At 41.6% G+C, this 72,089-nt stretch overlaps 2 protein-coding genes across 2 annotated transcripts; both read right to left on the bottom strand.

Annotated features, from left to right (window-relative positions):
* Window positions 1-32,049: 32,049 nt before the first annotated feature.
* LOC116372521 (zinc finger and SCAN domain-containing protein 2-like) lies at window positions 32,050-44,804 on the bottom strand. Its single transcript, XM_031821337.1, has 2 exons — window positions 44,190-44,804; window positions 32,050-33,490 (listed from the first exon to the last, which is right to left on the bottom strand). The coding sequence occupies exons 1-2, from the start codon at window positions 44,473-44,475 to the stop codon at window positions 32,541-32,543; spliced, it is 1,236 nt and encodes a 411-aa protein (XP_031677197.1). The 5' UTR covers window positions 44,476-44,804; the 3' UTR covers window positions 32,050-32,540.
* A 5,975-nt stretch (window positions 44,805-50,779) lies between these two features.
* LOC116372523 (zinc finger protein 501-like) lies at window positions 50,780-57,261 on the bottom strand. The gene is made up of 2 exons (XM_031821338.1): window positions 56,142-57,261; window positions 50,780-52,122 (listed from the first exon to the last, which is right to left on the bottom strand). The coding sequence occupies exons 1-2, from the start codon at window positions 56,548-56,550 to the stop codon at window positions 51,347-51,349; spliced, it is 1,185 nt and encodes a 394-aa protein (XP_031677198.1). The 5' UTR covers window positions 56,551-57,261; the 3' UTR covers window positions 50,780-51,346.
* Window positions 57,262-72,089: the final 14,828 nt, after the last annotated feature.

The raw sequence follows: 72,089 nt of genomic DNA, 5'->3' as shown, positions 1-72,089 counted from the left end.
AATGGGGAACAGTTAAAGCGCTGGGCGAGGCTTTCCTTGAGACAGAGTCAAGACCAAAAGGCCCGACGGCGGATCTACCCCTGGAGTGAAAACTTACCATGTGTTGATGGACATAGCAAGAGAGCCTTGCCTTTTGAGGGTGAACTCGACACGGACAATGGCGGTTGGTTGCATAAGCTCCCAGGATCTGTAAGAAAGGCATCGTAAAATACCTTAAGAATGTAACGATATAAAATGTATGTACTAAATATTTTGAATGAAATAAATGGTTTTAAAATCAGAATCTCACCACGTTATGAACTCTCGCGTTTGTTCACTCTTAGCGCAGTCTGTCCCTGAGAAAAATCTTGCGGAAAAAGCCATGTGCGCGCGCATGTGCGTGAGGGAGTTTTCTGTAGAGGCTGTGTGTGTGTGTGTGTGTGTGTGTGTTTCAAAAAACAGAAAAAGGGGGGCGGGTTGTTTGTTAAAAAAAATACCCATGCATGCCTGGTGGGTCATTTGAAACCAAGGTTTACACTAGCCTGCAAAACAGATGCCTACCCCCCAACAATAATATTGTGTCTTACGACTCCTAATCTTAAAGGCCTTTCATAAAACTATTTTTTTTAGGGGGGCTAAAAAGTCATTCATCCCAGCGATGTCGAGAACAACACACCCCCATGCATCTAGGTGCTAGCACCCCGGAGATTTTAGAAGCTCCAAAAGGATCCTAATGTTTAGACACACCCAATACCATGTGTTTGAAATGTGTCAAATATACCATGGGCGGGGGTATAGCCCGAAAAAAACGACAAACCCCAAATGCTATGTAAAAAAATCATTCAGGGGTTTTTCTCTAGGTCGTAGGGTACAAAAGCGCTAGAAACCATGGGCAATGTTAGCAGCGTTTTAGTTCCGATGCAAACAGCACCTCCAGAAACTCCAAGAATCGTTATCGGACTGAAGCGTTAAAAAAGATAATCGGGGAAAACATTCTAATGGATCTATCTCAAGGTGAGTTCTTGAAATAAATCTTTATTAGATTTGATTGTTGTGGGGAATTGTTTGAAAAGCGTGGGATGTTATAGAAATATTAAACAATCATTAGGATCAGTATGCTTACCGTATAACAAGGCAATATTAGCTAAAGTGATTATAGCTTTAATATTGTCGAATGTTTTATAGATTCTGAAGCATTCACGCAGATACTCCGAGGTATAACTGAGCTCGAATCATCCCATGGGGCTCCGAAACAAACGCCTGCCCTGAATTGTCAACGTAAGTAAGCTCCAAGAATTCCATACATAAAAATATTTATACCTTAAAAACAAAAAGTGTGGGCATCTTATATTAAAAGTTATTTTATATGTTTACAGAGGACCTAAAGCCTAGAAGGTTAAACGATGCCCTATGGAGCCTGAACGGTTTCTGCGAAGCATATGACTACGAGACAATTCTGCCCTACTCCCAGGATGTATTTATCCAAAAGCAGCGAACAGAGACTTTAAACGGCAGGTCAACTCCCCTTGGCCAGGACAACGTTGTCCCCCATATTTCTAAACACCAAAGGATAATTAGTGCTCAGATCCACAGTTCCGCTTCACCCGAACAATTCTACTTGGCCGATATTCACGAGACGTCGTTCCAAGGACTAGGTATGAATCAATTATATATTATTATTTATATATATTATTATTTTAATATTTATATATTTTTTTTTTATGCCGGAATATGTTAAAACAAGGCCTAATGCTGTTTTTTTGTTTGTTTTTTCAGGCTCCCCATCTACCGGACCTGCAGATGTTGTAATACAGGTTGAACAAACACAACAGCCCCGGGTTTCAGAGCTTCTTCAGAACAGCCCTCGTCAAAAAAGCCGAGGTATTTAATTAATGTATTGTTAATATATAGGCTTATATCTGAAATGTATTTGGCATTTTTAACATATTTTAGGGTTAATAACCTATTTGTGTATGTATTATTTTTATTTCAGACTCCTCACCGGCTTATGAACACAACGCACAAACATCGGAGGATGCCCAGACAAGCATCCCCGAGGAGGCTCCAAAGACACCAGCGAAACCTGATGATGTCAAAGATTTAAATGACATTTCTGAGGTAGACGATTTGATGTTCTGTGAAGCTGCCAACCTTCTTGAATCGGCCAATTCTGTGGGGGAAACAGCAGATTCTGAAATAGACCAAGAACGTTTTTTCAAAGCGTTTACCCTGGGTTTAAAATCACGAAAGGCTCTACTCCAGAGGCGCATGTGTATTCTACTCGAGCATCAATACAATCAGGATGTGTCATTCTGGCGTAGCGAGCTACCCCGTATGTTAAAAAACATTAGGGCTAAAACAAGCAAATACCGCCGTTAAAAAACACACATGTAAACACACACACACACACACACACACATCCTTAATTAGACAGATGGCGCCCCCTATAGACCAAAGTGAGACAATTGAAACACTCTTAGCCAGGATCCCTACAGAGCTCCAAGATATAGTTAACCATATGAATGATTCGGGGGTAATTGACATAATGACAATAGATGAAAATCTATTATCCCAGATTCCCTCCGAACTCATAGACATTATTACACGTATGAATGAGTCAGGGCCTTCCGAGGAAAACATGTTAACACAGATTCCCGAAACCATCATATCTCTAATTACCCAGCTTAACGCGAGCCCTAGGTTTAATTCGGCCCCACAGACACCTCTAAGACAGCCTTTAACAACATTGTCCGAAGAGTCTGAAAGTCAATATGATGTTTTTGAACAGTTGGACAAATGTCTAGCAAATCTGGAGGGGGGCGGTCTTGAGATCAGTGTACAGAACGAGAGCGCTAGGTTTAATTCGGCACCCCAGACACCTATAAATCAGCCTTTAACACCAATGTCCGAAGAGTCTGAAACCCAATACGATGTTTTTGAACAGTTGGACAATTGCCTAGTAAATCTGGAGGGGGGAGGTCTTGATCGAAGTGTACATGTTTTGCGTCGAAATAAATTCAACAATATTGAGGTTCGCCAGTTTTTCAATTTCGCATGGGGGGGTCAGATTCGGGAATATGCTGTGTTTTACGTAATGCTTATGGACACTTTGAATGAACTGTTAGCTAGGATCAGAGATTATAGCGAACCTAGGGATCTCTTACAGTTGGAAATTTGTGGAGACAGTCTACAGAGCAAGGTATCGCTTATTTTACAGAATGGTGAAGCAGAGCTTGAACAATTTGTTAAACTGCTAGAACGCCTTGTACAGTCAAATTTAAACGTGCTAGCAGATAGGACCCTCGAACTTGTAGTACAATTAGTACGCCAACCACAAGGGGGCGGGGGTCAGAGACGAAAGCTCGAGAGTTTAATGCAGTCCGAAATCATAAGCAATAAAAGGGCCTATCTCATAAACGTTCACAATCCAGGTAATAAGCTATGTTTTGCCATAGGTTTGGCCCACTTACTCAGCCCCGGATGTACGGATCAAGCCGCGTTACATAAAGCTCTCGAGCTACAAACTGCGGTGGGTCTCGGTATACAGGATGCTGTGGCTTTCTCAGACATAGTCAAATTTGAAAACTTTCTGAACATCAAGATTGTGGTTTTGTACCACAGTAGGGCTAATGACGCTCTCCTCAAGTTCCAAAATATACCCGAACCACATCCTAAGACTATGTACTTTTATGTGCAAAATGAGCATTACTATGCCGTAACTAACATCACAGCCTTTTTAGGCGCGCCATATGTCTGTCCAGCCTGTCATACCGGCTACACACGCATGGGGGGGCACTCGTGCCGTTACAACTGTTCAGTATGTCTGGATAAACATTGCCCTATGCAGCCGCTAAACTTGACCCCCTGTGCGGATTGTCACCGCACATGTCGTTCGGCCTACTGTTACGAAAAACACAAAACTGAAACATGGCATCCCAAGGCATGTAAATCTGTAAGCAGTTGTGACATTAACAAGAAATGTCCAAAATGTCATTGCAATTACAACCTTAAAATAGATAGCCCTAAACCTCATGTTTGTGGAATTATACACTGCCCAATCTGTAAAGGTCCTTTGAAAAGCAGAGACGCGGAAGCAGTTCAAGAAGTAACACATGAGTGTTACATTCAGCCCTTGGCTGAAGATGAACATACAGAGAAATATGTGTTTTATGATTTTGAGACAACTCAGCAATCAGGGGTTCATTTGCCTATTTTTGTGTCAACCATGACTTTCAAGGGTGAAAAATGGTCGGCCGAGGGACCCGATTGTGCCCGACTCTTTCTAAAACATTTTAGAAAAGCCCAGTACAGAAACTTCACGTTTATAGCTCACAATGCTAGGGCCTATGACTCCTATCTGCTTCTGAACCCTTTGATACAGCAAGGCGTGGCACCCAGTGTCATAGCTCAAGGGAGTAAAATATTATGCTTTGTTGACCCCGCCTTCAAACAGAGATACATTGACAGCTTAAGCTTCTTACCCATGAGATTGGCTCAAATGCCAGAGGCCTTGGGTTTTGAAAACTCTGTCAAAGGCTATTTCCCTCATTTCTTCACATCTGAGGAGAATCTACATTATATAGGATCTTATCCAGCCCCCGAAATGTACGGGTGTGATCAAATGTCTCCCAAAGAGCGTGAGAGATTCATGACATGGTACGAGACCGTAAGACATGGCACTTTTGATTTCCATAAAGAGATGGAATCATACTGTGACAATGACGTTGTTATACTTCGTGAAGGATGCCTCAGATTCAGAGAAGAGGTAATCAAAGATGCGGGCATTGACCCCTGGAGCTGTACAACTATTGCATCAGCGTGCATGAAAACCTATCGTACACACTATCTAACTCCTGAATCTATAGCTATCCCATCGCCAGACAACTACCGACGCCAATTCAAGGCCTACTCTAGTGGTTCCATTCAATGGTTGGAGTACTTGGCCCAGGATAAAGATATTTTTATCCAACATGCTTTGAATCGGGGGGAGAAGGCTTTTGGGCCTTACCATGTAGATGGATACACACAGATTGACGGGGTTGAGACAGTGTATGAGTACAACGGTTGTTTCTTCCACGGTTGTAAATTATGCTTTGTCCCCCACACCTTGTGTGTCCTAACCCAAAAGACTTTTGGGGAAATGTACCAAGAGTTTCAAGACAAACTGAATTCTTTAAAGGCTACTTACGGGTTAAAAGTTGTGGTTTTGTGGGAGCACGAATGGACAGCCCTCAAAAAGGCAGATCCTAGTGTTAAGGCCTTCCTTACCCATTATGACCCTCCAGAGCCCCTGGAACCGCGACAGGCCTTGTTTGGAGGCCGGACCAATGCTTTGACATTGCGTTATGTAGCTCAACCCGACGAGACAATAGGCTATGTAGATTTTACATCCCTATATCCTCATGTAATGAGTTCCTCATTCTATCCTATAGGGCATCCTGAAATTATTCACAGCGACTTTGACGAACCCCAAAATTATTTTGGTTTAATCAAAGCGACTGTCTACCCTCCTAGGGGGCTGTTTATACCTGTGTTGCCTTACAAGGGTCCTAAAGGAAAACTTTTCTTTCCCCTTTGTCGCACATGCTGTGAAAACCACAACCAGGAAAACCCCTGTGATCACACAGATCAAGAAAGAGCCCTGACCGGTGTATGGGTCACTGTAGAATTCTCTAAGGCTTTAGAGAAGGGGTATCGTGTGGCCAAAATCTTTGAAGTGTGGAACTTTTCCAGGAAATCAGACACACTTTTTAAAGAGTACATCAAAACCTTCTTGAGATGCAAGCAGATGGCTTCAGGCTATCCTGCATCGGTCACAGATCAAGAAAGTAAAGACCAGTACATTCAAGACTACCATGACAGAGAAGGCATACTTCTTGACCCTGACAGAATAGAGGTCAACAAAACCAAAAGAAATGTGTCGAAATTGTACTTGAACTCCCTTTGGGGGAAATTAGCGCAGAGATGCAATATGCTAACAACTTCGATCATTAAAGACCCCGAAGAATTTTTGGAATTTGTTTTTTCGGACCAATACGAAATTTCACATTTTTCCTTCTTGAGTCAAGACATTGCCTTGGTGCAATGGAGGCGCCACCAAAAGTGGGTTCTACCCCCGGGTAATGTAAATGTGTTTCTTGCAGCATTTACCACAGCCTATGGCCGCCTTGAACTGTACACCCTCATGGAACAGCTTCAGAGGCGGGTTCTTTACCACGACACAGACTCTGTGGTCTATGTAAGCAAACCGGGGGATTGGACCCCCCCACTTAGCAACTATCTTGGGGGTTTAACGAGTGAACTCGAAGAGGGTGACCATATTACAGAATGGTCCTCATGTGGTCCAAAAAGCTATGCTTTTAGGACTAAAGCCAATCACGTGGTGTTGAAAGCCAAAGGCGTGACTCAAAACTATGAAAATGCACCGCGTGTAAACTTGGAATCAATCACGCGCTTGGTCGAGGGGTTCGTAAAGGACAAGAATAGTGACTTGGAGATTTTGAGCTCCTACAACAAAATAGTGAGGGATAAAAAGGGGTTCCATCTAAGAAACGCACCACTCACTAAAAGATTCAGGGTAGTCTATGACAAGAGACAGCTATTGCCTGACGGTACCACATTGCCCTTTGGCTACTGACTTATGCTACAAGCCCCAGTGTGTCTTAAAGCTTAAGATATTATGACTGCTGTCGAGGGTTTTGACCCCCGGCTACAATTGCCTTTTTCAGCATTAATTGCCGGCCCTTCAAACAGTGGCAAAACTTTTTTTGTAAAAAGTATTTTAGAGAATTCTGAACATGTGTTATCTCAAAAGCCTGACAATATTGTATGGTGTTATTCATGTTACCAACCTCTGTATGATGAATTATTGAAGACAATAAAAATCAAGTTTGTTGAAGGAATACCCGATTCTCTGTCTGATGATGAACTTCTCCCCCCACATGTAAATAATCTGCTGGTTTTGGACGATATGCTATTTGCTGGTAGCGAACACCCTGAAATTGCACGAGCTTTTACCCAATATACTCATCATAGAAACCTGTCCGTGCTTTACTTGGTCCAGAATGTGTTTCACCAAGGTAAAAATAGTCGGACCATTAGCTTGAATGCCAACTACATGGTATTGTTTAAAAATCCTAGAGATAAACTGCAAATTAGCACTCTAGCTCAGCAGATGTACCCTGGACGGAAATCATACTTTATGGAGAGCTATGAGGACGCTACCAAAGAGCCATTTTCTTATTTAATCGTGGATTTAAAAGCAAATACTCCAGAACACCTTAGGCTACGTACAGGGCTGTTTCCGGGGGAGAGGCCTGCTGCATACCTTCCTAAAAAGTAAACGCTATGTCTCTGCGTTTAAAAAGAAACCTCCCCCTCTTGAGAAGGCTAGTAGGTTCTACAGCTAAAGAACGGAAGGCCATCTTGGGTCGCTGTTCTTCAGATCTCATATTAGCCCTATGTGAGATTGCTTTGAATCTTCTCAAAGGACGCATTCCACTCACCCTGAACCAATTGAAAAAATTAAGGAGACAAAAGACAGCGATCAAACTCTTTGCCAATAAAAGGGCCAGTCTTCAAAAGAAAAGACATAGTATACAACAGTCTGGGGGTTTTCTTCTACCTTTACTCAGTATAGCCGTGCCCTTCATCACCAGCCTTATTGCGGCCAGACGTGGTGGTTGAACACGTGGGTGTGATGGCCACTAAAATGTACTTGGTGCCTCAACAAGAGTTGGATAGACTTAAAAAACAAATGCAGGGTCCTGAAGATATCAGACAAACAGCGGAAAATGATTTGGATACGGCCATGAAGGATGTTTTGAACCGAAAAGGATTGAACCCCTATGATAAGATTCAAAAATACACAAACCTAATGCAAAGGTATTTGACTCGGGTAAAGCAAGGGGAGAGAGAGACTAACCATTTAACCCTTTCCCTACCGGACCCTTTAACAGATGTCGAACCTAACGATAGCCATGCCCCTGTAAGGCCTGTACCGTCGATCTTACCTAGTGGCGATAATATGTCGGGTGAAGCTCAAATGCCATTTGAAGATAAAGTTATGCATGACCTACTGACACATGTGCCTTTACGTAACAGGAAGAATGTTAAATACATTATGAACAAGATAAAAGACTCAAAGGGGATAGCTGCTTGGAACGACTCTGGAGAGTTTATCCTTCAGGGCTCTGTGGTTAGGGGGTCCCATATGCAGGACTTGCTTAAAAGTACCACGGCTGCCCACAAGGTTGCTGATGACCGAAGGCCTCCCGGCTGGCGTCAGTTTCTTAAGGCCCTGGCAATCCTCAACATCCCCCTCTCCGGTGTACCCAACCATAAGCTTCGTCAACAGATTCAAGCTTTAAAACAAAAGCCTTCAACGAGATACAGCACCCCTAAAGATGCCCCAACGACACCGGCCCCATATGAAAGCGATGATGCTAACTCATTTACTCCCATGAACGTCTCAGGACCTTTTCCTAAACCCGATCTCTCGGCGTGGTTAGACTTTTGAAAATGACTTTTGAATGACTATGATTAAATTCAATAAATTTTTTATTTGAAAAATAAGCAAGTTAACATTTGTGGCATTCTTGAAACATATGACGTGAGCATACGCCTTGATTACGCGTTCTTAAAGGACACACATTTGAACACTTTTGATATTTTCTAACAAAACAAGATACAAGGTTATCATTACTTCTTAAATCATCCTTATAAAGAGACATAACATCTTCAAAAGAAACTCCCCGGGCTCTTTGGCACAGGTAAAATACACAGTGGTGACCGCATGTAGTGGAAAGGTTATCTTGCACTTGTTTGATGTTGTAGTAGATCTTTGTACCGTTTAGGGTCAAAAAATCTTTAATAGATTTAGGGAAATGTGAAAAACCGGGGGGAAAGCCATAGGAATCAAAAAAAGTTGAGATTTTTCGTCCACCTTCCTGTTCTAATGTCATAGCTAGCCAATGTTCACCAGGCATGTGTTTAGGATGGGTATTGACAATAAACATTGCAGGCCTCTCAGACCATATCTCCATAGGTAATTCATCACAAGCCAACACTCCACAAAATTGTTTTCCAATCAAGCGGCTCATGAGCCCGTCCAACTCTTGGGTATTCATGTCTTTGTTCAAAGGTCCTTAATAATAATCCACTAAGACCTGTCTTCGGGCATTCACTTCCAAGATTGAATCAGAGCATGCGTAAACAATCATGCTAACTGTACAGGTTAAAGGTGTACGGAAACGCATTTCCAGCCTGAGGTTACCTTGGGACACCACAGACAGATTTCCTGAGGTGTCATCATCAGGTGATAAATTGAAAGCATACAATGTGTAACCCTCTGCAAAATCATTTCTGTCAATAGGTAAAGAGAGATCTTTTAGATGTCGCCCTGTAGCCAGGAATAGATTGTAAAATTCTCGCACAGATATGTTGTTATTAAATTGTGGTTGGAAAGCCTTCGCCGGAACCTGACGTCCGTCCTGACAGAGCGCTACATACTCTGCATTGAAGTGCTGAAAATTAAAGGGGTTTTTATCTAAACTTCCCGTATTAGAGGCGTGATCAACCAGACCTATAACCACATATCTAGGTAAAGGGCCTAGAAATAGGTTTTCTTGACTGCAGATTCTACTGCCCACAGGTATGCTAAAGGTTTTCATGGTAATTCTTTGGAGAGGGTAAAGGGCATTTCCTTTCATCAAAGCATGTGAGTGACCCAGGCGCACGGCCGGAGATACAGATACTTTTTTAATAAAAAGGGTTGCCCCCAACACTTTCAAACTAAAATCCCCGTCTTGGGGAGACATCAGGCAAAAATCATCCTTGGCCCTGGTTAATTTTAATCTTAAATCAACCGAATTTAAGAGTAACCGTTCTTGAAAGAAAATGTCAGAGTGTATAGGGCCTAGCAAATGAAACTCTCGAGATTCGGCGCAGTAGCGAGCTCGTGCCGCTAGTCCTTTGTTTGCACCGGTGGAAGGGTCTGTCGATTCCATAGAGGCTCCTGCAGTATCCTTGCTAAACAGCCCGGCGCTAAATTGGGTTTTGAGAGTGTCTTCGGAGTAGTTTAGTAAACACTCCATGATGGCTCTATAAGGGTATGTAGCGCTGCTTTGACTGATTAGGCGTTCACCCAAAGTCACATCAACTTGGGAGAAAATGGTGGCCAAGGGGTAATTAATGAGACTCACTTTGGCATCGTCTGCAATATTAGACCCATCTCTTTTGGTCACTTTTAGACGTAAATGCACCAAGGTGTTGTTGAGGTCCAGATAGTTGTCACCATGGCCTGGTATGAAAAATTCGATAGGCCCGTTATCGGTAATAGCAGAGAGAGGGGCTATCTCCACATAACTGGATCTATCTATTGAATGCTGCGTTAACGGTGCCGTGAAAAGATCAAGTTCTGTCTTTATAGCTTCAGAGGACATTCGATGTAAAAGAGCCATGTCACTTATTCTTTTAGAAAATACTTCCTAGTATTCTTTTAGCCTGTTTTGGTACAGACCTCCTCACTTTACCCCGTCTTTGACTTACTGAGGTTCTTTTAACAGTTAACCGCCGCTTTTTAGGTGCAGGTCTACGCCTTAAACCAGGAGGTCTCTTTTTTGGCCTTCGAGACAATATCATAAGCCCCGAGCCTTCTTGATGCTCCACCTCTGGTGACGCCCTTCGGGTCATAGCATTGGCTACAACCTCACTTACTATATTTTTAGCCGCTGATTTTAAATGTGGTTTGGCTATGCTGAAGCCTCTCTTCATAAACGGTAAAACCATCCTGAAGAGGTTACGGAATATACCTCCTATCCCCGAACCATACATTGTCGGCGCTCCATGATATCCTGGTAGTCCATTACCCACTTGATCCACATAGTATGAAACATAACGGTTAGGGTCGAGCTGATGGAGCTCCATAACCCTTTTATTTGTATTATGTTTATAAATATAATACAGCTATTATATATGTAGAGAGGTTTTGGTGGGTCTAAAGTGGAGTTTTACAATCGTTTTACCATAAGTAAATTCAATGTTTTCGTTCTGATCCGTTTTAAGCTCAACCAGAATGTTTTCAATATAGTTCTTGCTGACATGTACGTAGTGCGGCTTGTCATAATTGACAGTGACGATGTCCCCATCCTTGCCGTCTATATGAACTGTTCGCAGGAGGGGGACACAGCTGTCTCCGACCCTTTGATAGGTTATGATGTCGGTATAGACAAATATGTTGTAAAAGCCTGCATGTATATCCGCAGGGAATGGGAATAATTTATCGTTCACATACGTCCATTTATTGGGACCCATCCCCAACATGTAGGATAAATTACCGCTGGTCTTTATACCTCCGTTAGCAGGCCCTGAGATTTGTATCCTTTTATGGATTGGATTGTAGAATAGGAATATTTCCATCTTGTTCAGGGTTAGGTGTTCATTCAACTCTGAGACGATCCTGTCGACGGTTCTATAGAAACCTTTTTTAAGCTTAATAAGTTTCGCAGGTTCCGAGAACCTTTTGCAATAAAAATCACGGTCCTTAGCTTTGATATTATACCAACTATGGGGGTATGTAATCTCGCTGAGACCTACTTCCCAAGCCTCTGATAACTCTATAGGCTTTGGAAAATTGGTTGTATACTTCGAACTCTGATTATTCCGATATATCTGTGCCGACGCATTACTGGGGAGAGTCAGGTAGAAGCCGCTGTGTTCCATGATGCCCAACTGTGTACACGCGAATGATGCGCTAGTTATCATGACTAGGGGTTTAAATTAACCCCCGTTGCCTCCACCACATCCTGCTCCAATACCCAACTGTTGAACTTTTGAGGCCAGTTTTTCCAGCGGACCAGCAACCATTTTTTACCCTTTTCTCTCTTCTGATCTAGAATCTCCTCCACGTGAAAGACTTTGTCTTTACCCAACTGGACCTTCTGTAATTCCTTCTCATAAAAAGATCCCTCTATAAGATCCCCGTCATAATCTTTTAATTTGTAGACCGGCGGAATGCGTGGCAGACATTCGGTAACGGTAAACAACTCCGAGCTAAAGCCTTGTTCGTATTTTTTGTCGAAAACACCCCTCAACTTTGATATACGCACCAAGTCACCCACTAGGAATTTAAAAGTCATTTTTTTCTTACGGCGAAGTGGGAACAAACCATACATATTTTTAAAGACTTGAAAAGAGTTTTCCGAAGAGACCTCCGAGGGCTTCATACGTATAGTCTTATGGTAGCTGTGGTTGTAACCGTTTACTAAATCCTGAACTATGTCTGTATATCGGTTGGTGTTGTGAGCTGTAAAATAGCGCCACATCCGCTCTTTCAAAGTCCTATTAAAGCGTTCCACAACCGAAGCTTTCAAATCAGAGCCTGTAGCAAAATGTACTATATTATACTTATTCATTAGCTTCTGAAATGTTTGATTAAAAAATTCTTTTCCGCCATCCGTCTGCACTTTCTTGGGGGCGCCTCCTGCCTTCAAGATCGATTCAAAGGCCCTGGTCACCTCTGCCCCGCTCTTATTTTTTAACACCCTTACATAGGCTAATTTAGAGAAAATATCTATAACCGTTAGCATGTAGCGATTTCCATCATTTTTATCGGCAAGGGACTGCATGTCACATAGATCCGCCTGAAATTGGGATAATGGATGCGTAGAAAAAACTCTATTTCTTGGAAAATGTTTTCTTACAGGTTTATGTAGAGTGTAGGCATCTTGCTCTGATAACCATTCATTCACTTTAGCATCGCTTAACAGACTACCTGTTTCTTCGACTATAGCTCTCTGTAAACGCTCTTTACCCCCATAAGACCCGGGGTTAGAGGGATTATAATATATGTTTTTCAACAGCTGCTCAGCCATCCTTCTTGCCTCTCTGAGGTACAATAACTGTAATGAGCCACTTTCATATAACGACAACATTTCAGTTTGTGAATTTTTATTTTAAGAATGCAACAATTATTACGTATACAGACAATTCAGGATTTGTTGCAAGATACAAGTCCCCGTTTTCTCAACAATCACAGCATGCAACACCCTGTATATATTGTTTAGATTTACAGGTTTGTTTCGCTGAATTTTTAAAACACACACGTCTGATATATAAGTATATAAACAACAAATATGATACACATTCACATTAAAGGGTGGTTCAAACAAATAATGTAAAATCTTAGCCAAAGTTATTTCTAGTTCTTCAGAATCCTCAACAAGCCTTGATACCATATGTGACCATTGTAAACTCTCGCCCGTATGTCGGACATGTTTCATGATTTGCTCCATTTTTAACACACGCTCTACAATAACCCCTGTATTGTGGGTTGTGTAGAACTTTACATTGTTCACTTTATTTTCAATAATCTGATGCATAACATTTGTAAGGTCTCTCAAAAGAAAAAATGTATTTATTCGCTCAAACATCGTAGACACATAGTTACCCATAGCTCTAAATAAACAAAATGTCACTCGGTCTCTTGGGATTTATTGAGCCAGAAAAGCATCACATCAGCCATCACAGCTTCCCTGTATTTGTTGTCGTCCACCAGGGTGTGTCGGATTTCTTTGAGTTTCTCATGGATGAAGAGGGCCTCCTTCAGTTCATGTAGGAAGGCTTCGGTTACCCCGTAAACTCTAGGGATAGACGGCGCAATACCCATAGACTCCAGGGCGATGACCAGCGCTGGTATAAAACGGCAGGACCACAGTCTTTTCACCAGCTCCTCAAAATGATTGAAAAAGTAGTATCTAGGAGGGTCGTAGAGGCAAGGATGACGACGCTGGCTGGGATGATTGATCTCACAGCCGATGCATTTTTCTCGTATATATTCGCCAATCACCACGTTTAAAAGTGTAGCTACAGAGGCCTTGATTGTATCCACAAAAACAGTACTGGCCACCCCATCAAACACATCCTCAGGCTGGGTAAATGTCGGGGGTGTCACGGGTCTTGCCAGGGGTGCGTAGAGTGTAGGGCTTCGTGGCATAGAGTCTTTAGTGTCGGGCCCCCATGACGTAGTGGCTTCCTCGTAGATGGTCTGGAGATCCATGGTGTATGCTGAAATGAAGAACTGTCTGCTTTTTTTCTTTTTATTGTAGAACAAGGCCCTTGGGTATCTGGGGGGGGGCGGGGTTAAAGCATCCGCTTACTTAGTTTTCTTCTGACGCTGTATCTTCTTGAGGCTCTTTTGCATCGTAATCTTTACGATTCGTATATATTATGCACTTCTTTAAATGAACAAGGCTCTGACGCTGTTGGCTCTGTACAAAGAGAGCATCCAACGGTTGCAACATTTTCAATTCCAGTACATCCCAACTGTTAAAAGGAATAAGCAGACGCAGTCGGGTATCCCCAGTCAGGCCACCACCCCTAAGTTTGTGGTTTCGGATTGCCTCGGTGCCGATATAGAACTCCACGCTGCCGCACGGTCGGCCATTCTTTCTTTGTATTTTCACCCTGTGAAATATTTGTCCTGAGGAGTCCGGGGTACCTTCCCAACGGGTCTCGTGGCCCGTGAACACACTATACCCCTTGGTGATAAGGCTCAGTTCAGGACACACAACCTTGCGAAAAACCGACCAGTCTTCAACACCATATTCCAAGCCTACAGTCTGGTCTGTATATTCTTCTCCTTCATCTACCGTATAGAGGGTCACTCTACAGGCCAGGTAATCAAACCGATACCCCCACTGCTGGCCATTAGACATCAGCACTTGATCTGTCAGAGCATGTGCTGGCGGTATTTGGGTTCTATACACATTTAAAAAACGTTTTTTTGGCGCATCATATATTGCTGGTTGATACTTTGCCCTTTCTCTATGGGCAACCCGAAGGCCTGTTTCAGTTGTTACAGTCATCACTGCTTTGGTACCGATCCCAAATTCCATGGTTATTCTTAAGATCTTGTGCACTCTTAAACAGGTATTGTTCAGCGGCTTTATAAGGGGCCTTAACCAACCCAAACCGTGAGAAACAGTAACAGGTTGACCTGACACATGGTCACTTACTCAACCCAGGGCATGCACCCTTCTACATGACATAGGGTCATAAATCATTACATAGGGTCATAAATCAGGCTTGGGTCATCAATCATTAACGGCCTGTCAAAGGGACCCTTACTCACCCCATAGCCCCCACCTAACCAGGCTTGTCTATCAGGCTTGGGTCATCAATCATTAACGGCCTGTCAAATGGACCCTTACTCACCCCATAGCCCCCACCTAACCAGGCTTGCCTGACCAGAAGACATGCACACGTCATCACTACATAGGGTTCACATAGAGTTCACATAGGGTCATCAATCAAAATTTTGACCCGTGACATCTACTTTATTCTCTCTTGGGTTTCATCAAAAGACTACATTTTCTTTATTGCTGTGCCGGTGTACATGTAGAGTTAATCAGTTATCTATTACCTCCAAGTTGTCAATAAAAGAAGACATTGACTAACAATATGAGTGAAATGTGTTTTTACCTCAATTTGACAAATTCTTTTGCGATTGGGCATCAGCTAGATTATTACCCGTGACCTTACCCTATCCCAGCGCCAGTCAGAAGGTAGATTAGTAGTTTGTCCACCTCCCAGCAGGAGCTCCACACCTGTGACCTTACCCTGCCTATCCCAGCGCCAGTCAGAAGGTAGATTAGTAGTTTAGTCCACCTCCCAGCAGGAGGGAGGCTCCACACCTGTGACCTTACCCTGCCTATCCCAGCGCCAGTCAGAAGGTAGATTAGTAGTTTAGTCCACCTCCCAGCAGGAGGGAGGCTCCACACCTGTGACCTTACCCTGCCTATCCCAGTGCCAGTCAGAAGGTAGATTAGTAGTTTAGTCCACCTCCCAGCAGGAGCTCCACACCTGTGACCTTACCCTGCCTATCCCAGCGCCAGTCAGAAGGTAGATTAGTAGTTTAGTCCACCTCCCAGCAGGAGGGAGGCTCCACACCTGTGACCTTACCCTGCCTATCCCAGCGCCAGTCAGAAGGTAGATTAGTAGTTTAGTCCACCTCCCAGCAGGAGGGAGGCTCCACACCTGTGACCTTACCCTGCCTATCCCAGTGCCAGTCAGAAGGTAGATTAGTAGTTTAGTCCACCTCCCAGCAGGAGCTCCACACCTGTGACCTTACCCTGCCTATCCCAGCGCCAGTCAGAAGGTAGATTAGTAGTTTAGTCCACCTCCCAGCAGGAGGGAGGCTCCACACCTGTGACCTTACCCTGCCTATCCCAGCGCCAGTCAGAAAGTAGATTAGTAGTTTAGTCCACCTCCCAGCAGGAGGGAGGCTCCACACCTGTGACCTTACCCTGCCTATCCCAGCGCCAGTCAGAAGGTAGATTAGTAGTTTAGTCCACCTCCCAGCAGGAGGGAGGCTCCACACCTGTGACCTTCCTTACCCTGCCTATCCCAGCGCCAGTCAGAAGGTAGATTAGTAGTTTAGTCCACCTCCCAGCAGGAGCTCCTCACCTGTGACCTTACCCTGCCTATCCCAGCGCCAGTCAGAAGGTAGATTAGTAGTTTAGTCCACCTCCCAGCAGGAGGGAGGCTCCACACCTGTGACCTTACCCTGCCTATCCCAGTGCCAGTCAGAAGGTAGATTAGTAGTTTAGTCCACCTCCCAGCAGGAGGGAGGCTCCACACCTGTGACCTTACCCTGCCTATCCCAGCGCCAGTCAGAAGGTAGATTAGTAGTTTAGTCCACCTCCCAGCAGGAGGGAGGCTCCACACCTGTGACCTTACCCTGCCTATCCCAGCGCCAGTCAGAAGGTAGATTAGTAGTTTAGTCCACCTCCCAGCAGGAGGGAGGCTCCACACCTGTGACCTTACCCTGCCTATCCCAGCGCCAGTCAGAAGGTAGATTAGTAGTTTAGTCCACCTCCCAGCAGGAGGGAGGCTCCACACCTGTGACCTTACCCTGCCTATCCCAGCGCCAGTCAGAAGGTAGATTAGTAGTTTAGTCCACCTCCCAGCAGGAGGGAGGCTCCACACCTGTGACCTTACCCTGCCTATCCCAGCACCAGTCAGAAGGTAGATTATAACAGAGGTAGATTTGACAGGGGATTAGTTAAGAATGTTCGATAAGGTTGGAAAACAAAAGATGTAACTGGGAATTGGAACTGACAAGCTTGTTGGTTTCAACCTGTATATATTTGATATTTTATTAGGATCCCCATTAGCTGTTGCAAAAGCAGCAGCTACTCTTCCTGGGGTCCACACAGAACATGAAACAATACAGAACATTAATAGACAAGAAAAGCTCAAGGACAGAACTACATACAGTGCCTTGCGAAAGTATTCGGCCCCCTTGAACTTTGTGACCTTTTGCCACATTTCAGGCTTCAAACATAAAGATATAAAACTATTTTTTTGTGAAGAATCAACAACAAGTGGGACACAATCATGAAGTGGAACGACATTTATTGGATATTTCAAACTTTAACAAATCAAAAACTGAAAAATTGGGCATGCAAAATTATTCAGCCCCTTTACTTTCAGTGCAGCAAACTCTCTCCAGAAGTTCAGTGAGGATCTCTGAATGATCCAATGTTGACCTAAATGACTAATGATGATAATACAATCCACCTGTGTGTAATCAAGTCTCCGTATAAATGCACCTGCACTGTGATAGTCTCAGAGGTCCGTTAAAAGCGCAGAGAGCATCATGAAGAACAAGGAACACACCAGGCAGGTCCGAGATACTGTTGTGAAGAAGTTTAAAGCCGGATTTGGATACAAAAAGATTTCCCAAGCTTTAAACATCCCAAGGAGCACTGTGCAAGCGATAATATTGAAATGGAAGGAGTATCAGACCACTGCAAATCTACCAAGACCTGGCCGTCCCTCTAAACTTTCAGCTCATACAAGGAGAAGACGGATCAGAGATGCAGCCAAGAGGCCCATGATCACTCTGGATGAACTGCAGAGATCTACAGCTGAGGTGGGAGACTCTGTCCATAGGACAACAATTAGTCGTATATTGCACAAATCTGACCTTTATGGAAGAGTGGCAAGAAGAAAGCCATTTCTTAAAGATATCCATAAAAAGTGTAGTTTAAAGTTTGCCACAAGCCACCTGGGAGACACACCAAACATGTGGAAGAAGGTGCTCTGGTCAGATGAAACCAAAATTGAACTTTTTGGCAACAATGCAAAACGTTATGTTTGGCGTAAAAGCAACACAGCTCATCACCCTGAACACACCATCCCCACTGTCAAACATGGTGGTGGCAGCATCATGGTTTGGGCCTGCTTTTCTTCAGCAGGGACAGGGAAGATGGTTAAAATTGATGGGAAGATGGATGGAGCCAAATACAGGACCATTCTGGAAGAAAACCTGATGGAGTCTGCAAAAGACCTGAGACTGGGACGGAGATTTGTCTTCCAACAAGACAATGATCCAAAACATAAAGCAAAATCTACAATGGAATGGTTCAAAAATAAACATATCCAGGTGTTAGAATGGCCAAGTCAAAGTCCAGACCTGAATCCAATCGAGAATCTGTGGAAAGAACTGAAAACTGCTGTTCACGAATGCTCTCCATCCAACCTCACTGAGCTCGAGCTGTTTTGCAAGGAGGAATGGGGAAAAAATTCAGTCTCTCGATGTGCAAAACTGATAGAGACATACCCCAAGCGACTTACAGCTGTAATCGCAGCAAAAGGTGGCGCTACAAAGTATTAACTTAAGGGGGCTGAATAATTTTGCACGCCCAATTTTTCAGTTTTTGATTTGTTAAAAAAGTTTGAAATATCCAATAAATGTCGTTCCACTTCATGATTGTGTCCCACTTGTTGTTGATTCTTCACAAAAAAACAGTTTTACATCTTTATGTTTGAAGCCTGAAATGTGGCAAAAGGTCGCAAAGTTCAAGGGGGCCGAATACTTTCGCAAGGCACTGTACATATAGAGAAATATAATAGCAGCATAGTATAACATTACTGTAAGGCAAAACGCCACTGCATTCAATGGTGAATTATAAAGTTTCATGGATAAAACATCCATGCAGCATCTGCATACCAACCATGCAGTTATGTACAGTGTTGTTCTGAATGACGTACAGTGTTGTTCTGAATGGCGTACAGTGTTGTTCTGAATGGCGTACAGTGTTGTTCTGAATGATGTACAGTGTTGTTCTGAATGATGTACAGTGTTGTTCTGAATGATGTACAGTGTTGTTCTGAATGATGTACAGTGTTCTGAATGATGTACAGTGTTCTGAATGACGTACAGTGTTGTTCTGAATGACGTACAGTGTTGTTCTGAATGACGTACAGTGTTGTTCTGAATGATGTACAGTGTTCTGAATGATGTACAGTGTTGTTCTGAATGATGTACAGTGTTGTTCTGAATGATGTACAGTGTTCTGAATGATGTACAGTGTTGTTCTGAATGATGTACAGTGTTGTTCTGAATGATGTACAGTGTTGTTTTGAATGATGTACAGTGTTGTTCTGAATGATGTACAGTGTTGTTCTGAATGATGTACAGTGTTGTTCTGAATGATGTACAGTGTTGTTCTGAATGATGTACAGTGTTGTTTTGAATGATGTACAGTGTTGTTTTGAATGATTTACAGTGTTGTTTTGAATGATTTACAGTGTTGTTCTGAATGATGTACAGTGAATTTTAGAGCAGACGTGTGTTACTGTACCAAAGCCTACCTGTTTATTTTGCTGTGTATCATAATGTGATCTTGCAGACATGGATTCAGCTTTGATCTAACTTCATTAAAGGAGCACCATTCAGCTTTGATCTAACTTCATTAAGGAGCACCATTCATCACGGAGCACCATTCATTACGGAGCACCATTCATTACGGAGCACCATTCATTACGGAGCACCATTCATTAAGGAGCACCATTCATTAAGGAGCACCATTCATAAAGGAGCACCATTCATTAAGGAGCACCATTCATTAAGGAGCACCATTCATTAAGGAGCACCATTCATTAAGGAGCACCATTCATTAAGGAGCACCATTCAGCTGTGATCTAACCAATATACACAGGCAGTTAGAAAGCCAAGGCTAGCTTTTTCAAGCAGAAATTTGCTTCCTGCAACACAAACTCAAAAAAGTTCAGTGACATTGTAAAGTCCATGGAGAATAAGAGCACCTCCTCCCATCTGCCCACTGCACTGAGGATAGGAAACTCTGTCACCACCGATAAATCGACTATAATTGAGAATTTCAATAAGCATTTTTCTACGGCTGGCCATGCTTTCCACCTGGCCACCCCTACCCCGGTCAACAGCACTGCACCCCCCACAGCAAGCCTTCCCCATTTCTCCTTCTCCCAAATCCAGTCAGCTGATGTTCTGAAAGAGCTGCAAAATCTGGACCCCCACAAATCAGCCGGGCTAGACAATCTGGATCCTTTCTTTCTAAAATTATCTGCCAAAATTGTTGCAACCCCTATTACTAGCCTGTTCAACCTCTCTTTCGTGCTGTCTGAGAATCCCAAAGATTGGAAAGAAGCTGCGGTCATCCCCCTCTTCAAAGGGGGAGACACTCTAGACCCAAACTGCTACAGACCTATATCTATCCTACCCTGCCTTTCTAAGGTCTTCGAAAGCCAAGTTAACAAACAGATCACTGACCATTCCGAATCCCACCGTACCTTCTCCGCTATGCAATCTGGTTTCAGAGCTGGTCATGGGTGCACCTCAGCCACGCTCAACATCCTAAATGATATCGTAACCGCCATTGATAAGAAACAATACTGTGCAGCCTTATTCATTTATCAACAGCCTTGGTTTCTCAAATGATTGCCTCGCTTGGTTCACCAACTACTTCTCCGACAGAGTTCAGTCTTAAATTTGAGGGCCTGTTGTCCGGGCCTCTGGCAGTCTCTATGGGGGGTGCCACAGGGTTCAATTCTTGGGCCAACTCTCTTCTCTGTATATATCAATGATGTCGCTCTTGCTCCTGGTGAGTCTCTGATCCACCTCTACGCAGACGACACCATTCTGTATACTTCTGGCCCTTCTTTGGACACTGTTAACATCCCTCCAGACGAGCTTCAGAGCTTCAATGCCATACAACTCTCCTTCCGTGGCCTCCAACTGCTTTTAAATACAAAACTAAATGCATGCTCTTCAACCGATCGCACCTGCCCACCCGTCCAACATCACTACTCTGGACGGTTCGGACTAGAATATGTGGACAACTACAAATACCCAGGTGTCTGGTTAGACTGTAAACTCTCCTTCCAGACTCACATAAAACATCTCCAATCCAAAGTTAAATCTAGAATCGGCTTCCTATTTCACAACAAAGCCTCTTTCACTCATGCTGCCAAACATACCTCGTAAAACTGACCATCCTACCAATCCTCGACTTCGGCGATGTCATTTACAAAATAGCCTCCAACACCCTACTCAACTAATTGGATGCAGTCTATCACAGTGGCATCCGTTTTGTCACCAAAGCCCCATATATCAATATCTTTGCAGTTTTGCCCACTTGATTGTGAAAACTTCTTTCCAGTCTGAGCAGTGTTAAGGCTTCTCTCCAGTGTCTGTTCTCTCATCTTTAATGCTTATGATTGTGAAAAGTGGTTCCCACATTCAGAGCAGAAGTAAGGCTTCTCCCATCTGTGTTTCTGAAGTTGATACCTTATGCAGGTGAACCTTAAGCTCACTTGTTTGTGAAAAACTCTCGAGTGTGTGTTGTCTGGTGAACTCTCAGGCTTCTTGAGTTAGCAAAACTCTTTCCACAGTCAGAGCAGTGGTATGGCTTCTCTCCAGTGTGTGTGTCCGCTGGAGTCTTTTCAGACTTGTCAATTGAGAGAACATCTTACTACAGTGGTCGCCGACTGGTCGATCTCCAAGGCATTCCTAGTTGATCATTAAACATTTCTGTAAAGAAAATAAAAACATTCTGTTCCTATTTACTTATTGCACGCTGTTGGTTGTATGTGCACCCAAATTCAACAGCCCTAGCACCGAAAAGGCAACGTGTTCCCATTTTTAACCATTTAATGTGTTTGAAGGTAGAACTACGCCTACCTGACAGGCCCAGAGAGCAAATCAAGTGCACCTATAGGCCTACCGCTGGCCAATCAGATAACTGCAGACACAGTGATCTGTGCTTCCACGAGCCACAGACTGTAAAAAGAAACCTCGAACGCACAGCAAACTGGATACTGTGAGATTTCAAAATGTTTAAAAACATGACTAGAGAACGACTCCAACGAATACAGCAAAGAGCTGATGTTTAAGTCATTCAGAACCGTCCGACAATGTTCCAACACTTTTATAAGCCAGAAAAAATGCACGTTCTCCCTATTTCCATAAAAAGGATCAAAGCCAACGACAGAAGATACGTTCATCCCACCGTCGTTGTTCCCTTTATTACCTCCTGTCACAATCGGACTATGGAAGCCCAAAGTGAAGACTGCGTAAATATGTTTCTGATCGTTTATAAACCTACGTACCCAGCCATCACAATCGGACTATGGAAACCCAAAGTGAAGACTGCGTAAATATGTTTCTGATCGTTTAGAAACATACGTACCCAGGCATCACAATCGGACTATGGAAGCCCAAAGTGAAGACTGAGAAAAATGTTTCTGATCGCTTATAAACCTACGTACCCAGCCATCACAAGTTGAGAAATCTTGAGACGCTTCAAGACATAGATACTTATTAAAAAATACATCTTTAAGATGCCATTATGTATCAAGACATGTCTTCCAAATGTGTCTGAAAACATTTTATGGTATCCCTCTCAAACCACTAATATAAAAACAACGGAGAGGCTACAGATCCGACTGTCCCGGACCCCTCTTCCCGACAGCTAAATGCCCTGAAGCTTCTGCACATGTGGATGTACGGGATTCTCTACTTTACACACACACACACACACACACACACACACACACACAGTGTGTTCTGTTTATATTCGGTTATGTTATGTAGAATCCTATCATTATGTAATCTTGAGGACAATGATTGAGCTTTGATTTAACTTTTCTCCCCAGAGTAGCCTGTTCTCTGATTAGCCAAATGAGTAGAGCAGAGACTGAGCGTAAAGTAAAGAATCCCTTTAGCTGTCGGGAAGAGAGGTCCAGAAAAGTTGGCCTGGAAAATGTCTTGAAGATAGTTCCCTAAATATAGTTTTCTTGTGTCTTGACGTATCATGGTGCCTCAAGACAATGTTTTTACGACCTGTACTTCCTGTAAGACCTGTTGGACCAGATTCCACTTCCTAATCACGTTTATGTTGAATGAAGATTCTCACCACTGGACCAGATTCCACTTCCTAATCACGTTTATGTTGAATGAGGATTCTCACCACTGGACCAGATTCCACTTCCTAATCACGTTTAAGGATTATTTAAGATCTACAACACAATGAAGTTATTCATAATGGTCAGAATATTTGTATTTTGTTTAAATGCTAGTGCAGAATATTTATTATAAAAACATGTTATTTTAAATGTTGTGTGTGCCACCAGGAGATGAGTCGTTGTTCATGCTCCTAGGATAGCAGCTGCTTCTTCTCCATATTATTAATGTGTAGGTTGAAGTCCAAAGTAAACACATTCTGCTCCTACATAACCCTCCTACTTATTTTGATCAGTCAAATCTCACTCATCATCTTCTTCTTCTCCTCCTCCTCGTCTCATAGTTCCACTCAGTCCCGTTGTTTTCCTGCAGTCGACCAGCCGCACAGACACCCTCTTCAGACCCAGCAGTCTTTTACTTTGATCAGTCAAATCTTCCGCTTTGTCTCCTCCTCTCGTAGTTCCATTCAGCCCCGTTGTTTTCCTGCAGTCGACCAGCCGCACAGACACCCTCTTCAGACCCAGCAGTAAGGCGCTACTCGGAGAGGCGCGACTCGGGGATTCCGGGAGGGCGGAAGGGTGCGGGCTAGCGTTGTCCTGGAAACCACAGAAGGGGAGGAATGTTTAACGATAATTCACATTCCATACAGCCCCCATGGACACTCTCACCACAGAATGTACTGCATCTCAATGCTTTGATTGCGTTTCTGCGCATGAGCTTAGGTAGCCAACGTCGCCCTGATATCGTCTATAAGCACGATCAAGGATTTCTGGTGGATAAGCAGTTTCTACATATCTTCATACTAAACCATCTTTGATGATACTGTAGACAAACAAAGTGTTGGTTTTATTAGAGTACTTTTTGAAGGGCCATTTAGGGGGTATTATATTGACTGTAGCAGTGTGGGACAAAATGGAGCTCTAAAAAGTTGTCCTGGGTTATACAATAGGCTAGTTGACGTTCGCGTTTCTACTGCGAGATTTGAGTGGAGACAAACAGATTCTGTTCATTCAGCTGTCCTGATGAGCCCTTCCCAGCTAGCTAGTTTATAGATGTGGGTAGCAACTTCAGGCAGAATTTGAAACTTGTCTGTTGAAGTTGGGACTTGGAAGCGTGTTTAAATCGGAGTAATTGTTAGTATGTGTTTATTTTAATAGACATTGATGCCGTAGTTTAACATTTTCAGTGAAAATCATTACAATAAATGCACTCCACCCTGGCCTGATATTGGCTACAGTGTCTAGCTACTTCCCCCTCTCTCCTTACTGCGGTCAGCAGGAGGACACTGCCATACGTGTTGTCGTGTTACCGGCTTGCAACGCAAACTCTCCCGACTGAGCAGTAGCCTATCACGGTGATATGCAGATGGTTTACTACCAATATTACAAGTTATTTCTCATGTAAGCTGTTATCAAGCACCTCCGAAAAGCCCCATTGCACTACTGATTCACACCGGATTGTCGTTACATTAGCTAATTGGTCATGGTGACACCCATATGGTTACTAGCGAGCAGAAACTAGCTTGCTGGGAAGTGGGGAAGGGCTCTTCAGGACGCCTGACTGAACCCGAATCCAATCGTCTCCACGACTTTCAGCTGCACGACATACGTCATTCATTTGGCCAGCAGGCGTGTCCGTATAGCCTCTCCCTTTCCCACTAGATGGCCAAGCTGCAAAGTCAAAGGGTAGATCATAGAAATGTATGGAAACAAACATTTGGGTTTTGGTCTTTTAAAGGTGCTACACATATTTATATTTTTAAAAATGCATTCTAATTTCTGAAAATGTCCTTCGTATATCTGCAATAATAGCGGAATGATAGTGTTTCACAATGTTACTTACCCACCAGTGTTGTGATTGGCTGTGATATTCGCATATTAATTTCTCCCACCCGTCCTGCATCTGTTGTCAAAATGGGAAAGCTGTTGTGTTTGTGTTATATAGTGGAAATCGGGTCAAGCGCCCAATGTCGAAAAAGTAATTTCCTGGTTGGTAAAATTCAACACTGTTTGCTCAATTTCAGTTTGTGCGTGAATTCAAGCACTGAATAACATAGGGAATCATTGTACCATGAAATCGCTGTGAAATATCTTTTCAATAACAGATATTTGAAGCTGGTGGACCAAAACCGAAAGGAAAAGGCTCAAGAGCAAGTCTCCGCCATGTTACAGGGGAAAAGGGAGGAGATTTGTTTTGAATGAAGCCTCGTGTTGTTGTAACCCACCTAGTTTCCACATATGGGATAAATTAGGTGTAGCGCCTTTAATTGAAGGTTAGGGTTAGCAGTGTGGTTAAGGCTTTTTTCTGATTTTAAGAAAATAAATAGTTGAACTAAATGGGGCTTCTGTCTTTGCCACTAGGCCAGATAGTGAGTGAGCATCTGTTCCACATTCCAGGGGTTTATTAAGCTAAATGCCGAGATAACTAGTAAATCGGTCGGATGCATAAAATGGCGATTTAATGATAAGATAGCTACCCTAACTATGGGTGATTATTTTGACGCTAACTTTTCATTTAAGTAAATCTATCGTCAGAGCAGAACCCACAACAGAATAAACGAGTAACATTGCTAGATAGCATGCTAGTTAACTCACCTGATCCATGGCTATATTTAGCTACGAGCAAGTCTCTGTCCGACGTTCCACGTTTCAAATAACTACCGTGCGTAGCTAGATCATTCACGACGTTCAGTTAGTTGTCCTGGGTTTTGTAGTTTGAGAGCTGAGTCCTCCGTTAGAGAAGGTTTTACTTTTTAGCGAGGCAATAATGTCTGCTTTGACTCACTGCCCCTCCACCCAGAAGAGGACTGGTCACCCCTCATAGCCTGGTTCCTTTCTAGGTTTCCTCCTCGGTTCCGGCCTTTCTAGGGAGTTTATCCTAGCCACCGTGCTTCTACACCTGCATTGCTTGCTGTTTGGGGTTTTAGGCTGGGTTTCTGCACAGCACTTTGATATATCAGCTGATGTAAGAAGGGCTATATAAATACATTTGATTTAATATAATTCACATAGTTTCCTATTCCATGTGCATAGTGGGAATGTGAAGTAGGGGTTGGCAGGAAGCCTAGTAGTTAGAGCGTTGGGCCAGTAAGGTTGCTGGATCAAATCCCTGAGCTGACAAGGTAAAAAAAAAAAAAAAATGTCGTTCTGCCAGTGAACAAGGCAGTTAATAACCCACTGTTACCATCATTGTAAATAACAATTTGTTATTAACTGACTTGCCTAGTTAGATTAAATTTTTTATGTTAGAGGTTACAGCTCCTCTTTTCTATTGGCCACATAGGGAACGTCATTCACCCGTTGACCTTATAACCTAAGAGAACGGAACGTCGTTGACCTTATAACCTAAAGGAACGACAGTCGGCTAGGGTACAGCTACTAATGAAGACAACTTTAATAAACATTTTTAAATGATTTTTTTTTTTAATGGACAAATGTAAAATGCTTCTTATTGTAATGAGGTTTGTTAATGTTGGAACAAAAGTCTTCAAATCCAGTAAATATCCAGGACCAAAGGCGGACAATTTTGTGTTTTATACTCATGTGGATTTTTAAATGACTGTGTACAGTGTAAGGACAACATTATGCTTATCAAAGCAACCAGTGAGGGAACAGTATCTGGTTCTGTCCCAAGACAGTCATTTCCTGTTCAACAACAAATAGTTGGTGGCCTTATCCGCACGTTAGTCTAGAACCATCAGCCATTAGACGGGACAGAATTCAGGGGGGATTCCTATGGGTTGTGTCCTCAATGGCGCTGCCCAAACTGTCACATACGCTATAATGGCACAGAAATAAATATTAGTCTTCTATCTATCTCTATGGTCGAGAACAACAGGTGAGCAACAATAGTGGAATCGGCGCTTCGCCTTCAAAATAAAAGTCCCCCCCCCCCTTGAAAGTGACGCAAAAAAATTGTGAAATCGGACAAGATAATACTAAACAAGGTCGGAATGTGGTTATATCAATTCAATACAAGACAATCAATCAGTTTTCAGAATTTCATTGAGGGTATATATTTATTTATTTTACAATGTACAGGTTTACCTATGGATCCGGGGTCCATGAAATGGGGTATCAGCCAACTCGGTGACGCCCACAGATTACAAATATGAAGAGTTTGCAAAAAATATCAGCGTCGTAGATCTTTTTGTGGAACTTGAACTGTGGTGAATCACCTTCCCTGTTAGTCTATTGTGTTTATTGGATATTCCTATTGACAAACCACCCAGCTTTGAAGTAGATAGAAGGTATATTTCCCTGCTTTTGAGAGGAGCTGGCTAAGGCACCAAGAGACTTCCAGCAATTGCGCTAACAATATGGTAACTTCAATAAATCTCAAAGTATCCCTTTAATAACTCTCAAAGTATCCCTTTAATAACTCTCAAAGTATCCCTTTAATAACTCTCAAAGTATCCCTTTAATAACTCTCAAAGAAACATGCCATTAACAATAACAATAACAAAGCGATCACCCCGCCTCTGTTTTGGTCAAACGCTGATGGATGGGCCAAGAGAAATGTAACCCACTCTCAGATTCATAGACAGAGATATGGATGGATGCCATCAACATTATTTCTCTAACCATGTTTTGAGGGTATGTAGTGTTTATTTACATTGTTTACAAACATTGAAGTAAAACAAGCATCTTTTTTTTGTTGCGGTTGTGACACTTAAACTAAGATCATCAGACAATTATAAATTACATTCTTTAAGAATCAATTTGTATACATAATTAATTTATGTGACCTGTTTCAAGACACTAGGTGTATGTCGCATGTCACTACTTCACAGGAGTGGCATTTGAACATTAAAAAAAGTATATATTTTTTTTATAAAAATGCGTTATGTCGGCAGAAATGCCTTCTGGGACATGTGAACTTTAATGTGCCTTAATAACAAACTTGTATTCCATCTGTAAATACAAATACAATGGTTAAATTACGAGCTCTAGTTGGTTTAGCCACGAAAAAAAATACAAAACACCTGTCTCCGGATTACATCTTCAAACTAAGTGTAACCATGGCATTCATGACGGCGGGAGAAGCGTCCATCCATGTGTTCAGGTAAGAGTCTAGCTAAATCACAGGAGGTTGGTGGCACTTTAATTAGGGAGGATTGGCTTGTGCTAAAAGCTGTGGCAGAATTAGTGGAATGGTATGAAATACATGGTTTCCATGGTTTCCATGTGTTTGGTGCCATTCCATCTGCTCCGTCCCAGATATTATTATGAGCCGTGCTCCCCTCAGCAGCCTCCACTGAGCTACATGTTCAGATATAATATGTTTCTAATTTTGTCAGGAAGTCGTTTTCATTGCAAGTTAAAGCACATTTTTAGCTAGCTAACGTTAGGTGTATGATCTTTGTAGTTATATTATTCGTATCTCAGAAAGCCATTTGTATTGCTAGGTATAGCCTAATGTCAACTAGGTAACTAACATTGAACTTGGTTGATAAGCTTTAGCTACCTGCAGATTCAAGCATGGTGTATGGTATTGAGTTGGGATTATGGTTCATTGTTTAGCTAGCTAGCTACATGCCTAAACAAAAAGACTCCACAATGCAAGTAACCATTTCACTGTACCATTTACACCTTCTGTATCCTGTGCATGTGACACATAAACATAGATTTAATTTGATATAGTGTGTGTTTACCAGAGATGGTAACGTGAAGAACAAGATCATTTACACCAAAATTAGATTAGGATATAGGCCTAGGACTAGATAAAGGGTATTTTTACTTCTACTTTCTGCTACTACTTTGAACACTTTCAGTCTTGAAATCTTTGGTAGTTTACTACACTACCGTATTCACTCTGTTTAGCACATGGCCTCACATGTGAATCCTTATAGAGAGATGGGTGGGGCTAAGGCTTATAAGAGGGTGTGAACGATGCTGATTGGGTGTAGACAAAGAAGAGCTCTCCAGTAGACGTAACAAAACATTCAAGGGCCATTTTCTCAAAAGTTGGGTTAGAAGTAAATCAACTTTCAAAGCAGAATTACGTTCCAATTGTTCCTCAACTGCAGTGGATGATATACCATTTTGTAGCTCTGAGTCTTTACTTTTATCCGATGTAATAAATAAATAATAATAATAATTCAAATTTTGCTACACAAGACCAAATCCAGGTGGTGGGTCACTTATATGGATGTTAGAAACTGCAGATGCCCATTTCCCCTTTAAAGCACTATTCATCTGTCCCCCGTTGTGATTAACTTCTGGTTTCATGAACACATTTCTAGGAGCTTTAATAAACTCATTTGAAAATAAAGGTCTCTATTCAATCAGATCCACTTTAGCCGACATCTGCATACCGGTGGTTTTGACGGTGCTCATTGGCTGAGCAGAATCGCATTAACAGAAATCACATGCAGCCTCATTAACAAGTTCGAACACTGGAATGTGAGATGTAATCTACACCTCGATTAGGATGACACAAATCCTAATTATTATTATTTATTTTTTCAATTTGAGCTGAATTATTTCTCAGACTGGTCTCATAGATTAGATGCAACATAGTAAACTTAAAACCTAAGGACACTCAAATTAGTATATGTTATGTTCGTATGGTTACATAAGACAGATGGTTACCTAAGGCAAGAACAAAAGGATGCGTAACGTCTAGCAATCCAAAGGTTGTCCGTTCGAATCTCATCACGTACAACTTTAGCATTGTAGCTAATTAGTAATTTTGCAATCACTTAGCATGTTAGCTAACGATTCCTCTAACCTTAACCTAACCCCCAACTCCTAGAGCTAGCTAATGTTAGCTACAACAAATTGGAATTCGTCACATATCATACGTTTTGCAAATTCATAACATATTGTATGAAATGGATGCTGGACATCAACAAATTAATCCACACCATACGTAACATATCATACTAAATGGAGTGTCTTGGATTTACGTAAAGAATAATACGACACGTAACACACGTTATCATACTAAATGGAGTGTCTTAGATTTACGTAAAGAATAATACGAAACGTAACACAGGGTATCATACTAAATGGAGTGTCTTAGATTTACGTACAGAATAATACGAAACGCTCCGAGACCATGTTGTTATTTCTATATAACCTACACTGTCTCATTCTTAAGTTCTAAAGCAAGTGGGGCGAGTTGTGGCTTTTGTGACAACGGTCGTAAGAGTAGCTGCTCACCGATTTGAGGCTCCAACGCAGTTCCACCACCACATCCGCTATGTGGGGCTCCAACGCAGTTCCACCACCACCACCACATCCGCTATGTGGGGCTCCATCGCAGTTCCACCACCACATCCGCTATGTGGGGCTCCAACGCAGTTCCACCACCACATCCGCTATGTGGGGCTCCAACGCAGTTCCACCACCACATCCCCTATGTGGGGCTCCAACGCAGTTCCACCACCACCACATCCGCTATGTGGGGCTCCAACGCAGTTCCACCACCACATCCGCTATGTGGGGCTCCAACGCAGTTCCACCACCACCACATCCGCTATGTGGGGCTCCAACGCAGTTCCACCACCACATCCACTATGTGGGGCTCCAACGCAGTTCCACCACCACCACATCCACTATGTGGGGCTCCAACGCAGTTCCACCACCACATCCACTATGTGGGGCTCCAACGCAGTTCCACCACCACATCCACTATGTGGGGCTCCAACGCAGTTCCACCACCACCACATCCACTATGTGGGGCTCCAACGCAGTTCCACCACCACCACATCCACTATGTGGGGCTCCAACGCAGTTCCACCACCACCACATCCACTATGTGGGGCTCCAACGCAGTTCCACCACCACATCCACTATGTGGGTGTCTGCTATCACCAGTTAAGACTTGATCTGATTTGAATCAAAGTAATAAATTAGAAAAGCAGATGGTGCATCAACTCTCCTAAACAGGTGTTCTACTCTGCTAGCCAGCACCTCTCCTAAACAGGTGTTCTACTCTGCTAGCCAGCACCTCTCCTAAACAGGTGTTCTACTCTGCTAGCCAGCACCTCTCCTAAGCAGGTGTTCTACTCCGCTATCTGTTCTACTGTCATAAAAAAAATTATATCAAAATAACCAGACATGTTTTCTCTTACAGATAGTGTCTTCTACCCCGATGTAGACGCTGAATAGGAATACATATTATTAATAAATACTGTTATGAACAGGTAGTGTGTTCATCTTTTTGGGGTACTCTACTCTATTGTTGCTCTTTTTCACATCCAAAGTTTTTTTTTTAAATCGAGATGAGACCATACTATTCCTTTTGAGATGAGATCATACTATTCCTTTTGAGATGAGACCATACTATTCCTTTTGAGATGAGATCATACTATTCCTTTTGAGATGAGACCATACTATTCCTTTCTAGATGAGACCATACTATTCCTTTCTAGATGAGACCATACTATTCCTTTTGAGATGAGACCATACTATTCCTTTTGAGATGAGACCATACTATTCCTTTTGAGATGAGACCATACTATTCCTTTTGAGATGAGACCATACTATTCCTTTTGCGATGAGATCATACTATTCCTTTTGAGATGAGACCATACTATTCCTTTTGAGATGAGATCATACTATTCCTTTTGAGATGAGACCATACTATTCCTTTCTAGATGAGACCATACTATTCCTTTCAAGCCACACTGGAAGAACCATCTTCCAAGTGGGGGACCGACGATGCAGATGTCGACCATGGAGCACGTGCATCACATGCAAACATAACCGGATTATCTGTAGAGGAATGACACACACACACACACACACACACACACACACAGAGAGAGCCAAGAGTTTGAAAATAACAATTTAATCACGTAAAGCATACAAATTGATTCTGATGTGCTCTATACTCAAGAATTCATGTCTTGAGATTTGTTTTAAAACATACCAATTCTTTTTTAGTAGACTTTATCCAATTAGATTTCATATGGCATAACAAAAAGCACACATTTTCTGTAACAAATATGAGATAATGGAAGCACTTGTTCTCTCAAGTATGTCAAGTATGTTCTCTCAAGTATGTGTGATGAACTAGAGCTCTTTCCACACTGGGAGTAGTGGTAAGGCTTCTCCCCTGTTCTCTTCTCCCATGTGTTTGTTACCTCATGGTCCTTCAGGATCCCTAACTGGGTAAATATCTCTCCACACTGAGAGCATTGATATTGTTTCTCTTTAGTGTGGATTCTTTCATGCTCTGTCAGTTGCCTTACCAAGGTAAATCTCATTCCACAGTAGGACCAGTGGAAAGGCTACTCTACAGAGTTTGTTAGCTCAGGTTAATTTTATTCCACAGTGGGAGTAATTCCAAAAGGCTTCACGCTTGTGTGTACTTTCTCATGCTGTTTCAGTTTGCCTAATTTCTTAAAACTCTTTCCACACTGGGAGCAGTGGTAAGGCTTCTCCGCTGTGTGTGCTCGCTCATGTATTTTCAGACTCCCTAGCTGGTTAAAACTCTTTCCACACTGGGAGCATTGATAGGGCTTCTCTCCTGAGTGTATTCTCTCATGTGTTTTTAAGTTACATGACATGGTGAAATTCTTTCCGCACTGTGAGCAATGGTAAGGCTTCTCTCCCGTGTGTGTTCTTTCATGGTATTTCAGGTATGCGGGCTGGGAAAAACTATTTTGACACTGGGAGCATTGGTAGGGCTTCTCTCCAGTGTGTATTCTCTCATGTCGTTTCAGGCCGTTTAACCGGCTAAATCTCTTCCCACAGTCTGAGCAGTGGTAAGGCTTTTCTCCAGAGTGTAAACCTATATGTCTTTTCAGGGAATCTGATGAGGTAAAACTATTTCCACACTGGGAGCATTGGAATGGTTTTTCTCCTGTGTGTACACTCTTATGCAATTTAAGATGCGATGACCGGGAGAATCTCTTTCCACACTGGGAGCATTGGAACGGCTTCTCTCCTGAGTGTATTCTCTCATGTGATTTCAGGGAACCTGATGAGGAAAATCTCTTTCCACACTGGGAGCATTGGAAAGGCTTCTCTCCTGAGTGTATTCTCTCATGTGATTTCAGGGAACCTGATGAGGAAAATCTCTTTTCACATTGAAAGCAGTGATAAGGCTTCTCTCCTGTGTGCGTTCTCTTATGTTTTTTCAGGTGTCCTAACTGGATAAATCTCTTTCCGCACTGAGAGCAGTGATGTGGTCTTGCTGATTTGGACATCACTGGGTCTGGTTCCTCGGCGGGACACGTCCCACTTTCAGAGTAAGAGTCTGGTCTCTCTCCTGCCAAAGACAGAGTATTTTTCAGTTTAACAGAGAATTTCCAGAGTGGGCTCTCTGTTACCTTTGAAGTAATGACAATTGTACACGTAGAAATTGACATTATAGGCCATTAACCTCTCTAGGGGATGTGGGATGGTAGCGTCCCACCTGGCCAACATCCAGTGAAATTGCAGAGTGCCAAATTCAAAAACAGAAATACTCTTTATAAAAATTCATGAAACATACAAGTGTTATACATCGGTTTAAAGATGGACTTCTTGTTAATCCAACCACGGTGTCAGATTTCAAAAAGGCTTTACGGGGAAAGAATACCATGTGATTATCTGAGAACAGCGCCCAGCAGAGAAATCATTACAAACAGTTACCAGCCAAGTAGAGGAGTTACTGCACTCTGTTCTGTAATGTTCTGTACTGCACTCTACTGTTCCGTTCTGAACTGTTACACAAGTCAGAAAACCGATAAAATTAATCACTTACCTTTGATGATCTTCATATGGTTGCACTCACAAGACTCCCATTTACTCAATAAATGTTTGTTTCATTCGATAAAGTCCCTCTTTATATCCAAAAACCTCCAAAAAAGCATTTTGTTCAGTAATCCACAGGCTCAAAGGCAGTCACAACAGGAAGACGAAAATAGAATCAATCCTCAAGTTGTTTTTAGTCATAATAATCAATAATATTTGAACCGGACAAAAGCTTCGTCGATATAAAAGGAAAACAAGAAAGGCATGCTCTCTCTGGGACACTGAATGGTCCACTCATTTAGAGTGGTCTTACTCACACATTGTTCAGAATACAAGCCTGAAACCATTTCTAAAGACTGTTGACATTTAGTGGAAGCCATAGGAAGTTCTGTACTAAAATCTACTGTTCTGTTCTGTAGTGCACTCTACTGTTCTGTTCTGCACTCTACTGTTCTGTTCTGTACTGCACTCTACTGTTCTGTTCTGTACTGCACTCTACTGTTCTGTTCTGTACTGCACTCTACTGTTCTGTTCTGTACTGCACTCTACTGTTCTGTTCTGTAGTGCACTCTACTGTTCTGTTCTGTAGTGCACTCTACTGTTCTGTTCTGTACTGCACTCTACTGTTATGGTCTGTACTGCACTCTACTGTTATGTTCTGTACTGCACTCTACTGTTCTGTTCTGTAGTGCACTCTACTGTTCTGTTCTGCACTCTACTGTTCTGTTCTGTACTGCACTCTACTGTTCTGTTCTGTACTGCACTCTACTGTTCTGTTCTGTACTGCACTCTACTGTTATGGTCTGTACTGCACTCTACTGTTATGTTCTGTACTGCACTCTACTGTTCTGTTCTGTACTGCACTCTACTGTTCTGTTCTGTACTGCACTCTACTGTTATGTACTGTACTGCACTCTACTGTTATGTACTGCACTCTACAGTTATGTACTGCACTCTACAGTTATGTACTGCACTCTACAGTTATGTACTGCACTCTACAGTTATGTTATGTACTGCACTCTACAGTTATGTTATGTACTGCACTCTACTGTTATGTACTGCACTCTGCAGTTATGTGCTGCACTCTACAGTTATGTTCTGTACTGCACTCTACAGTTATGTACTGCACTCTACAGTTATGTACTGCACTCTACTGTTCTGTTCTATACTGCACTCTACTGTTCTGTACTGCACTCTACTGTTCTGTTCTGTAGTGCACTCTACTGTTCTGTACTGCACTCTACTGTTATGTTCTGTACTGCACTCTACAGTTCTGTTCTGTAGTGCACTCTACTGTTCTGTTCTGCACTATACAGTTATGTACTGCACTCTACTGTTATGTTATGTACTGCACTCTACTGTTATGTTCTATACTGCACTCTACTGTTCTGTTCTGTAGTGCACTCTACTGTTCTGTTCTGTAGTGCACTCTACTGTTCTGTTCTGTAGTGCACTCTACTGTTATGGTCTGTACTGCACTCTACTGTTATGGTCTGTACTGCACTCTACTGTTATGTTCTGTACTGCACTCTACTGTTCTGTTCTGTAGTGCACTCTACTGTTCTGTTCTGTAGTGCACTCTACTGTTCTGTTCTGTACTGCACTCTACTGTTATGGTCTGTACTGCACTCTACTGTTATGGTCTGTACTGCACTCTACTGTTATGTACTGCACTCTACAGTTATGTACTGCACTCTACAGTTATGTACTGCACTCTACAGTTATGTACTGCACTCTACAGTTATGTACTGCACTCTACAGTTATGTACTGCACTCTACAGTTATGTTATGTACTGCACTCTACAGTTATGTTATGTACTGCACTCTACTGTTATGTACTGCACTCTGCAGTTATGTGCTGCACTCTACAGTTATGTTCTGTACTGCACTCTACAGTTATGTACTGCACTCTACAGTTATGTACTGCACTCTACAGTTATGTTATGTACTGCACTCTACAGTTATGTTCTATACTGCACTCTACAGTTATGTACTGCACTCTACTGTTCTGTTCTATACTGCACTCTACTGTTCTGTACTGCACTCTACTGTTCTGTTCTGTAGTGCACTCTACTGTTCTGTACTGCACTCTACTGTTATGTTCTGTACTGCACTCTACAGTTCTGTTCTGTAGTGCACTCTACTGTTCTGTTCTGCACTATACAGTTATGTACTGCACTCTACTGTTATGTTATGTACTGCACTCTACAGTTATGTTCTATACTGCACTCTACTGTTCTGTTCTGTAGTGCACTCTACTGTTCTGTTCTGTAGTGCACTCTACTGTTCTGTTCTGTAGTGCACTCTACTGTTATGGTCTGTACTGCACTCTACTGTTATGGTCTGTACTGCACTCTACTGTTATGTTCTGTACTGCACTCTACTGTTCTGTTCTGTAGTGCACTCTACTGTTCTGTTCTGTAGTGCACTCTACTGTTCTGTTCTGTACTGCACTCTACTGTTATGGTCTGTACTGCACTCTACTGTTATGGTCTGTACTGCACTCTACTGTTATGTACTGCACTCTACAGTTATGTACTGCACTCTACAGTTATGTACTGCACTCTACAGTTATGTACTGCACTCTACAGTTATGTTATGTACTGCACTCTACAGTTATGTTATGTACTGCACTCTACTGTTATGTACTGCACTCTGCAGTTATGTGCTGCACTCTACAGTTATGTTCTGTACTGCACTCTACAGTTATGTACTGCACTCTACAGTTATGTACTGCACTCTACAGTTATGTTATGTACTGCACTCTACAGTTATGTTCTATACTGCACTCTACAGTTATGTACTGCACTCTACTGTTCTGTTCTATACTGCACTCTACTGTTCTGTACTGCACTCTACTGTTCTGTTCTGTAGTGCACTCTACTGTTCTGTACTGCACTCTACTGTTATGTTCTGTACTGCACTCTACAGTTCTGTTCTGTAGTGCACTCTACTGTTCTGTTCTGCACTATACAGTTATGTACTGCACTCTACTGTTATGTTATGTACTGCACTCTACAGTTATGTTCTATACTGCACTCTACTGTTCTGTTCTGTAGTGCACTCTACTGTTCTGTTCTGTAGTGCACTCTACTGTTCTGTTCTGTAGTGCACTCTACTGTTATGGTCTGTACTGCACTCTACTGTTATGGTCTGTACTGCACTCTACTGTTATGTTCTGTACTGCACTCTACTGTTCTGTTCTGTAGTGCACTCTACTGTTCTGTTCTGTAGTGCACTCTACTGTTCTGTTCTGTACTGCACTCTACTGTTATGGTCTGTACTGCACTCTACTGTTATGGTCTGTACTGCACTCTACTGTTATGGTCTGTACTGCACTCTACTGTTCTGTTCTGTACTGCACTCTACTGTTATGTTCTGTACTGCACTCTACTGTTATGTTCTGTACTGCACTCTACTGTTCTGTACTGTACTGCACTCTACTGTTATGTACTGTACTGCACTCTACAGTTATGTACTGCACTCTACAGTTATGTTATGTACTGCACTCTACTGTTATGTACTGCACTCTACAGTTATGTGCTGCACTCTACAGTTATGTTCTGTACTGCACTCTACAGTTATGTACTGCACTCTACAGTTATGTACTGCACTCTACAGTTATGTTATGTACTGCACTCTACAGTTATGTTCTATACTACACTCTACAGTTATGTACTGCACTCTACTGTTCTGTTCTGTACTGCACTCTACTGTTCTGTACTGCACTCTACTGTTATGTTCTGTACTGCACTCTACAGTTATGTACTGCACTCTACTGTTATGTTCTGTACTGCACTCTACAGTTATGTACTGCACTCTACTGTTATGTTATGTACTGCACTTTACTGTTATGTACTGCACTCTACTGTTATGTTCTGTACTGCACTCTTCAGTTATGTACTGCACTTTACAGTTATGTACTGCACTCTACTGTTATGTTCTGTACTGCACTGTTATGTTCTGTACTGCACTCTACTGTTCTGTTCTGTAGTGCACTCTACTGTTCTGTTCTGTACTGCACTCTACTGTTCTGTTCTGTACTGCACTCTACTGTTCTGTTCTGTACTGCACTCTACTGTTATGTACTGTACTCTACTGTTATGTACTGTACTGCACTCTACTGTACTGTACTGCACTCTACAGTTATGTACTGCACTCTACAGGTATGTTATGTACTGCACTCTACTGTTATGTACTGCACTCTACTGTTATGTACTGCACTCTACTGTTATGTACTGCACTCTACTGTTATGTACTGCACTCTACTGTTATGTGCTGCACTCTACAGTTATGTGCTGCACTCTACAGTTATGTTCTGCACTCTACTGTTATGTTATGTACTGCACTCTACAGTTATGTTCTATACTGCACTCTACAGTTATGTACTGCACTCTACTGTTCTGTTCTATACTGCACTCTACTGTTCTGTACTGCACTCTACTGTTCTGTACTCTACTGTTCTGTTCTGTACTGCACTGTTCTGTTCTATACTGCACTCTACTGTTCTGTTCTGTACTGCACTCTACTGTTCTGTAGCGAAAGCATACCATGCGATTATCTGAGAACAGCGCCCAGCAGACAAATCATTACAAACAGTTACCAGCCAAGTAGAGGAGTTACTGCACTCTGTTATGTAATGTTCTGTACTGCACTCTACTGTTCCCTACTGAACTGTTCCACAAGTCAGAAAACGATACAATGAATCACTTACCTTTGATGATCTTCATATGGTTGCACTCACAAGACTCCCATTTACTCAATAAATGTTTGTTTCATTCGATATAGTCCCTCTATATATCCAAAAACCTCCAAAAAAGCATTTTGTTCAGTAATCCACAGGCTCAAAGGCAGTCACAACAGGAAGACGAAAATAGAATCAATCCTCAAGTTGTTTTTAGTCATAATAATCAATAATATTTCAACCGGACAAAAGCTTCGTCGATATAAAAGGAAAACAAGAAAGGCATGCTCTCTCTGGGACACTGAATGGTCCACTCATTCAGAGTTATGTTATGTTCTGTACTGCACTCTACTGTTCTGTACTGCACTCTACAGTTATGTACTGCACTCTACAGTTATGTACTGCACTCTACAGTTATGTACTGCACTCTACAGTTATGTTCTGTACTGCACTCTACTGTTATGTACTGCACTCTACTGTTATGTTATGTTCTGTACTGCACTTTACTGTTATGTTATGTACTGCACTCTACTGTTATGTTCTGTACTGCACTCTACAGTTATGTACTGTACTGCACTCTACTGTTATGTTCTGTACTGCACTCTACAGTTATGTACTGTACTGCACTCTACAGTTATGTACTGCACTCTACTGTTATGTTATGTACTGCACTCTACTGTTATGTTATGTTCTGTACTGCACTTTACTGTTATGTTATGTACTGCACTCTACTGTTATGTTCTGTACTGCACTCTACTGTTCTGTTCTGTACTGCACTCTACTGTTATGTTCTGTACTGCACTCTACTGTTCTGTTCTGTACTGCACTCTACTGTTCTGTTCTGTACTGCACTCTACTGTTCTGTTCTGTACTGCACTCTACTGTTCTGTTCTGTACTGCACTCTACTGTTATGTTCTGTACTGCACTCTACTGTTCTGTTCTGTACTGCACTCTACTGTTATGTTCTGTACTGCACTCTACAGTTATGTTCTGTACTGCACTCTACTGTTCTGTTCTGTACTGCACTCTACTGTTCTGTTCTGTACTGCACTCTACTGTTCTGTTCTGTACTGCACTCTACTGTTCTGTTCTGTACTGCACTCTACTGTTCTGTTCCGTACTGCACTCTACAGTTATGTTCCGTACTGCACTCTACAGTTATGTTCCGTACTGCACTCTACTGTTCTGTTCCGTACTGCACTCTACTGTTATGTTCTGTACTGCACTCTACTGTTATGTTCTGTACTGCACTCTACTGTTATGTTCTGTACTGCACTCTACAGTTATGTTCTGTACTGCACTCTACAGTTATGTTCTGTACTGCACTCTACATTTATGTTCTGTACTGCACTCTACATTTATGTTCTGTACTGCACTCTACAGTTATGTACTGCACTCTACAGTTATGTACTGCACTCTACAGTTATGTACTGCACTCTACAGTTATGTACTGCACTCTACAGTTATGTACTGTACTGCACTCTACAGTTATGTACTGTACTGCACTCTACTGTTATGTTCTGTACTGCACTCTACAGTTATGTTCTGTACTGCACTCTACTGTTATGTACTGCACTCTACTGTTATGTACTGCACTCTACTGTTATGTGCTGCACTCTACAGTTATGTGCTGCACTCTACAGTTATGTTCTGCACTCTACTGTTATGTTATGTACTGCACTCTACAGTTATGTTCTATACTGCACTCTACAGTTATGTACTGCACTCTACTGTTCTGTTCTATACTGCACTCTACTGTTCTGTACTGCACTCTACTGTTCTGTACTCTACTGTTCTGTTCTGTACTGCACTGTTCTGTTCTATACTGCACTCTACTGTTCTGTTCTGTACTGCACTCTACTGTTCTGTAGCGAAAGCATACCATGCGATTATCTGAGAACAGCGCCCAGCAGACAAATCATTACAAACAGTTACCAGCCAAGTAGAGGAGTTACTGCACTCTGTTATGTAATGTTCTGTACTGCACTCTACTGTTCCCTACTGAACTGTTCCACAAGTCAGAAAACGATACAATGAATCACTTACCTTTGATGATCTTCATATGGTTGCACTCACAAGACTCCCATTTACTCAATAAATGTTTGTTTCATTCGATATAGTCCCTCTATATATCCAAAAACCTCCAAAAAAGCATTTTGTTCAGTAATCCACAGGCTCAAAGGCAGTCACAACAGGAAGACGAAAATAGAATCAATCCTCAAGTTGTTTTTAGTCATAATAATCAATAATATTTCAACCGGACAAAAGCTTCGTCGATATAAAAGGAAAACAAGAAAGGCATGCTCTCTCTGGGACACTGAATGGTCCACTCATTCAGAGTTATGTTATGTTCTGTACTGCACTCTACTGTTCTGTACTGCACTCTACAGTTATGTACTGCACTCTACAGTTATGTACTGCACTCTACAGTTATGTACTGCACTCTACTGTTATGTTCTGTACTGCACTCTACTGTTATGTACTGCACTCTACTGTTATGTTATGTTCTGTACTGCACTTTACTGTTATGTTATGTACTGCACTCTACTGTTATGTTCTGTACTGCACTCTACAGTTATGTACTGTACTGCACTCTACTGTTATGTTCTGTACTGCACTCTACAGTTATGTACTGTACTGCACTCTACAGTTATGTACTGCACTCTACTGTTATGTTATGTACTGCACTCTACTGTTATGTTATGTTCTGTACTGCACTTTACTGTTATGTTATGTACTGCACTCTACTGTTATGTTCTGTACTGCACTCTACTGTTCTGTTCTGTACTGCACTCTACTGTTATGTTCTGTACTGCACTCTACTGTTCTGTTCTGTACTGCACTCTACTGTTCTGTTCTGTACTGCACTCTACTGTTCTGTTCTGTACTGCACTCTACTGTTCTGTTCTGTACTGCACTCTACTGTTATGTTCTGTACTGCACTCTACTGTTCTGTTCTGTACTGCACTCTACTGTTATGTTCTGTACTGCACTCTACAGTTATGTTCTGTACTGCACTCTACTGTTCTGTTCTGTACTGCACTCTACTGTTCTGTTCTGTACTGCACTCTACTGTTCTGTTCTGTACTGCACTCTACTGTTCTGTTCTGTACTGCACTCTACTGTTCTGTTCCGTACTGCACTCTACAGTTATGTTCCGTACTGCACTCTACAGTTATGTTCCGTACTGCACTCTACTGTTCTGTTCCGTACTGCACTCTACTGTTATGTTCTGTACTGCACTCTACTGTTATGTTCTGTACTGCACTCTACTGTTATGTTCTGTACTGCACTCTACAGTTATGTTCTGTACTGCACTCTACAGTTATGTTCTGTACTGCACTCTACATTTATGTTCTGTACTGCACTCTACATTTATGTTCTGTACTGCACTCTACAGTTATGTACTGCACTCTACAGTTATGTACTGCACTCTACAGTTATGTACTGCACTCTACAGTTATGTACTGCACTCTACAGTTATGTACTGTACTGCACTCTACAGTTATGTACTGTACTGCACTCTACTGTTATGTTCTGTACTGCACTCTACAGTTATGTTCTGTACTGCACTCTACTGTTATGTACTGCACTCTACAGTTATGTACTGTACTGCACTCTACTGTTATGTTCTGTACTGCACTCTACAGTTATGTTCTGTACTGCACTCTACTGTTATGTACTGCACTCTACAGTTATGTTCTGTACTGCACTCTACAGTTATGTTCTGTACTGCACTCTACAGTTATGTTCTGTACTGCACTCTACAGTTATGTTCTGTACTGCACTCTACAGTTATGTTCTGTACTGCACTCTACAGTTATGTTCTGTACTGCACTCTACAGTTATGTTCTGTACTGCACTCTACAGTTATGTTCTGTACTGCACTCTACAGTTATGTTCTGTACTGCACTCTACAGTTATGTTCTGTACTGCACTCTATAGTTATGTTCTGTACTGCACTCTACAGTTATGTTCTGTACTGCACTCTACAGTTATGTTCTGTACTGCACTCTACAGTTATATTCTGTACTGCACTCTACTGTCATGTTATGTACTGAACTCTACAGTTATGTACTGTTCTCTACTCTACTGATCTGTTCTCTACTCTACTGATCTGTTCTCTACTCTACTGATCTGTTCTCTACTCTACTGATCTGTTCTCTACTCTACTGATCTGTTCTCTACTCTACTGATCTGTTCTCTACTGTTATGTACTGAACTCTACTCATCTGTTCTCTACTCTACTGATCTGTTCTCTTCTCTACTGTTATGTACAGAACTCTACTGATCTGTTCTCTACTGTTATGTACTGAACTCTACTGTTATATACTGAACTCTACTCTACTGATCTGTTCTCTACTGATCTGTACTGAACTGTGCTGTCCTTTGATGTCCAAACTTCAGATTTGGTCTGAACCAACCAAATGTGGTCTTGTTTGGGGGCAGAAGCTCATTAAAATAATAGCCAGTGTATAGAACAATACCCGAATATGCAAAGTAGGACAGTGCATATTTCTACCTTTGTGTACCTATTCAGGATACATCACCACGAAGAGAGAACCCACTTCACTTACTGTATTTCAAGAACCAAAACAGATGTTTTTCAAAGTCAGTGTGTGATGTCATAGATGACACCTCATTCTTTCTGCAGACATCGTTGATTCTTAGTTCGGAGTGAATATTTAACAGAGTTTTTTTGGAATGTACACAAACTGAGGGAGATGGAACCAACATTCTGTAACCAAATTTTGCATCTGCACAGTTCCAGACAGAAAATGTTTTTTGTTGTTGTTGTCAAATGTTAAAAGTAGTGATTGTGCATAGAGTGGAAAGGTTTGTTCAGCTTTGAAATCAATGTTTGTTGTTGTTGGTTGGCATACATTGAAAGTAAGACATCTGAGTGTCGGCGATTCCATACCTTTAACAATTCCTACTACAGAACAAATTACTCAAAGTGTAGAACTTCAGTAGAATGCCCATTTAATAAAGGTGTAGAACTTCAGTAGAATGCCCATTTAATAAAGGTGTAGAACTTCAGTAGAATGCCCATTTAATAAAGGTGTAGAACTTCAGTAGAATGCCCATTTAATAAAGGTGTAGAACTTCAGTAGAATGCCCATTTAATAAAGGTGTAGAACTTCAGTAGAATGCCCATTTAATAAAGGGGAAATCTGCAGTTGCTACGTCCACCTTTTATGGGCTTATACATTAATTATATGTACCCATTGATTCTTGAAAATATATAAGTTATTAATGCCTCATGAGCAGAGTTCAACTGTCATACTCCCATCAGAACCCACTATATACAATCAAAACAAGGTTAAAACTATCATTTTGGATGGTCAGTCTTTGCATCCATACTTCTGTCTATGAATTTGAGAGTGGTTACATTTCATCAGCCCCATCCCTCAGATATTTACAGGAACAGGGGCGGGGATCTCGCTTTGATATTGTTTCAACTGCAGATTTCCCCTTAAAAACCACTCGTTTGGATCAACAACTGCGGCGCTTGTGCCCATGTTTTTAAGATAGTACACTACTCACTGGTGTTAATCAGATCTCCAGTCTGCTCTTCTTCCTCCTCCAATGTGACAGTAATCTCCCCCTCCTCTTCTTTCACTGTGACAGTCGTCGCCTCTTCCTCCTCTTCCTCGTAGTCTTCCTTCACAGTAACATCCTCCTCTTTCACTCTGAAAGCTTCTTCTTCTTCTTTCAATGTAACAGCTTCATCTATCTTAACTGTGACAGCCTCCTCTCCCTCCTCCTCTTTCACGAGAGCTTCTTTCTCTGTCCAGCAGACCTGCTCTTCTTTAGCAAGGGACAAGCTCATGGTCGAATATGTTAGCTAGCTAGTTAGCATTAGCGAATAGCCCACTAACGTTACTAGGCTAAGTTAATAAGTAATCTTACCGACAACATAAATATGAAATTTTATGAAGTATAGTAAATAAGCAGATGGTGTGTTTAAAACACGGAGGTTAATATACACCAAAAAAATTGTCAATGAGCTCCAATGTTTCGGTGTTATGTTGGCTAGCTAGCTGTGAAGATGGCTGAATCAGTAGCAGAGTTGTAGCTGTTGTTGAAGAAGCGTCCCGCACCGTCCATTATATTATACGTCACGCAAGGGGCACCAGCTGAAAGACTCGTATTGCCATCTGCTGACTCATGTGGGTAAACGCAATTTAACAAAAATAATATTCTTGCAATTAATTAAACACTAGGCAGGTTTTCATTTACCCAGGATAATTCGAAAAGCAATGTCGCAGAAAGAAAATCATTGCGACCTGTGTAACAGAAACGGCAGGAGAAATCTTCAAAAGATACAATTTTAGTCTCAGTTAAGCAGGGCTGGAATGGTCTTCTGTATAACTTTCTTTATTGCAACAAAAGATGATGGAAAATGTGCAGTTGGGGCTGTAACACAGGGTTATAACCTGGATGTTTCATCTAGTATAACATCCAGAGTTACATCCAGCATCCGGCTCAGAGTTACACCCAGCATTCGGCTCAGAGTTACATCCAGCATCCGGCTCAGAGTTACATCCGGCTCAGAGTTACACCCCGCATCCGGCTCAGAGTTACACCCAGCATTCGGCTCAGAGTTACATCCAGCATCCGGCTCAGAGTTACACCCAGCATCCGGCTCAGAGTTACACCCAGCATCCGGCTCAGAGTTACATCCAGCATTCGGCTCAGAGTTACACCCAGCATTCGGCTCAGAGTTACATCCAGCATTCGGCTCAGAGTTGCATCCGGCTCAGAGTTACACCCCGCATCCGGCTCAGAGTTACACCCAGCATTCGGCTCAGAGTTACACCCAGCATCCGGCTCAGAGTTACACCCCGCATCCGGCTCAGAGTTACATCCAGCATTCGGCTCAGAGTTACATCCAGCATCCGGCTCAGAGTTGCATCCGGCTCAGAGTTACACCCAGCATCCGGCTCAGAGTTACACCCCGCATCCGGCTCAGAGTTACACCCAGCATTCGGCTCAGAGTTACATCCAGCATCCGGCTCAGAGTTACACCCAGCATCCGGCTCAGAGTTACACCCAGCATCCGGCTCAGAGTTACATCCAGCATTCGGCTCAGAGTTACATCCAGCATTCGGCTCAGAGTTACACCCAGCATTCGGCTCAGAGTTACACCCAGCATTCGGCTCAGAGTAAAACTCAGCATTCGGTTCAGAGTTACACCCAGCATCCGGCTCAGAGTTACACCCAGCATCCGGCTCAGAGTTACAGTGCCTTCAGAAAGTATTCATACCCCTTGACTTATTCCACATTTTGTTGTGTTAAAACCTGAATTCAACATGGATTAAATAAATACAAATTCTCATTGATCTAAACACAATACCCCAGAATGACAAAGTGATGTAATATGTTTGCAAATGTATTGACAATGCAAAATAGATATATCTAATTTACATAAATATTTACATAAATATTCACACCACTGATTCAATACATGCTAGAATCCCCTTTGGAAGAGATTACTTTCTGGTAAGTCTTATATTTGCACATTGTTATTCCATAAAATTCTTTAAGATCTGTCAAGTTGCTTGTTGGCTTTGTGTTTTAGCTGATACACTTTGGGTGGTGTATCCATACACCTAGTCACTACAAAGATACAGACGTCCTTCCTAATTCAGTTGCCAGAGGCAGGAAACTGCTCAGGGATTTCACCATGAAGCCAATGGTGACTTTAAAACAGTTACAGAGTTTAAATGGCTGTGATAGGAGAAAACTGGATCAACAACATTGAAGTAACTCTCCACAAGACTAACCTAAATGACAGAGTGAAAAGAAGGAAGCTTGTACAGAATACAAATATTCTGCAAAAAGTTTGGTAAAAGGCACTAAAGTAAATCTGCAAAAAATGTGGCAAAGAAATTAACTTAATGTCATGTGATTAAACTAATCACGGAATAGAAATTAACTAGGGAGTCAGGGGCACCACAGGAAAATGTTGTTTAAAGAGTTACAATTTCCCGAATTGAAATCTCTTCAGATATTTTCATATCTTATCGATTAGTCACTTATTTATGTATTATTACCTCAGTCATATTCAAAATTTCACAAAACCCTTGGATATCTGCACGAACCCTAACATAAATTATGAATCAGCGATATTCAAATTGGCGTAATTATTTATTTACTAACTAACTAAATAAATCACACAGAATTACATAAAAGACACACAGGACAGGTTATACATTGGTTACTCACATGATGCACTGAAAAGTCCCTAGTGGACTAAACCGGTATGACGGCTTGGTAGACAAAGGAAAGAGGTGGGGACCGATAAAGAGTGGGGGGAAAACAAAGTGGACCCATGTACATACGGTTGATAACCACGCTCATGGAAATGCCAAACCTTTTGCACATGAACAGCTGCTCATTCAAAAATTAAATGGCAATTTAAATATTTACGAGTGTATAGCTCTGTTGTCACTCTCTGTGATCGCCGGTCCGTCTGCTGAATCAGTCGACAGAAAGTCTCTGGTTTGTCCACCAGAGATCAAAGTCTTTTGTAGTTTGTAGTAGCTTGTTATAATAGATACTTCAGGCGTACCAATGGTTGTTCGATAGTGAAATGTTCTCCAGAATGGATCTTTCAGAGTACCATTCGTCATTCGATCCGTCGCGTTTACCAGACTAAGGTACTCAAACAGCTGCAGACTGAATACGTAGTGTTCAGTTTTGTAGAAATGTTCTACTTAACCATTTGTAATGTATGGACTGCGTCCCTACGTCCTCTGGTCTGTATTTAAATTGCCAACCATGTCACTATCAGGCACTGCCTGATCATAAGTTATGAAAAACAATTCTCATTTAGAACACTAAAATCAAATTGTTATCTTTTCAAAAGTATTCTTATGCTTAATCATTTATTTTATACAACATTCAGATACAAACCCCATAGTTGAGAAGTGTATACAAACAAACAAACATACATTAATGTGGGTCTCCTGTCTTTCATGAGGTCACCAAATGAAACAAATTCGACATGGTTATTCCTTGATTTCCCACCGACCACCGGTTTCATCATTCAACCTTTTGATGTTAAAGTTTGGCCAAGTCTCTCTCTGTGTTCCACATATTCCAATTCCAATTCTACAGACCCAGAAACAGAGTACTTAAGACCGTCATAGAACTGTGGAGAGAGAGAGAGCGAGGTTGGGGGCTTAACTACCTAGCCAGCTAGCTAGTTTAATTACCTAGCCAACTACCTAGCTAAACTGCCTGTGTTTATATGAAATCTCTCTTTCCACACTGGGAGCAGATGTAAGGCAACTCCCCAGTGTGGGGTCCATGGTCTTTCAGGTTCCCTAACTAGGTAAATATTTTTCCACACTGGGAGCAGTGGAATAGCTTCTCTCTTTCAAGGCTTCTCTGCAGAGTGTGTTAGCGCATGCTTTTTCAGGTATCTTGACTGGGTGAAACTCTCCACACTGGAGAGTTGAATGTGATCAAACACTTTTTCCTGAAAGCATCCTGGGGCACTTGTTAAGGTCAACGACATCATGAACTCGACCAAGTACCAGGATCATTTAGCCAAACACCCGGTTGCCTCTGCCAGTAAGCTGAAACTTAGCCACAAGTATACTGAAGAAAAATATAAATGCATCACGCAAAAATGTCAAAGATCTCACTTAGTTACAGTTCATATAAGGAAATCAGTCCATTTAAATAAAGAAATGAAGCCCTAGTCTATGGATTTCACATGACTGGGAAACAGATGAGTCTCACAATGGGCCTCCGGATCTTATCACGGTATCTCTGTTCTGTGGGTGCAGAAATGGGTGGGCCTGGGAGGGCATGGGCCCCACCCACTGGGGAGCCAGGCTCAGCCAATCAGAATGAGTTTTTCCCCTCAAAAGGGCTTTATTCCAGACAAAAATACTCCTCAGCACCCGCCACCCTCAGACAATCCCACAGGTGAAGAAGCCGGATGTGGAGTACCTGGGCTGGCGTGGTTCCACGTGGTCTGTGAGGCCGGTTGGACGTACTGCCGAATGCTGTAAAACAACGTTGGAGGCGGCTTATGGTAGAGAAATTAACATTAAATTCTGTCAACAAATCTGTTCGGCATTCCTGCAGTCAGTGTGCCATTTTCACGCTATCTGTGGTTTGTGACAAAACGGCAGATTTTAAAGTGGCCTTTTATTGTCCCCAGCACAAGGTGCACGTGTGTAATGATCATGCTGTTAAATAATCAGCTTCTTGAAATGCCACATCTGTCAGGTGGATGGATTAATAACTTGGCAAAGGAGAAATGCTCACTAACAGGGATATAACCAAATTTGTGCACAACAATTTGAGAGAAATAAGCTTTTTGTGCTTTTTAGCTACAAGGCTATTACAAGGCTTTTTAGCTACAAGGCTATTACAAGGCTTTTTAGCTACAAGGCTATTACAAGACTTTTTAGCTACAAGGCTATTACAAGGCTTTTTAGCTACAAGGCTATTACAAGGCTTTTTAGCTACACGGTTATTACAAGGCTTTTTAGCTACAAGGTTATTACAAGGCTTTTTAGCTACAAGGCTATTACAAGGCTTTTTAGCTACAAGGTTATTACAAGGCTTTTTAGCTACAAGGCTATTACAAGGTGGACACTTATCCGACCAAGCTATTTCAACTTAAATGTTTTTTATTGATTTTCAACAAAAATAATAATAATAATTGTAAAAAAATTCACTTGGAAGTTGTGGGGTAGGATGATGTGTAGATCAATGGAGAAAAAACAAATATTTGAATGCATTTTAATTCCAAATCAAAACAAATAAAATTGTATTTGTCACATGCGCCGAATACAATAGACCTTACAGTGAAATGCTTACTTACGAGCCCCTAACCGACAGTGCAGTTTCTAAAAAATACAAGTAATTAAAGAGTAACAAGTAATTAAAGAGTAACAAGTAATTAAAGAGTAACAAGTAATTAAATTCCAAGCAATAAGGCAACAAAAGGTGAATCATTTGAAAGGCGTTGCAGACTCTCCAAAGGTAATATAAGACAATGGACTCTGTGTTTTCTGTTGGACTCACAGGGCTACATTCATTCTATATGCTATTTTCTCCATTGTTTATATTTTTGTTGGTGGCTCACTCTGATATTTGTGTCTTACAGAGAGTGACCATAAGGGAATACTATGTTCACATCTTACAGAGTGTGACTTTAAGGGAATACTATGTTCACATCTTACAGAGTGTGACTTTAAGGGAATACTATGTTCACATCTTACAGAGTGTGACTTTAAGGGAATACTGTGTTCACATCTAACAGAGTGTGACTTTAAGGGAATACTATGTTCACATCAAACAGAGTGTGACTTTAAGGGAATACTGTGTTCACATCTAACAGAGTGTGACTTTAAGGGAATACTGTGTTCACATCTAACAGAGTGTGACTTTAAGGGAATACTGTGTTCACATCTAACAGTGTGACTTTAAGGGAATACTGTGTTCACATCTAACAGAGTGTGACTTTAAGGGAATACTGTGTTCAGAGATGTTGGCTTTAAAAGGGGCAATCTGCCGTTGCTACATCCATTGTTGGACTGATACATTAATGATAGGTACCCCTTGATTCTTCAATAATATAACTGACTTGTTGTAAAGGTGGCATCCTATGGACTGATACATTAATATGTATCTATTGATTAGAAGCAATGCTCCAACATCTAGTGGAAAGCCTTCCCTGAAGAGTGGAGGCTGTTTTAGCAGCAATGTTCCAACATCTAGTGGAAAGCCTTCCCAGAAGACTGGAGGCTGTTATAGCAGCAATGTTCCTACATCTAGTGGAAAGCCTTCCCTGAAGAGTGGAGGCTGTTATAGCAGCAATGTTCCAACATCTAGTGGAAAGCCTTCCCTGAAGAGTGGAGGCTGTTATAGCAGCAATGTTCCAACATCTAGTGGAAAGCCTTCCCTGAAGAGTGGAGGCTGTTATAGCAGCAATGTTCCAACATCTAGTGGAAAGCCTTCCCTGAAGAGTGGAGGCTGTTATAGCAGCAATGTTCCAACATCTAGTGGAAAGCCTTCCCTGAAGAGTGGATGGAGGCTGTTATAGCAGCAAAGCGGGTGCAACACCATCTGCCCCTTTAAAGCCACACCCTGTTTGACATTTGTATCCGAGTGAGCCACCATAGCAAATATCAACAATGGAGAAAATACCACAGAGCACACGATTATGTGTAGTGCTGGAGGAATGACGCAGACAGATACAAACACACACAGAAAGAAAACACAGCCAGAGTTTGAAAATTTGAATTTAATCACAGAGCATCTACATTCAAACAGACAAACTCTACTTTTAAACTGACATACGCAGCCAGCCAGAGGTTTAAAAAAGTTTAAATCAGGTCTACATTCAAACTCTACGTTCCAACTGACAGACACCATATTCAGTTCATCAGGGCGGCAGGGTAGCCTAGTGGTTAGAGCGTTGGACTAGTAACCGGAAGGTTGCGAGTTCAAACCCCCGAGCTGACAAGGTACAAATCTGTCGTTCTGCCCCTGAACAAGGCAGTTAACCCACTGTTCCTAGGCCGTCATTGAAAATAAGAATGTGTTCTTAACTGACTTGCCTGGTTAAATAAAGGTTAAATAAAATTTAAATTTAAATTTAAAAAACATACAAATGTAATTTGGAATGCGTTTTATACAATTTGATGTAGCATAAACAAAAGCACAATTTCTCAGTCAAAAATATGAGACAAGTGTGGGAGCAGTATGTGTGTTCTCTCATGAACTTTAAGTCCATTTGATGTGTTGTATTCCTTTCCACACTGTGAGCAGTGGTAAGGCTTCTCCCCCGTGTGTGTCACCTCGTGGTCTTTCAGGTGCTCTAACTGGGTAAATATCTTCCCACACTGGGAGCATTCATAACGTTTCTCTCCGCTGTGGATTTTTTCATGCTTTTTCAGTTGCTGAAACAAGGTAAATTTAATTCCACAGTGGGAGCAGTGAAACATCTTCTCCCGCGTATGTCTTTTCTCGTGCCTTTTCAGGTACTGTAAATTCCTAAAACTCTTGTCACAATGTGAACAGCGGAAAATCTTTTCTACGGAATGTGTTTGCTCATGGTTTTTCAGGGACCCTGATGTGGAAAAACTCTTTCCACACAGGGAGCAGGGGTAAGGCTTCTCTCCTGTGTGTGTCCTCTCATGTGATTTCAGGTCCCATAACCGGGGGAAACTCTTTTCACACTGGGAGCATTGGTGGGGCTTCTCTCCTGTATGTTTTCTTACGTGATCTTTCAGGGTCCCTAAAGAGGTAAATCTATTTCCACATTGAGTGCAGTGGTAAGGCTTCTCTCCTGTGTGTATTCTTACGTGTGATTTCAGGCTTCCTAACCTAGAAAAACTCTTTCCACACTGGGAGCAGTGGTGTCGTCTTGCTGGTTTAGACGTCTCTGGGTCTGGTTCCCCTGAAGGACTCTTCCCGCTGTCAGTGTGAGAGTCTAGTCTCTCTCCTGCCAAAGACAGACAGTATTTAGTAAACAGGAGGACCTGGGCCCATATTCACAGTGCGTCTCATTGTAGGAATGCTGATCTTTCCATACAATCTAATTCATTATTATATAAAAGTCAATACGCTTTTCAGCACGCTTTGTGGATACGAGCCCTGAATAAAACCTCCACATTATCTAACTGTCTTCTCTGAGGTTTAATCTTCTCTGAGGACTAGATCCCTCAATAACCTGAGGTCATTTTAAAAAAACAGTTAATCCAGAATAATCAAATGAGCAATATGATTTTGAATGGTCTTAATTCTGTCCTCTGAAAAGGCAAGATTTCAACTAAATGTCATGAAATCAGACATGAGATGGTTGTAATTAAAGGATATATGATGCAGTACCATAGAGATTTCAATCAGGTCAGTCTGTCTTACCTTATAGCTAAAATACGAAGGACCTAATAACACCATAGAGATTTCACTCAGATCAGTCTGTCTTACCTTATAGCTAAAATACGAAGGACCTAACACCATTGAGATTTTAAAAAACAAATTACGCAGAATTTCAATCCAGTTTGTAAGATTTCAAATAACGATCAAAATCAAACCTTTTTGTCTTTTGATCAATGACCAAGATATGTCTGTCTCATGGTAGGGTGGGGTATGACTGGCAGAAAGGGTCAACTTGGATCTGATTCTAGACGTGTCACTCTCATCATCCTATGACCTTCATTGAAGAGGTATTGACGAGCGAACTCCAAATATCAAACCAATACCTCATGCTAATAGGGTCTCCAGCAGGTCATTTGCCAGCAGCATACCACCCTGCATACCACTGCTGGCTTGCTTCTGAAGCTAAGCAGGGTTGGTCCTGGTCAGTTCCTGAATGTGAGACCAGATGCTGCTTGAAGTGGTGTTGAAGGGCCAGTTGGAGGCACTCTTTCCTCTGGTCTAAACAATATCCCAATGCCCCAGGGCAGTGATTGGGGACACTGCCCTGTGTAGGGTGCCGTCTTTCGGATGGGACGTTAAACGGGTGTCCTGACTCTCTGAGGTCATTAAAGATCCCATGGCACTTATCGTAAGAGTAGGGGTGTTAACACCGGTGTCCTGGCTAAATTCCCAATCTGGCCCTCAAACCATCACGGTCACCTAATAATCCCCAGTTTACAATTGGCTCATTCATCCCTCTCCTCTCCCCTGTAACTATTCCCCAGGTTGTTGCTGAAAAAAATGAGAACGTGTTCTCAGTCAACTTACCGGGTAAAATAATGGATAAATAAATAGCTCGCCAAACAATTCCAAAAAGTAAATGCAATTTTTCACGTGTTCCACCGCGAACAGTCATAAACAAAGCTCACAAGTACAAAAGCATTACACGGATTTGGTCCTGCCGTACATACCTACACGTACGCTACGGTCACAAGACGCAGGCCTCCTTATTGTCCCTACAATTTCTAAGCAAACAGCTGGAGGCTGTTTTCCGGTTACCCGGATAAAGCACTAAATAAACTTCGGTTAGTGCTAAATACGGCTGCTAGAATCCTGACTAGAACCAAAAAAAGTTATCATATTACTCCAGTGCTAGCCTCCCTACACTGGCTTCCTGTCAAGGCAAGGGCTGATTTCAAGGTGTTACTGCTAACCTACAAAGCATTACATGGGCTTGCTCCTACCTCTCTCTCTGATTTGGTCCTGCCGTACATACCTACACGTACGCTACGGTCACAAGACGCAGGCCTCCTTATTGTCCCTACAATTTCTAAGAAAACAGCTGGAGGCAGGGCCTTCTCCTATAGAGCTCAATTTTTATGGAATGGTCTGCCTACCCATGTGAGAGACACAGATTTGGTCTCAACTTTTAAGTCTTTATTGAAGACTCATCGCTTCAGTAGGTCATATGATTGAGTGTAGTCTGGACCAGGAGTGTGAAGGTGAACGGAAAGGCACTGGCGCAACGAACCGCCCTTGCTGTCTCTGCCTGGCCGGTTCCCCTCTCTCCACTGGGATTCTCTGCCTCTAACCCTATTACCGGGGCCGAGTTACTGGTGCTCTTCCATGCCGTTCCTAGGAGGGGTGCGTCGCTTGAGTGGGTTGAGTCACTGACGTGATCTTCCTGTTCGGGTTGGCGCCCCCCGTTCTTGGGTTGTGCCGTGACAGAGATATTTGTGGGCTATACTCGGCCTTATCTCAGGATGGATGAAGGATGAAGTTGGTGGTTGAAGATATCCCTCTAGTGGTGTGGGGGCTGTACTTTGGCAAAATGGGTGGGATTATATCCTGCCTGTTTGGCCCTGTCTGGGGGTATCGTTGGATGGGGCCACAGTATCTCCTGACCCCTCCTGTTTCAGCCTCCAGTATTTATGCTACAGTAGTTTATGTGTCAGGGGCTAGGGTCAGTCTGTTGTATCTGGAGTATTTCTCCTGTCTTATCCGGTGTCCTGTGTGAATTTAAGTATGCTCTCTCTAATTCTCTCTCGGAGGAGGAGGACCTGAGCCCTAGGACCATGCCTCGGGACTACCTGGCCTGATGACTCCTTGTTGTCCCCAGTCCACCTGGTCATGCTGCTGCTCCAGTTTCAACTGTTCTGCCTGCGGCTATGGAACCCTGACCTGTTCACTGGATGTGCTACCTGTCCCAGACCTGCTGTTTTCAACTCCCTAGAGACAGCAGGAGCGGTAGAGATCTTCTGAATGATCAGCTATGAAAAGCCAACTGGCATTTACTCCTGAGGTGCTGACCTGTTGCAACCTCGACAACCACTGTGATTATTATTATTTGACCCTGCTGGTCACCTATGAACATTTGAACATCTTGGCCATGTTCTGTTATCTCCACCCAGCACAGCCAGAAGAGGACTGGCCACCCCTCATAGCCTGGTTCCTTTCTAGGTTTCTTCCTAGGTTCTGGCCTTTCTAGGGAGTTTTTCCTAGCCACCGCGCTTCTACATCTGCATTGCTTGCTGTTTGGGGTTTTAGGCTGGGTTTATGTACAGCACTTTGTGACATCAGCTGATGTAAGAAGGGCTTTATAAATAAATTTGATTGATTGAAGTAGCAGACACCGCTCCCAGCTGCTATCTAAACAACACAACATTATCCCCACCTCTGGTTAGACACTATTGTCCTTAGAAGCCAAGCCATTCAAAATATCTGCCAATTAATTTCCAGCAATATTGCCCCTGTCTGTCTCTGTGGTGCACGTGTTTGTCTATCACTCTGCCTGAAGCCAGTTGATGTCATAACTGTCTTGTGGGTTGATGGAAATACGTTCCCCAAAATCTTCTCAGTTAAACGTTAACTGCAAATAGTAGTACCTGGCAGAAGTATATCATGAGGAAGTGTATCATTTGTATCCATTATTTGTTATTTGCATAACTTTGTCACGAAATGAGTAGCAGCAGTCCAGAACCATGTCAGTTTTCTTCCAGACCTATTTTTTTTTATTCTAACGTGATTTAACCATTGACATATTCTCAGAACATCCAGTTTCGTTGTTTCTCTATAAAACAATTGTAATTTTGAATGAAAAAATAATAATCTAAAACCAGAGAAGTAAAACAGAGAAAACATAATTTGGGAAAGTAAAAAACAAAATCACAGATTAGAGTTGTTTATTAACGATTATTTTACCCGGTATATATTGACAGAAAACATAGTGCACTACAATCTCTTGTACACTAAGGACCTGGGGGAAGAGTTGGCAGCATAGTGTACAAAAGAAAGTAGGGTACTAAAAACACAGGAAGAGCTGCAGCTTCCCCAGTGATTTTAACCACAGGCTGCTCCAAGACAGGAGAGGGGAAGTTTCCCCAGTGATTTTACCAACACACTGCTCCAAGACAGGAGAGGGGAAGTTTCCTCAGTGGTTTTACCCACACACCGCTCCTGGTCAGGAGAGGGGAAGTTTCCTCAGTGGTTTTACCCACACACCGCTCCTGGTCAGGAGAAGGGCAGCTTCCCCAGTTGTTTTACCCACGTGAGAAGAAGAATGTGCCTAATTGGAAGCTAGAAAAAAATTAAGACTGTACTCACTGGTGTTCATCAGAACTCCAGTCTCGTCTTCTTCCTCCTCCTCCAATGTGACAGTAATCTCCCCCTCTTCCTTCATTTCAAAAAGTTGCTCCTCTTCTTTCAATGTGACAGTCACCTCCTCCTCTTTCTGTTCATTCCCCTCCTCTTTCACTCTGAAAGCTTCTTCCTCTTCTTTCCCTCTAACATCCTCTTCATCTTTCAATTTTGAAGCGTCCTCTTCCTTCACTGTAACGTCCTGTTCTTCTTTCACTGTGATAGCTTCCTCCACGTCCTCTTCTTTTACAGTAAATTCTTCTTCTTTTACAGTAAATTCTTCTTCTTTCACGTAAATGTTCAGCCCTGGAGTTTCTTTCTCCGTCCAGTAGACCTCATTTTCTTTAGCAGAGGAAGAGTAGTCTAGTGAGCTCATGTTCGGGGACGTGAGCTAGCTAGCTAGCTATTTAGCATTAGCGACTAGCCTACTGCTGGGCTAACTTAACAAGCCAGATAGCTGATAACGTAAATATGAACTTAAACGGAGTAACTAGTACATACATATACAGTGTGTTTAAAACACTGTGATTAATATACACTAAATTAGTCAAAAGAGCTTCAATGTTTCATGTTTGCTAACGAGTTACCGAGATGGTTGTTGAAGAAACCTCCCGTCCCGTCCACTAGATTTTACGTCACTCGAGAAACATCACCTGAGAAAATCACATCGCCATCTGCTGACTGGAGTTGGAAACGCAGTTTAACAAACAAAAATAATTCTGCAAACAACGCCAAAACAAATTATTGTAAAAACAACCAGACGTGTTTTCTCTTTAGCTCTTACAGATAATAATTTTCTCTAGGCGGACGTAGAAGCTGAATGTATGGTGGCTAGTGGTGCGCGGGTCAGCTGATTGTTCACCCGCAATTGATAATTGCTCATCCGCAACCGCCCGACTCCATGTGAAAAAGTGAAAATCTGAGGGACGTACACAACCCTTAACCCGCTAATAAAATTGATAGGGGGTTCATTATTTTTGTTTGTTTTCCTGATTGATATTGTAATGAAACAGGCAGGGAGCAGGTCTCGAACCCTCGACCTTCTAGCCCGAAGTCCGGCGCGCTATCGACTGTGCCGCAAAAGCTTGCTCGAACAGCTGTGTCGATTTCCGCGATTATAAACACAGGGTCATTACAATATGTTCCGGCTTACAATTCTCAACATTTTGGTAAGCTATTTGTTAGGCTCGTCAACTTGTCTATAATTAGATACATCAAACCAAATACAATCACACACACATATTTAACAGATGTTATTGAAGGGTGTAGCGAAATGCTTGTGTTCCTAGCTCCAACAGTATAGTTGTATCTAAACAATTCACACATCTAAAAGTAAAATAATAGAATTAAGAAATATATAAATATTAGGAAAAGCAATGTCAGAGTGGCATTGACTAAATACAGTAGAATAGAATACAGTATATACATATGAGATTAGTATTTTTTTCTTTCCCCTTTATTTAACCAGGTAGGCTAGTTGAGAACACCTTTATTTAACCAGGTAGGCTAGTTGAGAACACCTTTATTTAACCAGGTAGGCTAGTTGAGAACACCTTTATTTAACCAGGTAGGCTAGTTGAGAACAAGTTCTCCTTTACAACTGAGACCTGGAGTAAAGCAGCATGCAAACATTATTAGAAATGACTCGTGTTCCATTATTAGAAGTGGCTCGTGTTCCATTATTAGAAGTGGCTCGTGTTCCAATATTAGAAGTGGCTCGTGTTCCATTATTAGAAGTGGCTCGTGTTCCAATATTAGAAGTGACTCGTGTTCCATTATTAGAAGTGACTCGTGTTCCATTATTAGAAGTGACTCGTGTTCCAATATTAGAAGTGGCTCGTGTTCCATTATTAGAAGTGACTCGTGTTCCATTATTAGAAGTGACTCGTGTTCCATTATTAGAAGTGGCTCGTGTTCCATTATTAGAAGTGGCTCGTGTTCCAATATTAGAAGTGACTCGTGTTCCATTATTAGAAGTGGCTCGTGTTCCATTATTAGAAGTGGCTCGTGTTCCATTATTAGAAGTGGCTCGTGTTTCATTATTAGAAGTGGCTCGTGTTCCATTATTAGAAGTGGCTCGTGTTCCATTATTAGAAGTGGCTCGTGTTCCATTATTAGAAGTGGCTCGTGTTCCATTATTAGAAATTACTTGTGATCCATTATTAGAAGTGGCCAGTGATTCCATGTCTATGTATACAGGGAAACAGCCTCTAAAGGTAGCCAGGTGGTAGCTGGCTAGTGATGGCTGTTTAACAGTCTGATGACCTTGAGATAAACAGCTTCTATCTCAAGGTCATCAGACTGTTAAACAGCTTCTAACAGTCTGATGACCATGAGATAGAAGCTGTTTAACAGTCTGATGACCTTGAGATAGAAGCTGTTTAACAGTCTGATGACCTTGAGATAGCTCCTACATGGTGTAACAATAACCAGCTGGGTCTATACTGCTCCTACATGGTGTAACAATAACCAGCTGGGTCTGTACTGCTCCTACATGGTGTACCAATAACCAGCTGGGTCTATACTGCTCCTACATGGTGTATCAATAACCAGCTGGGTTTATACTGCTCCTACATGGTATAACAATAACCATCTGGGTCTATACTGCTCCTACATGATGTAACAATAACCAGCTGGGTCTATACTGCTCCTACATGATGGATCAATAACCAGCTGGGTCTATACTGCTCCTACATGGTGTAACAATAACCAGCTGGGTCTATACTGCTCCTACATGATGTAACAATAACCAGCTGGGTCTATACTGCTCCTACATGGTGTACCAATAACCATCTGGGTCTATGCTGCTCCTACATGATGTAACAATAACCAGCTGGGTCTATACTGCTCCTATATGGTGTAACAATAACCAGCTGGGTCTATACTGCTCCTACATGGTGTAACAATAACCAGCTGGGTCTATACTGCTCCTACATGGTGTAACAATAACCAGCTGGGTCTATACTGCTCCTACATGGTGTAACAATAACCAGCTGGGTCTATACTGCTCCTACATGATGTAACAATAACCAGCTGGGCCTATACTGCTCCTACATGGTGTACCAATAACCATCTGGGTCTATGCTGCTCCTACATGATGTAACAATAACCAGCTGGGTCTATACTGCTCCTACATGGTCTAACAATAACCAGCTGGGTCTATACTGCTCCTCCAAAAACAATAAATAGATGTAGATGTATAATGAATGTCCACTAATGACTAACACAGTTAAACAAATATTAATTTAGACTTTTATTCAGATATAGATGTTGCAAAGTCATTACATTTTCAGCTTGATGTCTGCTACACAAATTAACTCAATGAAATGCAACTAAATTCGAGAGTTTTCAAGGTTAAAATCAAGCAACGCATTTTATTCATCTGGAAAATATCCAAATCCAATATCCAAATCTTACAATAAACATCTAAGTGTTTATACATGAACACAATCAATCAAAACTCATAATTAAAAACATGGGTCAAATGTTTTGGGTAGCCTTCCACAAGCTTCCCACAAGTTCGGCAAATTTTGGCCCATTCCTCCTGACAGAGCTGGTGTAACTGAGTCAGGTTTGTACAGGCCTCCTTGCTCACACATGCTTGTTCAGTTCAGCCCACAGATTTTCTGTAGAATTGACGTCAGGGCTTTGTGATAGCCACTCCAATACCTTGACTTTGTTGTCCTTAAGCCATTTTGTCACAACTTTGGAAGTATGCTTGGGGTCATTGTCCATTCGGAATACCCATTTGCGACCAAGCTTTAACTTCCTGACTGATGTCTTGAGATGTTGCTTCAATATATCCACATAATTTTCCTCTCTCATGTAGCCATCTATTTTGTGTTGTGCACCAGTCTCTCCTACAGCAAAGCACCCACACAACATGATGCTGCCACCCCCGTGCTTCACGGTTGGGATGGTGTTCTTCAGCTTGCAAGCCCCCCCCTTTTTCCTCCAAACATTACGTTGGTCATTATGGCCAAACAGTTCTATTTTTGTTTCATCAGACCAGAGGACGTTTCTCAAAAAATTACGATCTTTGTCCCTATGTGCAGTTGCAAACCCTAGTCTGGCTGTTTTTATGGCAGTTTTGAAGCAGTGGCTTCTTCCTTGCTGAGCGGCCTTTCAGGTTATGTCGATATAGGACTCATTTTACTGTGGATATAGATACTTTTGTACCTCTTTCCTCCAGCATCTTCATAAGGTCCTTTGCTGTTGTTCTGGGAATGAATTGCACTTTTCACACCAAAGTACATTCAGCTCTAGGAGATGGAACACGTCTCCTTCCTGAGCGGTATGACGGCTGCGTGGTCCCATGGTGTTTATACTTGCATAATATTGTTTGTGCAGATGAATGTGGTACCTTCAGGCGTTTGGAAATTGCTCCCAAGGATGAACCAGACTTGTGGAAGTCTACAATGGTTTTTTTTTAGGTCTTGGCAGATTTTTTTTTATTTTCCCATGATGTCAAGTAAAGAGGCACTGAGTTTGAAGGTAGGCCTTGAAAAACATCCACAGGTATACCTCCAATTGACTCAAATGATGTCAACTAGCCTATCAGAAGCTCCAAAAGCCATGACAACATTTTCTGGAATTTTCCAAGCTGTTTAAAGGCACAGTCAACTTAGTGTAAACTTCTGACCCACTGGAATTATGATACAGTGAATTATAAGTGAAATAATCTGTCTATAAACAATTGTTGAAAAAATTGTGTCATGCACAAAGCAGATGTCCTAACTGACTTGCCAAAACTATAGTTTGTTAACAAGAAATTTGTGGAGTGGTTGAAAAACGAGTTTTAATGACTCCAATCTAAGTGTATGTAAACTTTGACCACAACTGTATACAGTATCAGTCAAAAATGTTGACACACCTACTCATTCAAGGGTTTTTCTTTATTTTTTACTATTTTCTACATTGTAGAATAATAGTAAAGACATAAAAAACTATGAAATAACACATATGGAATCACGTAGTAACGAAAAAAGTGTTAAACAAATCAAAATATATGATATATTGGAGATTCTTCAAAGTAGCCACCCTTTGCCTTGATGACAGATTTGCACACTCTTGGCATTCTCTCAACCAGCTTTTCCCCTCATCGATCTACACACACCCAAAAAATATTACATTTACAATAAGTATTCAGACCCTTTACTCAGTACTTTGTTGAAGTACCTTTGGCAGCAATTACAGCCTCTAGTCTTCTTGGGTGTGACGCTACAAGTTTGGCACACCGGTACTTGGGGAGTTTCTCCTATTCTTCACTGCAGACCCTTTCAAGCTCTGCCAGTAAAAATAAAGAAAATCCTTGAATGACTAGGTGTGTCCAAACGTTTGACTGGTACTGTATGTCAACACACAACCTCTCTATTCTCTCATGTGATTGCAGGTCCTCTTACTGGGAAAATGTCTTTCCACAATGAGAACATTGGCTGGTACTGTATGTCAACACACAGCCTCTCTATTCTCTCATGTGATTGCAGGTCCTCTTACTGGGAAAATGTCTTTCCACAATGAGAACATTGGCTGGTATTGTATGTCAACACACAGCCTCTCTATTCTCTCATGTGATTGCAGGTCCTCTTACTGGGAAAATGTCTTTCCACAATGAGAACATTGGAGAGGCTTCTATCCTGTGTGTGTTCCTTCATGCCTTTTCAGGTTCACTAACTGGGTAAAACTCTTTCCACATTGGGAACATTGGAAAGGCTTCTCTCCTGTGTGTATTCTCTTATGCATTTTCAAGTTCCCTAAGCAGGCAAAACTTTTTCCACACTGGGAACATGGGAAAGGCTTATCTCCTGTGTGTGTCCGCTCATGTGATTTCAGGTCCCCTTGCTGGGTAAAGCTCTTTCCACAGTCTAAGCAGTGGTAGGGCTTCTCCCCTGTGTGTGTTCTCAAATGCCTATTCAGGTTCCCTAACCGGGTAAAACTATTTCCACACTGAGAACATTGGAAATGCCTCTCTGATAAGTGTGTTTTCTCATGTGATTTCAGGTCACGTGATGAGAAAAATATATTTCCACACTGGGAGCATTGATATGGCTTCTCTCCAATGTGTGTTCTTTCATGCCTTTTCAGGTTCACTAACTGGGTAAAACGCTTACCACACAAGAAGCAGTGGAAAGGCTTCTCTCCTGTGTGTGTTCCTTCATGCCTTTTCAGGTTCACTAACTGGGTAAAACTCTTTCCACATTTGGAGCATTGGAAAGGCTTCTCGCCTGTGTGTGTCAACTCATGCTTCTTCAGTGTCACTAAATAGGTAAACCTTTTTCCACACCGGGAGCAGTGGAAAGGCTTCTCTCCTGTGTGTATTCTCTCATGCACTTTCAAGTTCCCTAACCAGGTAAAACTCTTTCCACACAGGGAGCAGTGGAAAGGCTTCTCCCCTGTGTGTGTTCTCAAATGCATATTCAGATTCCCTGACCGGGTAAAACTCTTTCCACATTGAGAGCATTGGAATGGCCTCTCTCCTAAGTGTGTTCTCTCATGTGATTTAAGGACCCCCGATGAGTAAAAGAAAAAAATCGCACTGGGAGCATTGATATGGCATCTCTCCAGTGTGATTTCTTGCATGCACTTTAAGATGGCCTGAGTGTCTAAAACTCTTTCCACACTGGGAGCAGTAGAAAGGGTTCTTTCCTGTGTGTGTTTTCTTATGTTCTTTCAGGTGCCCTAACCTGATAAATCTCTTTCCACACTGGGAGCAGTCATGTGGTCTTACTGGTTTGGATGTCTTTGGGGCTGCTTCTTCTGAAGGACTCTTTCCGCTGTGAGAGTCTGGTCTCTCTTCTGTCAAAGACAAACATAGTATTTGGTTCAAATGAGACCTGAATGAACCCTCCACATGATAAAACTGTCTTCCTATGAGGTTTAATCTAGACTAGATCCCTCAATAAAAGAGCAGAGCACGTCATCACAGAGTGGCTGTAGTGCTTTGTTGGCAAATAAAAACACTATTACATCTAAGGTGGGTTTCACCAACATGGGTCAACTCTTAAATTGGGTTAAATCAAGGTTTAATATGTAATCTTCTTGCACCAAACTTAAAACCTAGATTTGAAGTAATCCTAGATATATGTAATCCTGCTAGACTAACTTTAATTTGGAATTTTAATCCAAGATCAAATGTAATCTTGTTGCTCCATTGTTTAAAAAAAAAGTTTAAATTAAACTGTTACTGATTGAAGAAGTTTAAATGCATCAAATGTCCATGAAGGTGCTATATTTTAGGTGCGATACACAATGTTAGCTCCTGTGGCTTATCCGTGAATGTACAATTCAACTAGCCAGCTAACTCCATTAACATTTTTTTTAAAATCATTAGCCCGAAGTGAAAGCTCACTTTGCTAGCTATCTAGTAAGCTAGCAATGACCCGTTGGTTTGTTTCCAAAGAAAAATAATTAGAACATGTTGCTATGGTGAATCCATCGACACGTGTCACTAACCATAGTTTAGTTGATTTAACTTTACATGAACGAATCCAGGTTTAAAATTAAGTGGTGCAACACATCTCTGATTAATTATAAATCTAGATGTACAAACTTTAGATTAGGTTGCTCTGGATAATAGCATCTGTTAAAATGTTTTAAAAAATGTATATGAGGAGACTTTGTACAGTCGGCTAAAAACAGTGGCGGGTAGACAGACCTATGGTACTTTTTTCTCCAACCCACGTAGGCCTACCTAGCGAAATGATCTCACATTAGCCCCCTTTCAGCATTGTCTTTAAAACACTCCTGAGTCCATTTCCACAGCCCAGCGGAAAAGTAATTAGCATTTAAAAAATCCCCATAAAAATGTGTTTAAACTAGATACTGTATCTTCATGGTGTTTAATCACGATGGCTCCTGACAAAACATGATTTAAATTGATTTATTGACCACATCAAATTGGCTAGCTAGCTAGCTAGCTAGCTAATAACAGATCACGTCAATATGTAATAACAGTTTACGTCAATGTGGCTAGTTAACAAGCTAGTAACAGATTATGTCATTATGGCTAGTTAACTAGCTAACTTTCAGGGGATAAACTAGATGGCTATATTTGCTTGCCATCTATAGTGGTGATGACAGTTGGTCTGACTGACAACTTTACCAGAAGGAGGACTTGCCGACGTCAAACTCTTTCCAAACGCCTAATCTCTGATGAAGCAAGCTAAACGACACATTGTTTGCTTAGCTAATGGTTCTGGCTGCCCTCGCGTATCTGAAAATACATGATCCATCGATTTACTGATCATGAAAAGCATGCAGTTGCTTGTTGTATAACTCTGATAGAGATACATGTGGAATAATCATAAATGTGTAGTTATGACTATGAGCTTAAAAGAAGATGATGATATTAAAGCCAAATAGTTACAACATTTATTTAACAATTACCTGAAAACGGCGCGTAGTTGTCAAGGGTTTTAGTGGAGCTGAGGTCTCCTTACCCCCCAGCAGCCAAATGGAACGATCAGCACCGTATTGTGACGTTTTATTGATAACGACCTATTACATTACCAGAGAGGCTATTTCATAAACCCTCAAAGCTCCAGATTTCTATTGAATCCGTCCGTCTTACCTTATAGGCCTGACTCAAATATTAGGGGCCTAATAACACCATAGAGATTTCAATCAGATCAGTCCGTTTTACCTTATAGGCCTGACTCAAATATTAGGGACCTAATAACACCATAGAGATTTCAATCAGATCAGTCCGTTTTACCTTATAGGCCTGACTCAAATATGAGGGACCTAATTACACCATAGAGATTTCAATCAGATCAGTCCGTTTTACCTTATAGGCCTGACTCAAATATGAGGGACTTAATAACACCATAGAGATTTTAAAAACAAATAATATAGAGCTTCAAAATCATGTTTGTTTAAAAAAAACAATAATAATGTTGTTATGGGATGTTGAGTTGAGACTGAACAAAGAACTACAAAAATAGATATTCAGAGATGTTTTGGTTTAAATGGGAAAAAATATATCCAAAATAGGAGCATTAGATCCATTGTTAACGTTTTGTGAATGGCCCCTAGCCCTGGATCATGATTCAGTTCCATTACATTACACATAAGAGTCATTTGATTATGACTCAGTTCCATTACATTACACATAAGAGTCATTTGATTATGACTCAGTTCCATTACATTACACATAAGAGTCATTTGATTATGACTCAGTTCCATTACATTACACATAAGAGTCATTTGATCATGATTCAGTTCCATTACATTACACATAAGAGTCATTTGATTATGACTCAGTTCCATTACATTAACAGAGCATGTCCTTGGACTGTTAGGAGTAACAGACTGCTTTAGTTGGGCTAGGTTGCCCCCAGTCTTTCTAGCTTTAACAAATCCTACAGAATATAATTATTAAAGTGTATAACTTCAGTAGAATACCCCTCTAAAACCACACAACTGCAGAATTTATTCCTTTGTTTTTAAGACAATACTCACTGGTGTTAATCAGATCTCCTGTCTCCTCCTCTTCATCCTTCCCCTCCACCCTGAAAGCTTCTGTTACATCATCTTCTTTTTTCAATGTGATATATTTCTCCTCCTCTTCATTCAATGTGATATATTTCTCCTCCTCTTCTTTCAATGTGATATATTTCTCCTCCTCTTCTTTCAATGTGATATATTTCTCCTCCTCTTCATTCAATGTGATATATTTCTCCTCCTCTTCATTCAATGTGATATCTTTCTCCTCTTCTTCTTTCATTCCAAAAGCTTCTTTCTCCTCTTCTTTCAACGTGATATCTTTCTTCTCTTCATTCAATGTGATATCTTTCTCCTCTTCTTTCAATGTGATAACCTTATCCTCTTCTTCATTCAATGTGATATCTTTCTCTTCTTTTAATGTGATAGCTTTCTCTTCTTCTTTCAATGTGATATCTTTCTCCTCTTCTTCTGTCATACCAAAAGCTTCTTTATCTTCTTCTTTGACTTTGACAGTCATCTCCTCCTCTTCCTCTTTCACGACAATGTTCAGTCCCAGAGCTTCTTTCTCCGACCAGCAGACCTCTTCTTTAGCAGGGGGGAAGTAGCTTATTGAGCTCATGGTCTGGGATGTTAGCCAACTAATAAGCATTACTGAAAGGGAACGGGGGATACCTAGTCAGTTGTACAACTGAATAACTTCAACTGAAATGTGTCTTCCGCATTTAACCGACATCCACGTCTTCTGCGCCCGGGGAACAGTGAGTTAACTGTCTTGCTCAGGTGCAGAACTGCGATTAGCCTATAGTACTAGTGCTTTCTTAACCAGAGCTGACTAACAACGTCAATATGAAATGAATCAACGTTATACGCAGACAGTGTGTTTAAAACGCTGAGGTAAATACCTATATAATGGTCCAAAGAGCTCCAATGTTTTGGTTTTATGTTTGCTAGTAAGCTACGGAGGTGGTTGAATCAGTAGCCATGTTTTAAAAGTAAGCACCCGGCCCACTAGATTATACGTCACGCAAGAAGCATCACTTTCTTTTTTTTCTTTTTTTTAACCTTTATTTAACAAGGCAAGTCAGTTAAGAACAAATTCTTATTTTCAATGACGGCCTAGGAACAGTGGGTTAACTGCCTGTTCAGGGGCAGAACGATAGATTTGTACCTTCTCAGCTCGGGGGTTTGAACTTTGAACTTGCAACCTTCCGGTTACTAGTCCAACGCTCTAACCACTAGGCTACCCTGCCGCCCCATCGCCATCTACTGACTGGACTGAGTAACGCAGTTTAGGAAAATATTCACAACATTGTTTATTCTGGCAAATAATGTCATAAGAAGTCATTTCAAAATAAGCAGGTGACATGTGTTCTCTTACTTCTTACAGATATGCTTCCCTCTATGCATATTAGACCTGCAAGGGATTCAACAAAGCAAAGAACAATTAGATATTCAGCTAACTTGCCTAATTATTATGGAGGGGGGGGGGTGTTTAAATATATTATTGAGCCTTATATATATATTATTGAGCCTTGTGAAGCTATCAATTACACTTTGTATGTTGTATCAATACACCCAGTCACCACAAAGATACAGGCGTCCTTCCTGACTCAACTGCCAGAGAGAAAGGAAACCGCTCATGGATTTCACCATGAGTCCAATGGTGACTTTAAAACAATTAGAGTTTAATGGCTGTGATGGGAGAAAACAGAGGATGAATCAACAACATTGGAGTTACTCCCCAATACTAACCGAAATGACAGAGTGAAAAGAAGGAAGCCTGTACAGAATAAATAATATTCCAAAACATGCATCCTGTTTGCAATAAGGCACTAAAGTAATACTGCAAAACAATATGGAAAATAAATTAACATTTTATATTTGGGGCAAATCCAACACAACACATCACTCAGTAACACTCTTCTTATTTTCAAGCATGGTGCTGGCCGAATCATGTTATGGGTATGCGTGTCATCGGCAAGGACTAGGGAGTTTTTTAGGATAAAAATAATAGGAACAGAGCTAAGCACAGGCAAAATCCTAGAGGAAAACATTGTTCAGTCTGCTTTCCAACAGACACTGGGAGACAAATCCACATTTCAGCAGGATAATAACAGCCAAATATACACTGGAGTTACTTACCAAGACACACTGGAGTTACTTACCAAGACACACTGGAGTTACTTACCAAGACACACTGGAGTTACTTACCAAGACACACTGGGGTTACTTACCAAGATACACTGGAGTTACTTACCAAGACACACTGGAGTTACTTACCAAGACACACTGGAGTTACTTACCAAGACACACTGGAGTTACTTACCAAGACACACTGGAGTTACTTACCAAGACACACTGGAGTTACTTACCAAGACACACTGGGGTTACTTACCAAGATACACTGGAGTTACTTACCAAGATACACTGGAGTTACTTACCAAGACACACTGGGGTTACTTACCAAGATACACTGGAGTTACTTACCAAGATACACTGAAGTTACTTACCCAAGACACACTGGAGTTACTTACCAAGATACACTGGAGTTACTTACCAAGATACACTGGAGTTACTTACCAAGACACACTGGAGTTACTTACCAAGACACACTGGAGTTACTTACCAAGATACACTGGGGTTACTTACCAAGATACACTGGAGTTACTTACCAAGATACACTGGAGTTACTTACCAAGACACACTGGGGTTACTTACCAAGATACACTGGAGTTACTTACCAAGATACACTGAAGTTACTTACCCAAGACACACTGGAGTTACTTACCAAGATACACTGGAGTTACTTACCAAGATACACTGGAGTTACTTACCAAGACACACTGGAGTTACTTACCAAGACACACTGGAGTTACTTACCAAGATACACTGGAGTTACTTACCAAGATACACTGGAGTTACTTACCAAGACACACTGGAGTTACTTACCAAATATACACTGGAGTTACTTACCAAATATTTATTTTTATTTTTATTTTACCTTTATTTAACCAGGTAGGCAAGTTGAGAACAAGTTCTCATTTACAATTGCGACCTGGCCAAGATAAAGCAAAGCAGTTCGACAGATAAAACGACACAGAGTTACACATGGAGTAAAAACAAACATACAGTCAATAATGCAGTATAAACAAGTCTATATACAATGTGAGCAAATGAGGTGAGAAGGGAGGTAAAGGCAAAAAAGGCCATGATGGCAAAGTAAATACAATATAGCAAGTAAAATACTGGAATGGTAGTTTTGCAATGGAAGAATGTGCAAAGTAGAAATAAAAATAATGGGGTGCAAAGGAGCAAAATAAATAAATTAATTAATTAAATACAGTTGGGAAAGAGGTAGTTGTTTGGGCTAAATTATAGGTGGGCTATGTACAGGTGCAGTAATCTGTGAGCTGCTCTGACAGTTGGTGCTTAAAGCTAGTGAGGGAGATAAGTGTTTCCAGTTTCAGAGATTTTTGTAGTTCGTTCCAGTCATTGGCAGCAGAGAACTGGAAGGAGAGGCGGCCAAAGAAAGAATTGGTTTTGGGGGTGACTAGAGAGATATACCTGCTGGAGCGTGTGCTACAGGTGGGAGATGCTATGGTGACCAGCGAGCTGAGATAAGGGGAGGCTTTACCTAGCAGGGTCTTGTAGATGACATGGAGCCAGTGGGTTTGGCGACGAGTATGAAGCGAGGGCCAGCCAACGAGAAATAGTCAATATACACTGGAGTTACTTACCAATATACACTGGAGTTACTTACCAAGACACACTGGAGTTACTTACCAAATATACACTGGAGTTACTTACCAATATACACTGGAGTTACTTATCAAGATACACTGGAGTTACTTACCAAGATACACTGGAGTTACTTACCAAGACACACTGGAGTTACTTACCAAATATACACTGGAGTTACTTACCAAGACACACTGGAGTTACTTACCAAGACACACTGGAGTTACTTACCAAGACAACATTGAATGTTCCTGAGTGGCCTAGTTACAGTTTTGACTTAAATCGGCCTGAAAATCGATGGCAAGACTTGACAGAGCTTGAAGAATTAAAAAAAATTATAATGTGCAAATATTGTACAATCCAGGTTTGCAAAGCTCTTAAGAGACTTACCCAGAAAACTCACAGCTGTAATCGCTGCCAAAGGTGATTCTATCATTTATTGATTGAGGGGGTTGAATACTTATCTAATCAAGACATTTATTGATTGAGGCGGTTGAATACTCATCTAATCAAGACATTTATTTGTTTCTCTTCCACTTTGACATTACAGAGTATTTAGTTGAAATACTAAAAAGACAATTAAATACATGATTATCCCACTTTGTAACACAACAAAATGTGGAAAAAGTCCAGGGGTGTGAATACTTTCTGAACACACTGTATGTGAGATGCAAAATCTCTTTCCACACTCTTCCCTGGTGATATTTCAGGTTCCCTGACTAGGTAAATATCTTTTGGGAGAAAGATATATTGTTCTGCTGTGTGGATTCTTTCAAGGCTTCTCTCCTGTGTGTGTCAACTCATGTGTTTTCAGGCTGCATAACTCCATAATAAAATGATTTCTCTGGGAACATTGGAAAGTCTTCTCTCCTGTGTTTATTCTATTATGTGATTTCAGGCCCCCAATGGTTAAACTCTTTTCACACTGGGAGTAGTGGTTTCGTCTAGCTGGTTTGGATGTCTCTGGCTGGGGTTTCACTGAGTCTGGTCTTTCTCCTGCCAAAGACAAACAGGGTTTGTTTAGGCAGAAAGACCTGAATGGAAACTACATGATCCCTCCCGTAAACGTTTGCATTAGATGTGTTTTCTGAGTGAGGGGGATGCTGTAAATCAAGAGGCTTGCTGTAAATCAAGAGGCTTGCTGTAAATCAAGAGGCCTGCTGTAAATCAAGAGGCTTGCTGTAAATCAAGAGGCTTGCTGTAAATCAAGAGGCTTGCTGTAAATCAAGAGGCTTGCTGTAAATCAAGAGGCTTGCTGTAAATCAAGAGGCGTGCTGTAAATCAAGAGGCATGCTGTAAAATCAAGAGGCCTGCTGTAAATCAAGAGGCCTGCTGTAAATCAAGAGGCTTGCTGTAAATCAAGAGGCCTGCTGTAAATCAAGAGGCCTGCTGTAAATCAAGAGGCCTGCTGTAAATCAAGACTCTTGCTGTAAATCAAGAGGCTTGCTGTAAATCAAGAGGCCTGCTGTAAATCAAGAGGCTTGCTGTAAATCAAGAGGCCTGCTGTAAATCAAGAGGCTTGCTGTAAATCAAGAGGCTTGCTGTAAATCAAGAGGCTTGCTGTAAATCAAGAGGCGTGCTGTAAATCAAGAGGCGTGCTGTAAATCAAGAGGCATGCTGTAAATCAAGAGGCCTGCTGTAAATCAAGACTCTTGCTGTAAATCAAGAGGCGTGCTGTAAATCAAGAGGCCTGCTGTAAATCAAGACTCTTGCTGTAAATCAAGAGGCTTGCTGTAAATCAAGAGGCCTGCTGTAAATCAAGAGGCTTGCTGTAAATCAAGAGGCCTGCTGTAAATCAAGAGGCCTGCTGTAAATCAAGAGGCCTGCTGTAAATCAAGAGGCATGCTGTAAATCAAGAGGCATGCTGTAAATCAAAGCCCTCACACTGTAAGACCCTATTTTATATATTAGCTGGTCATGTTGGCAATAGAATAAGTTGTCAATAGTGGCCCACCTGATTATGATTTCATAATGGAATTTTTGTTGGGATTCCGTAAACAACAGATACTGTGTGTTTGTGGGGACGTAGGGCTGTGTTCCAAACAGAAAACTACAACCTTTCAGTTCCTCAACAGCACAACTAGGAGAGCTCCAAAAAGCTCCATTTCATAGTTGAAGGCTCTTTCCTTGAGTCATAAAAGTGCAATGGAATGACTTAGGAACTGTGCACAGTTTAGAGAAGTGTGTGGCCACTTGGAGACAACAGGTAGACCTCTCACTCAAAAGCTTGCAGTCTATTTGTTATTTTTTTAACATTGCACCTGCCCCAAAATGTTCATGAATATTCTTATGCTACTGAATGGTATCCACAGTATTTCAGAGGTTGTTATTGACAAATGCTACAAAAACTACAGTAAATCTAAAAGGCACACAAAATCACCAGTGTGGAGTCGTCACTACTGTAATGTTTGGATTCAGTCTTGTGTCAGGGGAAGCGTAGAGTCCCTACCTTTGGTCTGATAATTTCCCAATGCTCTCCAAATTGTTATCTTTAAATTGCTACCATGGTCATGTGCTTTTTATATTTCTTCTGTTAGAAACATTGACATCTTCTCCCAATCCACACGGGACAATTTGCACCCGTCTAAAGGGTTGACCCAACTTTGTGTTTTTCCCCCAGAACAATCACATGATGTTATTTCATCTTGTTTATTTGTTTGAATCAATTTGATGTAAAAAGTATGATGTCACAAATGCCTATCTTCTCCCTTGGATTGAACTGTAGCCTCGTTG

Source organism: Oncorhynchus kisutch, unplaced genomic scaffold (genome assembly GCF_002021735.2).
Source record: "Oncorhynchus kisutch isolate 150728-3 unplaced genomic scaffold, Okis_V2 scaffold3961, whole genome shotgun sequence".
Lineage (NCBI taxonomy): Eukaryota > Metazoa > Chordata > Actinopteri > Salmoniformes > Salmonidae > Oncorhynchus > Oncorhynchus kisutch.
Note: the sequence above shows the minus strand (reverse complement) of the source record. Positions and strands in the feature narration are given on the sequence as shown.

Coding starts and splice junctions, on each gene's coding strand:
- LOC116372521 (XM_031821337.1), bottom strand. CDS start 44,475: ATGAGCTTGTCCCTTGCTAAAGAAGAGCAGGTCTGCTGGACAGAGAAA. Junction 33,491..44,189: donor TGGAGATCTGATTAACACCA/GTGAGTAGTGTA, acceptor TGTCTTTGGCAG/GAGAGAGACCAGACTCTTAC.
- LOC116372523 (XM_031821338.1), bottom strand. CDS start 56,550: ATGAGCTCACTAGACTACTCTTCCTCTGCTAAAGAAAATGAGGTCTAC. Junction 52,123..56,141: donor TGGAGTTCTGATGAACACCA/GTGAGTACAGTC, acceptor TGTCTTTGGCAG/GAGAGAGACTAGACTCTCAC.